General features: G+C 45.9%; 1 protein-coding gene across 2 annotated transcripts; it reads left to right on the top strand.

Annotated features, from left to right (window-relative positions):
- Nucleotides 1-2501: 2501 nt before the first annotated feature.
- On the top strand, nucleotides 2502-30814 carry Aplip1 (JNK-interacting protein Aplip1). 2 transcript variants are annotated; one of them, XM_089560259.1, is made up of 13 exons: nucleotides 2502-2605; nucleotides 3462-3503; nucleotides 4491-4638; nucleotides 5423-5504; nucleotides 8847-9027; nucleotides 10015-10172; nucleotides 11175-11354; nucleotides 13803-13883; nucleotides 16787-16890; nucleotides 19724-19828; nucleotides 22045-22124; nucleotides 24443-24541; nucleotides 26072-30814. In XM_089560259.1, exons 3-13 carry the CDS (start codon nucleotides 4528-4530, stop codon nucleotides 26142-26144), a joined length of 1254 nt encoding a protein of 417 aa, XP_089416385.1. In that variant the 5' UTR covers nucleotides 2502-2605; nucleotides 3462-3503; nucleotides 4491-4527; the 3' UTR covers nucleotides 26145-30814. The 2 variants fall into 2 exon arrangements, with proteins under 2 accessions (XP_089416385.1, XP_089416384.1); XM_089560258.1 differs by lacking the exon at nucleotides 3462-3503 and having other exon boundaries at nucleotides 2508-2605.
- Nucleotides 30815-62199: the final 31385 nt, after the last annotated feature.

Raw genomic sequence — 62199 nt, 5'->3', positions numbered from 1 at the left:
AACGCCACAAATCACAAACGTTTTCTTTTTAACAATCGGTGAACACTTGTGGTAAAATGGCGTTTTGTGGATAAAAAAACATCGTTTTCAGTGAACATCTGCACTCGGACAAAATAAAATGTCGCAAAGCACGAGAACGGTAGGTGTACTAATGGACTGACAGCAACGGTCTAGTGCTAAACGTGGCAAAGAAACTTGTTTCTCCGCAGTCCGTGGATAATTTTCAACCATGTGATCGTGTTTAACCAAAAAAGATTAAGAAATTTGCGGGGATATGGTGGACGCGGCTGGCTGAGGACAGGGTTAATTGGAGAGACATGGGAGAGGCCTTTGCCCTGCAGTGGGCGTAGTCAGGCTGATGATGATGATGATGAAATCGCAAAGTACCATGACGTTTTGCATTAATTTCGCCCACATCGAAACACGGCCGCCGAGACCGGAATCATGATGCCTGTAGCTACCAGCTCACAGGCGTTCTTCGAGCTGTGAAAACCTTCACGCTGAAGGTTTCGCCTTTGGGCACAGTACACGAACGCGCTGTTTAAGCTCTAACTGGATGAGGAGGGCCATGCCACGCTATAATGTTTGACGCGTTGAGCGGAGAGCCGCTGAGCCATTGTCGTTCAGGTTCTCGGCTTCTGGGTTTCCTTGAAAGCGGCTCGCGAGACTAGCCAATAGCAGAAGACATTTTGGGCACGTGATTTCCGATCTGTATTGCTAACAATGATAATGATGAAAGACATTTATTGAAACTGAGTATTCGGGAACTGGTGAGCAGACGGTCGATTCCTATCTGGGCGGTGTCATCAGTCCAGGATACCGGCAGTTGCTGCGAACCAGCGCGTCACAACATGAGCACGGTTTCAGCAAAGAAGCTGTCGACGCTCGCTTCGTTATCATAACCCACGCATAGAAAAAGTTCACTGAAAACCGTTGGAGTTGTTGAACAGGAGAGGGTGTTGTAAGGCACGTATCCAGTTCAGTGTAACTATCAGAGCCTCCCAAATGCAGTTAGACGCTAGTGTTCAGTGACTTAAAAAATGCATTTTGTTACCAAGGAAGGATTGTCATAATTTCTTTGTATGTGCATCAGGCTATTTAAAGTGTTAAAAACTGCACTAACGCAGTTATATTTATCTGATAACTCGAAATGACCGAAAACCGGCGAGAAACCGGGAGCACTGCCGAAACGCGTCGCTCAACCCACAGGTCTCATCGCTTCGTGCGGGTGTACCAAGTGGAGCGATAGGCGACGGTTATCGCTATCGTACGTCGCGTCGCGTAAATATCGATCGCGTTATGCGGTTATCGCTTTTGCCACACCTGAAATATGTTCACTGAGAATCAAATGAAATAAATTTTATATTTGCTTTGTGGCGTTGAGCTAAAAGGAAAAGGAAAGAAAAGCTCTGCAGCGCCCATTTCCTTTACTTTTCAAATTTTGAATTGAAATTTCGAATAAGTAGCTTCGGTAGCTAATCAAACCGCATTGTGAGACGAGCTTCGAACCATAGCTTAGCATTTCCTAGGCAGTACAACGGCTGCACATATAATCTGCCCGTATATGCTGGCGGGCTCAGTTAAACTAATGGTAATACCAGTCTGCTTGCAATATTTCGCCTCTTGAAGCGACTTATCGCTCGTCTTTGGCGCCAAGCGTAACATTCTGTAGCCTTTGCTGGACGCTACTACCAGTTGAGCAGACTGGGTTGCAGAGAACATTCTCCTTTCGTTAGTTTTTAAACAGCGCAACATTGTCGTTTAAAATTAATATTTACACATGCTGGAGTCACAGTTGTCTATCATTCGCCTTAAAGGATGTATATTTGCGACCGAGTCCTTGCACTGTGGTATGGCCATCACTTCATTGTTTATGGCCAATTCCAAGGACTTCCAGAATGCGTTTAGAGGATCTTCGCTAGCGGTTAGGAGACAGCCTTTTGCGAGAACAGCTGCAAATTCTGAAATTTGAATTTTTTGTCCGTTTTTGCGTTCAGCACGAAATGTACATAGGACGTTGGTCCCAAATAACGTTTAGGTTTCCCATTTTAGCTGCGGGCTCTATACTCAAGCGCTGGAAGGGAGAAGGAATATATCTGCAATCAAAATTGTTCAGTCCGGTGACTGAATTAATGTGATTGGTTAGGTTGTGGCACGTACGGTATGGCTCGTGTATTATTCTCAGACCTCATAACTTGTGAAGGTTAAGCAGAAGTTTTGTTCCCGCTCCTTAAGAAATTTATAGTTCAATGAGGGCGACTAACATACGCTGACGACCTCCAGTCTCGTTCCGACACTGCTTCGAACTTTGGTACAAGAATCGATGTAGAAGCCCTGCAGGCTCTTCTTATTCCTCAAAAATCAGTATGTAATAACAGAGCACACTTTACACGCATTGAAAACTGGCGCCAAAGGTAGAACCGAAACCGAAAGCACGCTTTCGACACTAGATGCCGCAACAATCCCGCTACCACTGTGGCTAGCATCAATTCAATGCATCCCTCGGTGTGGTCGGGGGCAAAATGGCTGACCCGCAGTTCGAGCCGTTCAAGATATTTTTCGACCAGATGCCTCAGCATATTAAGGCCCCCGTCAATTGCTACAGGTAAGTGAAGGACCCAACTTTCGTCGGGACCGGTAGCGAAGCCGCTCTTGCCGTTATTCTTCGCGTGTAAAGGGGCTAGACTGGACGGAACCTTGAGCATGGGCTTCTCTACAATACAAAAACCGCGTCGATTTTACCCCTACGACCGTGGAAAACTAATGCCGGGCGGGGATCAGATGTCTTCTTCATTGAGGGCGTCGTCGAGTGAGAGGGCTGTTTTAGCTACTTCGCGTTCTCGCGCAATTCTGTTCTTCATTTTCGTCGAGCGAGCCGCAATCTGTGTGTGCGAGATGCATTATATACTCGGGCGACTCGAGTATTCATTGCGGATCGTTCTTGCGGTGTCGTTACGTAAAGATACCTACCTCTACAACGCAGTGATGCGGAGAGCCTGGCTTCAAATGCGGTATTGTTCTTGTACGTGAATCGCGTGTTTTTATAATCTTCCGAGCGAAGATGGTACCGCTGAACGCCTACTCAATGCGTGTCTTTGACAGCTCTTGGCGGTGGCACCCATGTCGAATTCACGCTTTAGTGGGTTTGTTTTGGACCGTTTTAGTCACGTCCCGAAGCAGTGACAGCTACAGCCAGCGCTGTTAATTTGGGGCGACATTCTCTCTTCTTTCTTTTTGTTCCGTCTTTAATTGTTTCGTTTATTGTTGTTTCGCTTTAAGCAGTATTTGTTGTCTGGCTGACAACCTCTGGCCTTTCTTCGCGCAATATTTCGTCGGCGTTCTTGTTGAGTGCGCGTTTGGTTCACTTCAGTTAAGCGTTATGTTATCTTTTTTACCCACTATTATTTCTCGATGTCACTGTGAAACACATTCTTTTGTTTGTTACTTTTCTTTTGTTTTAGTTTCGTTTTACTGGTGATGATACCGCCAGCCACCTTTTAATGGTAAGCGTTTGATTATGTTGTTTTGATTTTGAAACCTTCGTGAAGTTTTTCTTTCTTAAAGCGTAAAACGGATTGAAAGAGTTCCAACAATAATAAACTCTTAGCTGCGACTATGAAGACCTGCCAATGAATATTACTCCCTTATTGCCAATCTACCCCACCTTTGCGGGATTCTCTAAACATTTGACCAACACTGTTCCCACTTCAAATTATTGTTCAATTTTCTGTCGTCCTACCACATGCTAGCCATCCCGGTTTGCTCAGTTGGTAGAGCGACTGCTCTGGTGAAGCGGTGGTCCTGGGTTTGAATCCCATACGCTGTATAGCTTTCCTTTATAGCCGTATGGCTGTGCTTGGGTTAATGCCAGTGAGTAATTACTCCCTTGTTACAAACCTACTCCACCTTGGGGAATTCCCCGAAACATTTGAGCAATATTTAAAATGTTTACTGCATTACATGCCGGGATGGTTGTTTTTTTTTTATTGTACTTTCTAACAGTCCAGAGCCTGAAATAATGAAAGTCTTCATATGCCCTTACCTATAGTGTTGTTAGCATTTTATTGGCTTCTCTTGACTGCACCAGTGTTGTCCTAAGAATGGCAGTGTCATTCGTTAAGGTCAGCAACCGTGTTGTCATTGTTTCGAGGCTTACTTATGTTGCATTGTTGACTGGATTCTGAATCTCCGACAGTACACCAACATCTAAGATGCAACAGTTTGTTATACCTTGTCAGCGTCAGAGTACTGTTATTGTTGGCTTATTTTTGTGTCAATTTTTGTAGTGTTTTTATTGTATGTGTCCCCATTAATACAAACTGTTGTAATATCTTAATTTCTCCATGACTGTAGGAGTTGCTTGCACTCGTGCATACTTTCGATCGTATTTTTCACCTATTGTTTATGAGTGTGAAGTGCGGAGCTTGGTAAGATTGCCATGCTGAAAGATCAAAACCGACACGCTATTTTTGCCGGTTGTCGCCATTCAGGATAGCTCATGATGTGGACTTCACACAAGCTGATGAAATGAACAAGCTGACAGCTCGCTCGCCTCCTGAGCAGGAGCGGCGTCTGCCGTCGCCCGTGGCGGACAACACAGACAGGGACTTGGTTGACGCAGTCAATCATGCATGCGCGGTAAGTGTTAGCAATTAGCGGCGTGAGTCTTTGTTGGCTGTGTTTGAATATTCACTGGGTACTGTGTGCTAATTTGTGTTAGTTAGTTGTCGCATTCATTAGGGCATGCAAAACAGTTTGCTTCATTCGTGACCTAAAGTTTACGTGCGTGTGAACTGCACTCACGTCTGAAATTTTCATATTTCTAAACTTTAGTTTTGTTGCTGAATAAGACCACATCCTGAATACATTAACGTGCTGAGATTGTGTCCTAACTAATGTCACATGTCAGGTTCTAATCTTTGAGGTAGTCATTGAGAGGTGTCCTGTTTTGTTGGTTGAAGGTCTTTTACTTTGGCATCGGCACTCAATTGCCGTGCAGAAAACTGTAAAAATTTTATATTTAGCATTGCATCCTTGGTTCGACAGCGACTGCCTGGAACTTAGACCTCGAGTTTTGACGTTTATATCTACTGCCCATTGGACGAAGACTAACCAAGAGCTTGCATTGTTGTGAGTCCATATTGCAGGCACTTCTTCGATGAGAGGTATTGACTAGACACTTCTGAGTTTTGGTGCAGTTCATTTGTTTGGCAAGTTTTTGCCATGGATAGCAGTTCTTTAGAACCTCATGTGGATGAGGCTTTCAGTTACACTTACTCTGTGCAAGGAAAAAACTACACCTTTCGAGGCTAGCTACTAGAATAGCAAAGTCGTGCAGCCATGCATTTGCTCTGTTCAGTGTTAATGTCCCCATCCATCCAACTTTTTGTCTTTTTTTTTTATAATCGGCACCTCGTGTCAGATGATGAACGAGCTGTCAACCAGCAACCAGCATGCGGAGCGCCGGCGGAGAAGACTGCCAGCCATCCCAGCCAACCGAAAACGTATGTGGAGCATTTCGAAGCGGACGGGGTGTAGCTTGTCTGGTCTTTCTCCCAGGCACTGCAGCAGTTGACACGTCTTGTCTTGATTATATTTTTTTTTCCTAGGCGCGAATGTTCATTTTCCAGCTTGCTTCTATTTTTCTCAGAGTTGAACATGTGAGCATCGTCAGAACAACTTGAAAAAGAGCTGTTCACAGTTTATTCTTGAGTTATTTTTGAGACAGCACTGCGAGATATGGAAAGGAAAATATTAGGTGATAGAAAACGATGCTGCTTACACTGAATTTATGGCAACTAGATTCTCTGTTAGATGGGGTATTCATAGAGTATGAGGTTCTTCCCAAGAAACTAAGAGCCTGCTAGTTTTTAAGTCTTGCTTCCGTTGGGCTGCCATGAAAGGTAAAAACTGCGAAGTTCACATACTTCTTTTTGTGGTTCTTAAGCTGCTAACAGTGGTCATATGTCTTTGTAAACTGTGCTGGATAGTATTGCTTTTCTTTTAAATGAATCTGCTACTTTGAAAACTGTAACACGTGGTACACACCATTTGACTCAGATATTTGGTAATTAATCCTTAATATTTAATTGACCAGCCGTAAACATTCTAAATGCAGTTCGCGACTGGTGCATTTCATCGCCTTTGATTCACCTTTACTGGTTAGACTTTTGTGGAACAAATAATTAAGGGGTCATTTTATTACAGTAGGTTGTTGGAAAAATGAACACCGAGAAAAAAAAAAGACAGTGAATAAATAATAGTAATGAAATGATTCAGTATAAATAGACAAATAGTGCAACTCTTCACCTTGCTTTTCTTCATGCAATTTTTACTTGGTGAGCAGATTTAGTAAGTTATGTGGGAGACCCTGCATATGACAGCTTGGTTGGCCAAATATAGAAACGGCTAGATGGTGGTGCGATCCCAGGGGATGAGATCCTGCGTTAGAACGCATTTCTGGATAAATTTAGAACACCTGAAAGGGGGGGACCTTTGCAGCCTGGGACTGAGTCACAGTGGGCGATAGTCGTTTCAATGTCTGCTCTCCTTGTGTAGACAGTGGCAGAGCTGCCATGATGGTCCGGGTTGGACGCTGAGAGCTGCTTGTTTGTTGTTGTTTTTTTTTTGCCAAGAGTCTTATGTAACACTGTAATGGCTGGCAGATGACTTCTGACTGAGTGTAAGACTGTGAGCGATTTTCATTTCAGCTTGCACAGCTACATGAGTTGTTAATCACTACAGAAACAGTCATTTCCAACATGCTTATCAAAACAGTGTCAAAGTGCCATCTGCCAGAGATGCATTAGGCCTTCTGAAATATAAATTCACACTAAAGATAACTCTAAAGGCAGAACATCCTGAATCTTCTGCGTCGTAATGTTGCATTGACGAATGATGGAGCAGTTTTGAATTTTTCTCTTCATTTGACGTATGTGCTTGCATATTTGCGAACAGTTTTATCCTCCTTAGGTAGTGAGAAATCAACAATGTGAGCTTAATTTAATGAAGCTGTAATTTTTTCTTTAACAGATCACTATGTTTTTTGTATGGCTGCATTGAATGGCCTGTTTGTGATGATATACTGGAATTTAATAATTTTTATTCGATGGTTTTGATGTCTGGAAAAGCTTGAGCATTTCAGGTAGCTCTTTTTCCCTTAGCATTTTCACTCTTAGAATCATTGCCTTGGAGACTCCATTCATTTTGAGAGGTGAACACAGTGCTGAAAAGGGAAAAAAAAAAGATGCTTTATATTCTTGCTTTTCTTACGAACTAAGCAATGAATGAATTGAGTCTTGGTAAAACAAAATGTGGCATATTGATGGGAAGTTGTTGTTGCAGTATTGTTTTAGCATTAGAAATAGTGGTAACTCACACAGATAAGGTATTCTCATGTATGATCTTTGTTCAAACTAATGGAAATCGAGGTTATTGAAAGTATTCGCCTTAAGTTTATGATACATACACAGCTAAGCCTGTCGTGTGTCAAGGAGAAATTGAATGCCTGCTTGTTGAAGTGGAGGAACTGGAAGTCTTAACGTGTTGCTGTTTGTTTGAAATAATTCCTTCCTTTGCTTATCAAAAGTTTTGTTCGGTGTCTACAACTGCACTTTCTTCGAGAAGCAAGCAAAGGAAAAATGGAATATATGTTCTCTATGAAATTTCTTGAGCGGCTTTTTGCCTTAGCATTTCGAGTTTTACATATGTGAGTGAGGTGTGGTTTATTGACGTCGCGTCTCCGCATAATCGACACATGGGTTAGTGTTTATGAGTATGAAGCTGTGTGTGCACTGTGCACACGCACTGTGAAAACAGTTTAAAATCACTTTGGTAAAACAACAGCCTTATTGGATTTTTGATTGCATTCCCACCATCACCTTGATTAATACTTACGAAATTGATTGATTGATATTAGCCTGGATTTTGTTTGCCAAAAAGGGTTTTACAAGGTGTGGTTTGTTGTGTTCCTGCTTATCCCATGTAGCCTGTCATTTAAATTTCAGTTTATTACGCACAAGCTTGGGGGTTTTCAATCTTTTCAGCCTGGCAAAACCTGAGTGGCTTTGAAGAAGGTTCTGAAGAATGCCACATGTCCTAGCTTTCGTCCTTACTTGCGTAACATACATGCATGCACGCAGCTGCTACATAAATGCCTAACTCCCATTTATAATGGCTGTCTTTTTAGTAGAAAAGTCTGTTGTTAGAACTTACAGACCGATTAGTCGAGTTAAAGTGGTGAACAGGAAGGTGATGGCAGAGCCACACAGGGATATAGGTGCTCAGGGAACCAAAAGCACTCCGAGGAACTTCAACCTCACTTTTTTCCTAGACGAGTTGATCATCAGTGGAAAATCCGAGAGATTAAATGTCGCACAGATGTTTACAAAACCTCATTCTTTCCACGGACGATCAACGAGTGGAACAGGCTACCAGCCGGCGTCCCTGAGTGCTGCACGGAAGGTCAATACCGCGCATTCTTAGCTGATGTGTGATGTGGCGCGCAGTTGTCTTGCGCGTGTCTTTTTCATTTCATTAGTGTCATTTTATTTGTGGAGCGTGTTTGTCTTCCTTCAGTGCATGCTTTTCCTCATCTATTAGTTATGTGATTGTATTTCTGTTGCCATGTGTACTGGGGGCCAAATGAGCAGACGTTATTGTGTTTCCCCCCCTGCAATAATGCCCTTGGGCGCTGCAGGTATCTGTAATAAATAAATAAAAAAGGGTTTCTTGGAGCTTAGTTTGAGAACCTCTGCACCAACTTCATGCAGTCTCCATGGAGCACGTTTACGTTCTTGGTTGTGCTGTTGTGGACCGCTGTCAGAAATCAGCTCCCCCTGTTGCAGCACTGGCAAAGCTGACGCAGCAGCCAAGCTCGTTGGCGGACGAGCTTCGGGGCGCGGATCGCGATGGGCCACAGCAGTCCTCTCTGCCTGAGTCCGGCCCCACCAAGCTGATCCGCCAGGTGTCGGACCGCCTCTACCTCGAGATTGACACCTCCGGGGAGCAGCCAAAGTCCTGCCTCAGGTGAGCAAGCAGTGTGTACAGTAGGGTCCGCACTTAGGGGGAACGCTTAACTTCTTCTAATGTTGAACTCACTTGATTGCAACATCTAGTTTATTTGAAGTGTTGCTTTGGTCCACTCGACATCAGGCTTCTCCCAATTCAAACCCTATATGTTTTCAGTCCCTTTTGGCTTCAAATTATCAAGAGCTGGCTGTATTCCAGTTTAATCGGCTCTATACTTAAACCTGGATGTATCGAACCTCAGTGTTTGCAATTGTTTGCACACGAAGATTGAGGACCCTTATTGCAGCTCATGATAACTAGCAAGTGTATTTTCTCAGCTTTCTTCTCTTAGTTGTTGTGTATAACTTCAATATTGGAGCTTTAAGAGTCAGATGTGGTTAAAGCATGCTGCTAATTTTTGTGAAGAAATTCTTGGCCTGTATGCCTTGATGTTTGCCGCAGGCTTGCTTTACATGATTCTGTGTATCTTTATGTCATTTGGCTATTGAGTGTGCTTACGGATTCGGTCAGTTTGTGGGGTTTTATGTTGTGAGTAGAGTTGAGAATGCTGCCATCAATTTTTCTTATCTTAAAAGGCACTTTTGATAGGTGCTTTCAGAAATTCAAATTTTCAGCCATGACCAAATTTGATTCGAATAATTCTGGGCTGTGATAAAATAATTTCAAGGTCAAATTGAATTCAGAGACTAAACTTGCTCAAGGAGTGCCCGAATGGCGAAAGTAAATCTGAAGTGTCCTGCTGCATTGGTCCTCATCGGACTCCTTTGATATGTAAAAAAATTCATCAATGAGTCCAGTTCCCAAATGGCACTTTCTTTAGCTCCGCAGGAGTCGAAGTGACTTTTTGAAGAAGTGCAATAGTGTTTAAAAAGGACACTATGTTTGCCTGTGTGGCAGTGTGAAAGTCTCTTTATGACCTGTCACAAGACTTCATCAGCCTTACGGCAGCATTGACCCGCATGCATTTTTGTCGCATGGCCGTAGGTTGTACGACAAATCACTGCTGAGTGGAGCCACAAACAGTGGGAGCCTGAGCCCAGACGATCCGCGGTCGAGGTTGAGCCTCGACACCGGGGTCGACAGCGGCAACTCCACGGCTCACTCGCCAGACGGTGCCAAGTCCATCTCACCCGCGTGCAACGGTAAGCTGTCCCGACTTCAATCTCTCTGCATGCATTTTAGCTGGGCAGGTGTGCTGAACTGTGTATGAGCACAGCGTGGTGGTTTCAGAAGTGTGGCATTAGACGGAGTGTACTGGTGATAATCGTACCACGTCGAGACCCCTGATAGACCTGTATCCACGCACTCAACGCCCAACTTTCGTTTGACCTGCTTTTTTTTGGGGCTGGTCATACTCTGATTGCTTATAGCAGGGTGTTTTGTTGACAACCCACCGTTGACAACTCGCAACGCATCCACAATGCAGCCATGCAACTGCACGCAATGCGAGGTGGTCTGGCGAGGTCACATGAGCAGGGTGGATGGTGATGGTTACGGTGATAGGGCTGGCGACGATATTACTCAGCAATGAGTTTGTGCACAAGAGCACAGTAGCGGCCTACGTTTCCTTGGCTCCTCATTGACATGGACATTGTCGCACTCACAGAACAAGGCCGAAATGGCTGCAATGTTATATCGCCAGTGGTGTAGTACCGGCGGTCCGCACGTTGGTAATGCTTTTTAGAAAGGCGGAAAACATTTTGCGTCATGGCACGGTGCCTGCCAAACTGCGATGGAAAGTACGCATTAAGTGGTAGGCATTTCATGAGCCACTATGCCTTAAGCGGTCCGCCAATACGTGGGTTTCAATGGTGGCTAAGCCGGTGAATTCTCACAACTATGTTTTAGCCGCAAGTACTTGGTAAGCGGGTATGTATTAATGAGGTTTTACAGTAGTTGTGTGTGATAATGAGTCACAGGTGGTCCAACTAATTTGAAGAGGCCTTCACTTACAGCCTGCTTTCAACGTTGCTTTTGCATGTAAAGGTCTCCTAATCAATTGATGGATGATGAGCAAGGATTCGCCCCCTTGCAACTGTCAGTCGCTTCTGGAAATAGAAGCACCAAGTGACTAACTAGGTTTAGGTGTCTGAGCGGGCGTGAGTGTTCACCCTCCGATCTAATCCTCTGTGCGATAATGCCAGGGAGCCCGCTGTCGGCCAGCAGCCCCAGTTCGACCACCACGTCGGGGGGTGTGCTGCAGCTGCAGGATGCCACCCACCGGGGCCTGTACCGGTTCGTGCCCCGGCACGCAGATGAGGTGGCCATCGACATTGGGGACCCCGTCTACGTCAGCAAGGAGGCCGATGACGCCTGGTGTGAAGGTATGCACCCCCCTTTTCGATCTTCATGAAAGAGCGTTGAGGAGAGTGGCTGAACAGGGAACAAGTTGAGTTGTTTTGCACAAAGATGGCTTTGGCTTCACTAGGCACTCCATAATTGTTACTTTGAGGGACCAGAAAAAGAAATGTCAGAATGATTTCAAAGTCTGATCACGCTGAAGTTATTGGGTGAAAGACTAGGCAGTGGTCACCTGCTCTGGAGAACTGGGCAGCAACATTTTTTACAGTGCTGTCTGTGCCGACCAATCCCCCACTGTGGGTATGCGCCATTCCTCCAGAGGCCAACAACAACAACCAGCCTAGAGCACAATCACAACACTTTTTCTTAAATTTTTTAAAACTTTCCTACATTCACATTATTTGTGAATGCACACTCTCGGTAGAGTCGAACCATTAGTGACATATGAAGTGGTAGAGCTCCCCAGCATTCTTCATGGTGCAGTGTAGTAGCAGTGGAGCCCCCTTCACAAGCGGCAGCGTTGTGGACATCATCCAGAATGGCACACCGCTGTATTTAATTGGCTGGCTGATGTACGGCTGATAGCCGCTGTAGCTGCGGGCTGCCGTGGAGCTCAGAAGAGCAAAACTGAAACTGTGCGGTTTCTGACTATTTTTTGGGTATGGGAATCTCAAATTGTCACCATGCCTACCATACTGTACATCTCAGAGATATGTGGGTGACACTGCAGCATGCAGTTCGGATTTGAGGAGGGCTTTGATGATCGTTTGCTGTTCCAGTCATACCTCAACACGACCTCCTTTCGTAAGCCCGGCCGAATTAATCGGTGTTGGACCTGCAGCGTCCAAATTAGCAAGCATACAGCACCATAGACTTGCACAGGCTTTGGCTGGAGCCATACCAGCTGAGGGAGTAATCCCAGTTTCCAAAATTAAATGGGGTCAATTCAATGAGGTTTTACTGCATAAATTTATGCTTCCCCCCAGAGAATAAAATGCTTGGTAGTTTGCGCTCATCCTCTTCTAATGTTTCTCGTTTGTCCCTTGTTTTTCAAGCTATTTTAAAGCTTTGAGTGCATTCACCCACTCTTCCTAACCGGGTTTTAGATTCTCAAGTTCTGACTGAAACCATCATTGGCTTACAGACCTCCGATAACATTTTATTTTACAGAAAGCGATGGCTGTTAATGGCACCAGCCCTCATATTCGCAATGTTGGTGTAGACCTTAGGCTCTGAATCTCTATAGCCTCGGGGAACCCCTATCTCTTTCAGATGATGCTAAGGAACCGTTCGCATCTTGGCTTCTGTCCCTTCTTGCCTTATGAGCATTCCAAACTGTGGCCCCTGAAGAAATGCCCAGATTGAATTAATAATGGCTGGCTGGGTGGTTAAACAGTCAGCTGCAAGCACTGACAGTGCGATTACTCTTAACAACTCTTTAGTCTGAACCTTAAGGGGGCCAGAAAATTGTTCAAATTGAGCATTTTTAATTATTGAGTGTGTGCTAAAATTAGCGGGCGTTGCTCCATGCAAGCAGAACCCAAAGTGGGTACATTTAGACTCGTTATCACCAGTTAAACGCTGCTACACGTTCGTGATGTGCGATTCTAAGAATTAAGGTCATGGAGCCCAAACGGCGGATGGAGTAAATTGATCGGTCAGTTATGCGCTAGGAATTGGTACCAGAATGCATTCATATGAGCTACGAGCGTAGTGCTCAAAAATATGATGCTGTTCATGCTCCAAAACATGTATATTTACAGGGAAGGGTAGACACATGTCAAAATTAAAAGTCAGTGGAATGCATTTGCTTGCATTTCTTTTGTCACGACTCCCCAAGCATTGTTTGCAGGCTGCTCGCAAGTACGATCACAGTGTTAACTCCCTTCGGCAGAGGAGTAACGTGCTGCAGCGTTGAGCCCCAATGCTACATCTCATGCACCTGTTTGGGGGATATTGCACTGGATATTGCACTGGCGTTGCCTCCATTGGACTCATTTTCGTGAGCCATGCTTGTCACACGTAAGCCCTGAGGCATCTACTGACAGCACACAGCTGCAGCAATGAGCGGGATGACATAGTAAAGGCACAATGAAAGCCTGCTGTAACTGCATAGCAACAGTGGATTCCAAGGTGGATTCCAAATGCTTCTGGGGATACCCACTGTTTTTTCAGTGGGTACAAGCTTTCCCCTGGTGTGGTGGTCAGCTTCTCTGGTGTGAATTGCTTGGAAAAGTGGGTCGGAATGCAGTGAGTGGACCAGACACATGTTAAGCACTGTGCTTTCTGTGGTCGCGCATTCCGTGCACAATTGAAATCAAAGTCATCGACACTTTACTCCTGGAGTTGTTGAGACGTTGTATGCTGGAGTGATTTTGGTGCCAGTTTTGTCACCTTGCTCAGCTGATTGGTATGAGTGGCCAGCACTTACACGTTCCCCTCCCCCACCCCCCTCAATTCCATTTGCGTAGGCGTCAACCTGAGGACAGGAGCCTCGGGGATCTTCCCAAGTGCCTACGTGATCGACGCTGACTACTCAGACATTGGCTCAGGTATGGGGGATGTGCTTCCTGATGTAGAAGTTGGGGTGGAAACAAAGTGCTAAACTGTATTAAGGCCAAAGGTTTGAAAGAGTAAATCTCAAGAGTGTAGTTGAATGTGGTGAATTTGAAGGGTATCACTTAACACTTTGATGTACAGGCAGCTGTCAGTGATCCGAATAGAAAAGTACTGACAATTTGTTCAGATGTGAGCCTCTTTAATATGCTTGGTCTTCACTGGCTGGACGAAAGCACCTGTTTGAATAAGCTGGCTGTTCAAAGTAAGCTAGGTAGTTTAAAATAACGAGAATCCTGCTTAGTTATGGCATCCATGGCTGGCTGAATGCGGTGACACCTCGTTAAGACGTGTCTCATGGGACCGCTGAGAAACTATCCGCAAAGTGGCTGTGTGCCATAACTGAAAACATCCTAAATATATCCACTGACCATGTAAGTAGGACACCTGATGTATTCTGTGAAGGAAGGCACACACTGAAGCTTTTATCCTCCTAGGCTTGTAGAAGTCCATTATTTATGTGAGACGCGCGCGCGCGCGCGCGCGCGCGCACACGCACGCACGCACGCACGCACGCACGCACGCACGCACGCACGCACGCACGCACACACAAACACACACACACACACACACACACACACACACACACACACACACACACACACACACACGCGTACGCACACACAAAGGTGATAGATGGCAAGCCTTGAACAACAAGAGCTTTGCAAGGCTGAAGAAGTCAGTCAGTGGCCTTTTGTGGATGAAGTTCACAGCTCGGGAACAGCATGCTAGATGGATGAGAAGGACAGGCAGTATCCTGTCATCTCACATCCTGTCTGTGCACTGTTTCCTCTTCTATGCTACCTTTGTAACAGCCTGCCCCTTTGCTTACAGTCCTGCTCAGGTTACTGACTCCTGCAGTTCAGCCTGTGGTGTCTTGTGAAGCAAGTTTACTTGCTTAATATGCAAATTTGGCAAGCTGCAGGCTATGGACCACACAGTTGGCTCGTGGTAATTCAAACTCAAACCGGAAAATAGTGTAAAGAACTTATTTTTTGCGAATTTCGGTAAAGTGTCAGAGTATTTCGTGAGCACTGATTTGCACAGTAGACATGATAGGCTCCTTAGCGTTTCATTTCCCTAAATTAGTTGCAGGATCAATTTTTGTGCGGGGTCTGCATGATTCGCGAAAAATGTGAAAATGAGGTACTTGAGAAAATTAGATTGTTTACAACATGCGTTTGAATTCATGTTCAGAATTAAAATTATCAGCAGCCTTCATAAAGCATGGATGTTGAGAAGACCAGGGCTTCCATTTGAATATAATGACAGTCTGCCTAAAGGGAAGCGCAGAAATTCAGACTTTGCTCGCAGTTCCATGCTTTCTTGTGGGATTTTCACTAGCGTACTTCAGATGCCTGTCATAGACAGTGGTGCAGAACACCCAAACTTAAAAGAAATGGCTTCAAGAGAAGTCTACAGCTAAAGTGTGAGTGTCTGCCTCTGTGATTTTGGTGTCCCTGGCATCATTTCCGCTCTGAAATAACCGCGCACTAGCTGAACCTTGGAACTTGTCACAGTTGCTTTGTGTACCACAGTACCATAGACCAGTAGTAGCGGCACACATGTCATAGCATGGATTGGGAGAGGCATGTACTGTGCTTGTTGGTGTTCATCGCATGTGCTTTGTTATTGGGACATTCACTTCAGTACAGTGATTTGGCTGTAAATGTATGCAGCACATATGTGTTTCCATTTTTGTATACTGTATTCACTCGATTCTCAAGTGCACTTTTTTCCGGAAAAGATTGTCTAAAAGTGACAGGCGCATTAGAATCAAGTACGAAAATGAAACTGCGCCAGCAACACCCTATTCTCATTGGCATCACAAAATGGCGCTTGGTATTTCTTGTGCATCGATATTATTGATATCGCCTATGTAGCCTACTGCAGTCGCGCAGTCGTTGATGCAAATAGGTCTTACTAGCATCAGAAGTGTTATGTCAGCAAGGTACCAACCTGGACTTGAGCCAACATGGGAACTTTGATTGCGAAGATGTGCAGAGTTCATTACAACACCAGGTTGAAAAAAAAAACCTTGTGTTTTTGTGTGCAGAGCCTTTCTAATTGCACACCAGCACAGCTGGACAGCCCTGAACCGAGCACGCTATCACCACCACCCCTTCTTTCCAGGGCACACAGCATCTTGGTGCATTGCCAAAGTCTGCATCGTGGATGCTGACTTGGGCGCGAAAGAATGAGCTAAGAAAAGCTAACGCTATTGAGGTGGTCATGCAGTTTGTGTCATCATTACATTACAGTGGTTGCAGTAAGTGTTGGCGGTTCCAATTGAAAAGATTTGTTTCTTTACTGAAGCATGAAAATCTGGTACACTTTACAATCGAAGTCATCGAACTTTTTTCTTCTTGACCTTGAAAACCGGGTGCTCGTTGCAATCAAAGGCCAGTTAGAATCGAGTAAAGATGGTATCTTTAGTGGTGGTGGTCTTCCTTAACCGCTCCTAAAGCCTTCATTGATAGGTGTAACGTTAAGAGACCGGAAGCGGGCAGAGTGGATGAGGGCACAGATGCGGGTTAATGACATCCTAGTCAAAATCAAGAGGAAGAAGTGGGCTTGGGCAGGGCATGTAATGCGAAGGCAAGACAACCGCTGGTCCTTAAGGGTAACGGAGTGGATTCCAAGAGAAGGCAAGCGTAGCAGGGGGCGGCAGAAAGACAGGTGGGCGGATGAGATTAAGAAGTTTGCGGGGATACGGTGGCCGCAACTGGCAAAGGACAGGATTAATTGGAGAGACATGGGAGAGGCCTTCAGGCTGATGGTGGTCTTCTTGTGAAGCATGTACAGGGTGATCCTGCATCTTTGATGTGGTGTTGCGCAGAGGGGCAGCAGATGAGGAAGGAGCGGTACCTGCTGGACTTCCTGGGCTCGGTTGAAGTGTCCTGCCACAAGGGCAGCGACGTCTTCTGCCAGGCCATACGCAAGGTGAGCGAGGGGAAGGAGAAAGCAGGAGAGCGGCTTTCATGTAGAAAGGTTGATCTCCGTCTTGTTTCCTCTTTTGAGGCTTTTTCTTTTCTTCTCAGGTGGCACCCTTGTTGAATTTTGCCTCTTTCCTTCTTTGAAACAATTCAGTGGCAGTGCTGCCACCTGTGGTGGTGCAAAGACTTAATGACTTAACACTATAGCCTTAAAGGTCTACTGACCACCCTCTGGCCGAAAATATTTTCTACCCCTTATGGTTGTGAGGCATCATCTCCAGAATGGGTGGTCGCAAACATTTTTTTGAAAAGTCTGATTAATAAACCCGGATATATCGAACCTGCATATTTCGAATTATTGGCTATATCGAACACACAGATTACCCCCTTGAAAATACTATGTAAAAGTATAGGACAGTTGCGTTGTATATCGAATTCCATTTTCGCCAGATATTGGATACTATATCGAACGCCACGCCGCGCCCCTGGAAGGTGCACTTTCCCCAAAGACATTCCTGTCCGATCCTCAGCCGCCTCAGCGGAGAACATTTCCGCAGTCAGTCAGCAGGCGCAGGGCCTCTCCCCCCCCCCCCCCCCCTGTTTTCGCGCATCACCGGCGCAAGCTTTCCCGCTCCTCTCGTACCTATTGCCGGCATGTGCTTGGTCAAGATCATTGGAGTTCAGCGAAGAGTGCACGGCATGGAGTTGACGTTTCCAAGCCTCCTGGGGAAAGGAAGAGAGAGAAAACGATCGCTCGTGGGTCTGGGGAGAAGAGAGAGCTCAGAAAAAAAAAAAAAAGCGAAGCCCAGAGCGTTGATCTTTCTCCCTGCTCTTTCTTTTCCCTCTGTCGTTTCTTCACAGCCGCGTTGACTGCCGCTCGCATAGGCTTCGCTTGGACCGCTCCATCTGCGCCTCGCGTGTTTTTCTTGTGTGTGCCTGTGTTTCAACGCGCGACATGACGCAGGCCACAGTAGCCAACTGTTTTGGAAAGGCAGGCCTTGAAGTGGCCGGAGATGAATGTCCGGAAGATTTAGATGACGATGAGTGCTTGGACCTTTCGCGACTTGTCCAATTTTCCCGGTGCCGCTACGTCTTGTTGAGGACTTTAATATAACGCTGATAGCGAAGTTCAGGTGGTAGCCGACCTCGCTTATGAGGACATTGTGGCCGGAATAGCTGGCGTTCATGACGCTGATTCCAACGACGACGAGGGCAACTGTGTTGTCTAAGAAACGCGTCCGTGCGCAGCCACTGAACTGGCGTCAGCGCTCAGCCTGATTCGGCGCTGTTGCAGCGAAATGGCAGGCACTGGGCTCTCGCACCTGGACAGTCTCGAGAAGATCGAGACCAGTGTTTTGAACTTCGTTTCCCAGAGGAAAAAGCAGCCCAAAATTAGTAATTTTTTTTCCGCGAAATAAAGTGCTTTCACATTGCGTGCCTATACTATGTGATTCGCGGCTGTTCCAAACAGTAAGCCACAATTTGTTATGATCGGGAGTGCAGTTTTAGCCTATATCTGTATATCGAATTTTCGCTATATCGAACTATTTTCCGATCCCCTTTGAATTCGATATATCCGGGTTCGACTGTAGCAAAGTTACAACCATCGCAATTAAGCTGATTTGCCATGCTCCTCTCCTTACGTTTCTGTGTGTCGAGCAAATGTTGATTGGTCAAGAGGATTATGACATCACTTGTGGAGCTGCAGAATTCGAAAGTGACTAAAACATTAGATAAATTGCGATTACAAGGTTCCTACATGATTCAGATGTCATTGTCACTTGTAAGAATGTAATGTAAAATAATTGCGTTGAAAATTGAGTCGGGGTAATTAGATGGGAATCGAACCTGTGGCTCACGGGTAGTGAGTCAGGCACGTCGCTAGCCCTGCCTTGTATGTCCGACAGTGTCTGTGTCTGTGAAGGGATATGCAAAGAGGAGCACCACAGGCCAAAGTAGGGGCCCATTAATTAAACCAGAGCTTAAGTGCCCCCAGACCTTTTTGTGATTTAGACAGCCCACTTTGCATTATCACTAGCCGTCTTCATTTCATCTCACTGCTTCTGGGAAACATGCCATTAGATGCGTACTAGTGTTGATTACACTGTAGAGGGCACTTATGAAGGCGCAACACGTTCTCTTTGAGTGTGCAGGGCACTCTGATTTGTCTAAGTGCTGCCACCTACTGGAACTAATGTGAACTGCACATAGGTAAATGTAGTTGTGGTTGTTTGCAATAGGTGGTGGAAAAATCAACTACTTTGGGTGGAATGCACCATGGTTGCAGCCTGGATGCTCAAAAGGGGCACGTGTAGGCAGGCATGGTGAAGTCTTGTCTGGAGTAAAGTGAGGAAGGATGATGACTGGCTTGGGCATGTATTCTCCATCAGACACAATGATGGCAAGCTGTTGGCTGGGATATGGCTGTTTTACAGGACTTGCCACACTAAGAAAAACGTGCAAGAATGGACAGAACTGTGTCTTTCAACGAAATAGTTTCTACTTGATTTGTGTGATGAACTGCGGTGTTCTTTTTTTTTTGGTGCAAAAGATCTTCCATAGGCATGCTTCACAAAGGAAAAAGAATATTGAAGGGTTAGTTCTGTATTACATATCCAGCTTCTGCTTCTGGCAACTGCTGAAGTTAGTCATTTTTGCTGTGAACTAAATAGATGCTACTTTTAGCATGAATTGATGTAAATGGGACCATAAGATACAATTATTTTGGACCTGTGAAGGGTGAGTTAGTGCACTCAAAAACTGGATTTCATGCAGATATGCACTACTGTTTATATGATGCTAATTGACTTGAGGAACGTTATGTTCTCTCTCTACAACAGGTTGCCAAGGCCAATGCTTCTGAAGTTGGCGTGCACGGTTCGCATCCCTGTGTCCTTGAAGTCACGGATCTCGGCCTTCGGATGGTGGACCGTGGGCGACCAGCTGTAAGCAACTTACTTGTCTCAGTTGCATTGCATTTCCTCTCAGTTGTTGTCTCTCTGTCTGTTGTGCTTTGAAGGATTCCTTTCCATATTCTTTATTTGGTAAGTTTGTTTAGGCTCCGGGAGGTGGGCAGGAAAATTTAGCTGGATAGGGCGATAGTACATTTTACTGCGGGAGCATTAATACCCTGATATCAGAAAAAATTCCCGTCTCAACGTTGCCATCAGCATCGGTGACTGTTTGAAGCCTTGCAGCTAGAGCAGCCAGCCACTCTGGCAGCCTAGGTGGGCCACCTACGTCATGTGACCTTCTGGCGTTGTCACAACCTGCCCGCAGGATTGTGAGCAAATGACCACTGTGGCAGGTGGCAGTTAGGTTGATGATTGGTCGTGAGAGGTTGCTCGGGAAGGGTAGCCTGGGTTGCACAGTCCCCATTGGTGGGAGCACGTGCCCCTACCATCGCAGGGCAGTGGCACATCGCTTAACCGCTGCACCACTGCGCCAGGAGTGGTGCGAGGACTCCCAGGGATCTATGAATGTAAAGTAGAGAGTGACGCAATTCTGCATATATGGGCATTGACCCGTTAACGCTATTGCGTCGTACCTTAAAGGCGGGGCATACTGTGTGCTCACCCTGGTATCGTATAGGATGTGGAGGTCCTCGATAAGGTCCCTTGTAGCTCAAATGCCCCCTCTAGTATTTTTTCTTCTGGTTCTGTTTGATTCTCTCTTTATTCTTGCCTCAAATCTAGGAGAAGTCGGCAGTAGCTTGGGCTGCTCTGCTTGGGTTGTAGTGAGCACAGAAATGGTCTTATTAGCCTACCACTTCACTGATGTAGTATATTTACTGCATTTAAGAAGGGAAAAGAGAAAAAATCCCATTGCCACCAGTATTTCACCAGTATTTCATGTACGTGCTAACATTTTCTTGCCAGTGTTTGTTTTTTTTCTGCTTAGAAATGCCTGGGAAAGGTGCCCAGCCCCCTCATTTTCTAAAGGTGCCTTAGAGGGAAGGTCCTCAACCTTTTCAGCCTGGGGTGAAACCCTGGTTGCTTTCAGAAAGTGCTGAGGAACCCCACATATCACGGCTTCCATTGCTTCTGGCATAATGTGTGTGCAAAAAAGAGCATTGAGACTTGCAGGTCCCCAGAAAGTGTGCAAATTCAATTAGTAATGACTGGCTGTACAGGGAAACAATCTATGGCGTGCAGCTACAGCACGATTAGGTCGGCACGAGAAAGTGCGGAGGCTGGAGCCTGCATGGATTCAGGAGCTCAAGGAGCCCAAGAAGTACTCCACGGGACCAAAGGGTTCAACAGGACCCGCTTTATAGAATCCTTGCATTGCTATAACGAGGTTTGGTACCTGAGCATAGGGACTTTCATGTGGAGGTTTGTAAGGGAGCAGGCAAGAACTACAGCAAAAACTTTGATAGTTCGAACTCGTTTAATTCGAAATCCCGGATAATTAAAAGAATTTTTGTGGTCCTGTAATTTGTGATGTAAACTTCACAGGATAATTTGAACCAGTGGCCTGCACCAGCCTTGCTAATTCAAAGATCTGGGGTGCTATGCGGGAATGACTGTTTTCGATATCCCCGCAAACCCAGTGAAGCGACAGCCATTTGGAGCTGCGAGGTGGCACTGTAGAGCAATGCCAATTAGGATGCTGATGCTTGATATGTAAAGTGCCCCAGTTCCAGCGCTCGCTGCACAAAAATGAGTTTATGGTATGGCTCGAAAACCATCTCTACTCGCATGTAGCCGCTGAGCTGACTCAGTGGTTATGGTGCTCGGCTGCTGACCCAAGAGACGCGGGTTCGGTCCCGGCTGCAGTGGTTGCATTTCGATGGAGGTGAAATTATAGAGGCCCATGTACTGTGTGATGTGAATGCTCTTTAAAGAACCCCAGGGGGTCAAAATTATCCAGAGCCCTCTACTACAGTGCCCTTTACAGCCTTAGTTACTTTGGGGCGATAAACTGTTGGTAGTGCATTGGTAACCATTGGTAAGAAAACTCCATGAACGTGGAGTTGCAAAAGAGTACTGATGCCAAAATGCCAGCTTATGTGTTTTTCTTGCTTGGAAAGATTAGATAATGCTGACAATAATAATTGAACAATGCGGAATTTCTGACTATGCTGTACATGTCTTCATTTTCAAGGATGCTGTAGGAGATGTTAGTTTTTGTAGTCACGCGCATGTTCATCTTCCCGCAGCCTAACCATGTGCCAACCCATGACTACTTCTTCAACTTGAAGAACGTTACCTTCTGCGGATATCACCCAAAGGACCACAAGTGAGTGTTTAGCATTGTTGAGCAACGTTGCTGACTTGCGATGCAATTGCAAAAGCTAATGTGCCCTTCAAATATGGTGCTGAAGGTTGCATTAGGTGTGTACCATTTGTTTGCTGCTGCTAAAAGGCAAGTAAACAGTTTTTTGGATAGTGACTGATTTCAAGGGTTGGAATGTGTCAAGCTTGCGGCTAAAGTGGGCCAGCATTTTTTGCACAAGCCTTTCATATGGCGACGCAATCGCCGATTAGTGCCACAATGGCATTCAAGTTTCTGCACACAGCATAGCATTAGGGGGAAGTTGTGATGACGTCTTCTGTGGGCACAATACATTTCGTACGCAGGAATGCTTGAAGGAACTCTGGAAAGAGGGAAGCAAACGCCTTCTAAGGTTATATAAAGCCTGTTGTGCATTGCTTGGCAGCATTTGGTGAGGTACACAGGGCGCTGGCGGGGGCAGTGGAAATCTTAATGCTCCTGCAAATGATACCATTACCCGAATCCAATGAAATGTCCTGTGTGGAGAAGCGTGTGCTTCGTTGCAGCTATAGTTGAGAAGTGCTCCACCAGCATGTCTCATTCTGGATCGTTCCCACCGGCCATCATGCGAAGTGGGGCTTGCACAATTTTCCGTCCTATAATCGAGGCTTGTAATTCATCATCCCTATGGGGGATTCGCAGGGCCCGTCCCACTCCATCTTAGAATGGGGGTCGTCGCATGAACAGGGGATGCATGATGGGGGCTCCACTAATGTGTTCAGTTAGTTATACGGGGTGTGTAGATTGGGATGCGGTGGTCACTGGCCTGAGTGCACACTAACTGTACTTGGTATATGTGCCGCAAGGACTGCCCAAGGCCCTAAAGAAGTCTGACGTTGCAACAACTGCACTTGTTCCTGTAAGATATTTTGTGCACCAATTGTAGCGTCAAGTCTGTGAGCAGCTGTTGGATTTGTTTACTTTTTCTTGCCACTCCTGCATGGTTTAACTGTTAGAAGGAGACTGGCCTTCAGCCATCTTGACCAAGGCCCCTAGCTTCACGTGAAAATGTGCAGAATTAACCATTTTTCTGGAACTACATGTGTTTTCAGCCAAGATTTCATTTTTCTTGTTCTTGTGGCCATTAGTTGGAATGATTGAATGATGGGAATGGGTTTAATTTATTTGTCGGAATTCTCGTGAAAGCTAGAGTCCATTTACTTACAAGCAGAGCTCTCCTTGACTCCATGACACGCTTTATCCCTTTATCTGTTTGAGCTAGTTAGTGCTTGAAGCATGGCAGTTTTGGTGGCAACTTATATAATTGCGTCAACCTACAGGAAGAATCACTATATTGCTTAGTGCCCTTTGTAAGAAAATAATATTGTAGTGATGAAAAGTATCTAATTTCTAGTTGATATTCCTCAGGGAAAGAGAGTGAGTGGTTAACATGTGCAAGACATTTGTAGGGCTGGCAGGTGCAGTCACCACAGCAGGTGTGACATGGATCACCCAGGATTCTTCAGAGATATAATTCGGTTGCCTTGACCAAATTATATCACACAAGTGCCATTCTTCATGTCATGAGAATTCCAGGCTCTGTGTGATGCTGAATTACAACTGCAACTTTCGATATAGTGAAGGTGCATTTGTATGAAAAGCATGTTTCAAAATTAAAATAATTTTTTTTTTCATATTTGTTGGTGTTTCCCAAGGAATTTTATGGGTTCCGTAGTTTGACTTAACAGGATTCAAAATTTCTTTCAGTTGGATTTCTTTGTGAGAGAGAGGCTCAAAAGTCGTGCATTTCTTTTGTTTTACATCGAAAATTTGATGTCAGTCAAGAAAAGTTGTTACGAAGCTTTCTAAATATGAAAAAGTGTTCTGCACATGGAAGCCACTGTGCTGACAACCCCCTGCTACTTTTGTAGTACTAGCACTGAATGGAGTTCACTGATCTGGTAAACAGTCAGATTCGAATTAGTTTATTTTCTTGCAATTTGAATATTCTTCTTTAACTCTCTATGTTCAGTTTCCTGTGCTTGTGTTCTTTTTTTTATATGTATACCTCCTCTTCTCTACATCACATTCCTTCCTGTGGCAGTTGTTTTTCTGTCCCTGTGCTTCTGCGTTTCATATTCACAAACGTGAACGCAGGGTAATCTCATACATTTGAACAGGTCAGGTGCTTTTGTACTGAGAGCATGTTAGGCTTTCGAAACACTGTTGTGAACTCAAATTCTGCAGTATTGAAAAAAGTTTTCCCTGTCCTATTGAGTTTGAATTATGGGAGGATGGGTGTAGTGAAAAACACCGGAGGAATGCACCCTCTCATATTGCAGGTATTTTGGTTTCATCACAAAGCACCCCCTGCGAGAGCGTTTTGCCTGCCATGTGTTCCGGGCCGAGGGGTCCACGCGGGAAGTGGCCGAGGCTGTGGGGTAAGTGCACCAAGGGAAAAAAGGTGGTGATCTATCCAGTGCCTGCTGTAAGCCTAACGATCTGTCTATTGAGAGGAAGCTTTACGTAAACCCGGGGTCCCAGTTGCAGTTTATTTTTTAGAGCGCAGCTCTTAAGCTGGTGGGTTGTGTGGCGTCCCTTGCCGTCAGAGTCAGCGTAACTACCAAAGCATCACAGGTAATTGGCTCAATATTGGAAATGTATTCACAAATGCTGGGCCTGCAAAGGAACGGAGTGAAACCATCCATTTGCAATATTGGGCCGATTACCTGCGCTGCTTGGGTAGAAGTTGAACGCAAAAACACACTCATGTGTGACATGCAGGTACATAGAGTACTGCCGCTCAGTCAGAGATGACGCCAGAGTCATAAGAGCCGAAAGTTGGTGCAGCGTAAAAGGAATTGCATTGTGCACATCGCAGAGAGACCTGGAAGCTTGGAGAAACAACCCCTGTTTACTAGGCACGTGCAAATAGTGGTTTCTCGGTTCCCAGTGAATTCGGAGCCAACAGTAATTTTCTGTGAATAGTTTGTGAATAAGCAGATATTTCGAAGAGATCTGGCCCACAAAAAAGGTTGGAAGTGAAAGTGACTATAGGCAATTTCAAAATCGTGTATTTCTCGAGCACACAATGTCGTTACATGAAATGCATTGAAGCTTTGGCACACACATTGAAGCTGTGTCGACTTCCTGCAAAAAATGGTCATTTGAAATTGAGGGAGCCGACCTATATGCGGTGCTGACGTATCTGTGGCGTGAGAGATTTGTAAGTGGAACTTTCAACTGCTGCTCTTAATTACAATTACATCATTGCGTATCTGTTGCTTTTAAGCGGTGACTCCATGATACCTGCCAGGGGTACGCACTGTGCGCTCAGCGCCCAACATATATTGGCTACATCGTGCTGCTTTCGAGAAGCTTGGAGACAAAGCAACCTCTCCGGTGCATGTAACCCGTCGGAATAGTCAAAATTCGTTGGGCCACAGCGCCGAGGCTAGCCACGCTTTCGAAATTCTAAAAACTGGTATGGGTGTTACTTCCGGTGGCCTACACGCCTCTCAATAATTAAGGAGCCTAACAGTGATAGTTAAAAAGTTAGCTATTCAGTGTTTGTTAACCAGCCTGCTAGTAGTTAGCATGTCTTAGCTGTATTGTGATTTATTACACCGTTGCACCATGCGCAAGGAGTGGTACGAGGACTCCTCACGATTTATGAGTGTAATTTAGAGCATGACCGTGTGTTTGAAGTTATGTACAAAGAGAACCCTAGGTTGCCGAAGTGACCCATTAATGCTATCGTGCCATGCCCTTAAGGCAGAGCTCAAGTGTCCCCTCAGGTTTTTCAGACAAGTATCCAGTGTGGCCTGGCACTAGTCATGAGTGCTATCAGTAGCAGCCAGCAATTTGGGCATATTAACACACATAGCATCATAGTGTTGATCGATTACTTTGCATCACGTAATAAAGGTACTCTGTATTTTGATGTGGTGTTTTTTTTTTCCTGATTGCAGGCGAGCCTTTAGGAGGTTCTACCAAAAGTTTGTCGAGATGGCCTACCCTGTTGAAGATATCTACATAGAGTGAACGTAGTACAGTTAGGCAGTGGGAACCGTCTCTGCAGCCTTTCTGTTGAACACCGACTTGCGCTGTTTTCTTGAGTTGAGGTTTTGACCGCCTGTTACCGCATTGAGAGCGTTTCTTTCCTTGCGCTTTTGTTTCTGGTTGATTTACCAGTGTGTTGAGAGAGAGTGATGTATTTCCGTTGCAGCTTAGCGTATTCGCTTGCTTTTTGAGCGAGAACTCGCAAGGGCTTGGAAGGCGGACGTCTTGAAGAAAGCAGAATCTTAAAGCTTTTAAAACATGTGGCAGGCTTGTTTGGTGCTGAGAACAATCAGCATTGAAAATGGGACCTATTGGGAGCACAACCAGAAGACGGGAGATGCTTAATCTGTTCGTTATTGTTGTGATGGATGTACAGTGGTGAGCAGTCTTGTCTAGAGCGCTTGAGCAGTGCACACTTGGTAACAAAAACCAAGATTAGAGAGCCGCCACTCATTACAGGGCAAAGTTTTCATGCCTGCTTCGTTTACGAGGCTATCTGGCGCTACTTCCGTGCAAGCGTTGCAGCTGGACCCTAGAGGCTGCCACAAAATCTGGATTTGTTTGCAAGGAAGTGCACCGCCCGAGCGCTCTAGACAAGGCTGCTCACCACTGTACAAGCTGACCTGAGCTTGATACGAACATGTTTTTGCGGATCACCCGATTTAAGAAAGAACTTGTATATCCTTTGCAAATGGCCATGGGGTTGTACGTTTTTGTTGATGTTGGGAATTTTTTATGTCTGCGAAGAATTTTCAGCACCCTTGAGGTTTATTTTTTCTGGGCTTAGCTGTGCGTAGTAGTGAAGCTGGAAATGAGGATAGAGCACATCATGAAAGCGAAAGAAGGGCATTAAATAGTATCCGCTATTGATCTGTACTACAGGTTGGCAGTCCAAATGCTTTTATTGATGGTCTCTTTTAAGCCTTGCACAGAAATTCTTAAGGCTGAATTTTTAGATTGTCAACGTAGAACTCTCCATCTGATGGTCTTTTCTTGACACTGCACTAACGTAAATGTTTCTACAGTTCTCACTGCAGCTGTGTTAGAAGGCTTATTTTTTAATGCTTTCGATCTCCTTTTTTTATAGCCTGTGCTTGTACTGCCCGAGTGTTTTTAAGGTCACAATCCTTTATGGGTTTGTTTGTGGTTAGTCATGCATGCATCTTGATTCAATGCCGTTTCGGCATTCATGCCCATACGCAGGCAAAATTTGATCTCAAGTCATTGTTGCAATTAAGCGTCAATTATTGCAGCGCACGTCTACAGACAAGACTGATTCTCTTCCACAAGTGTTAAGTAACCTTACTGAGTGGTGCGTTTCATTTTATTTAGCCAAAGTATTAAATCCTTGCTGGAACTTTATTGCCAAACGTTGAAGGTTTTTTTTTGTGTGTCCTGTTTTCAACCAGGCTAGTATTTTTGTTGGAGTGCCATTGAATGTGATCTGAATGCCATATTATGGTGGTATTTGTGGTCATTTGTGTGTAGTTTTTATTATGATTATTACTACTAGTAATGTAGTTTATGTTCCAAAGCAACGCTGTAGGCAGGGACGGAATTCGGGGTGCTTTCCGCACCCAGCCTTTTCCTGAAGCAGACAAAGGGGTCCTGGTTTAGTTTTCCAAGTTTTGTTTGCTCCCAACACTTGCATTGGAAGCAAATCTACAAGCGTCATCCATCGCTCAGAATATATTTCCATGTTCACGGACTGTGGACTGCAAGATAATTGGCTTCATCCATGCGGGTTTTTTTTTAACGCACTGTTACGTCGGTTTTTCATGATATTTATTGCCACAAATGTTGCCACTCAAATTGCATTAGGCTTTTTTCATCATTCATTACTTCATGTCTTCAGTAAAAGAAAGCTCCTGGTGGGTATTGGTGCCATATCAGTGCAAATTTAGAAGGGTCACACGGTTTTTTGACATCGTTTATGAGCCCAGAGATCATTTTGGATTGATTGTAGTTGTGAAACTCTCTGTAGATTCTATGTTCAAAAATGTGGCATTCTTGTTCTCTTTTCAAAGGAATTAGTATTTGTAGATTGTCACGCCACCTAGAGCAATTCGAATTAAATGCTCAGAGCAGCTGTGTAAATTTGGAGTGGCCCCACTAGATGACAAACCGGCTCATGGGTGGCAGCTTTATTTTTCAGATGTTACATAAAATGGGACAGGATGTGACTAGATAACTTCTAATGAGGTTTTTACGACTCGTACGATTGATTATCAGACAGTCTGTTCTTGTTGTGCGGGCATAACAAGACTGCAAATGTTAATACATACTAGTTTTCTCCTTTAATCAATGCCTATTAGGGAAACATCATTCCTTTTTTTTTCCGTCTTTTGTCTCTAAGTTTTTCCCAAAGAGTTGCACTAAAACATTGTTGACAGTTTCAGAAAATGCAACTCCAAAAAGTCCAGGTGCCTACACGGATTGTGATCAGTGAAATGTACTGCTGATATTTCACCTGCCATTGCTCTTTGCTTTATTTTTTTCATATAAAAATATCAGTGGTCTTGTTTTTTATTGCATTGCATTGTCACAGAGTAGGCGGGCATTCTTTGTGAGTGTTGGATGTTCAACAAATGTTTCACATGAGTGGTTTGTGCTTGAAAAGGATGCAAGAGGTGTTAATGCTCATCGAGAGTCAGAGTGAGGTCGCTGAAGAATGTTAAAACGTGGTGTTAAGGTGTTGAGTCTTGGATCCGCTGTCGTTGAAACAGCATGCAATAATCTAATTCTTCATTTTTGCCCTGTTTGTATCGAGTGAACGGAATGTGTAAGGGTGGAACAGTATTTGACACCTATTTGTCTGATTTTACTCAAGTTTTTTCTTAATTATTATTGGTATTTCAATTTTATTTCATCTTCATCAATGCCTCTAGGTGACAAGAGTTGCCTTTATTTGATGTTGCAACTCTTTTTACTGACAAATTGAGAGCTGTATCTCATATTATTTGATTCGCAGGCAGTAGTAGAGACGCAAACTTTTGTTAATTGGATTGTGGAGACCTCTGTTCTCTGCTGGCATTATTTTCGCATTGTGTGTACCGTCTTGTTGGCTTTGGGACACTTCCGATGTCTCGCTCCAAGAGGTTCATCATTAAGGGACATTAGGTGTGAGCTCTTGCTTGATAGTCTTGTCAAGGAACCTGCCATGCGATGCTGTATGATGAAATGCTATGCAAGCCTGTGGACATTCACTGCATTGCCCCCATTTCAATTTTTTTTTGATCTCGTTATCTGTTCTTGGCGGGTCATCACAATGGCACAAACTAATTGTCTTACCTTGAATAACCCTGTTTGTCGATCACTAGAAACCCTTAGAGGCTTTGTTGCGTCTGTGGGGAATTTTTCCTAATCCACATCAGGATTGCAGAATCTTATGAGGAGTAACTTTTGATTTCAACTCTAATTCTTCCCTAGGCTTCCCTAGATTAGTGACTTACGCCCTAAAAAAGTTTGTTTTCTTCAGATTTGTGCCTTAAAAGGGTTCTTAATCACCCTATTTGTCAGTCACAAGAACCACCTTAGAGATTGTATGCGTCTCGGGAGAGATTTTTTTCTAATCCGCATCAAGAGTGCAGAATTTAATGCAGACTAACTTTCCATTTTGGTCAACTCAAAGTTTTCCCTGTTTCCCCAGTTTAGGGATTTGCATCATAGGGAGTTTTATTTTCCCTAGATTTACGCCTGTGGGGATGTGCACCGCGTTTAACGAGGCTATATCTGGCACTGTTGTCTGGGGCGACCATGCTTCCACTGCTGTCTTGAGCGACAAGTGCAGGTTAACGTCAGGCCAGCAGTGTTTATGGAAATTCTCAATGAATGCTCACTGTGCGAAATACATTCTGCGACGTTACACATGTAGACGTAAATCTTTGTGGTCATGTATTCTATTGTGGCTGTATGGCACTGTTCACTACTCGTCGATATGCTTGTGTTGTCAGTTCTCGTTGCTCATTAATCACTAAGTTATCGTCAGTGTGTGGAGCATCGATATGTCTGTTTCTTTGAGGTCTCCGTCATGAAGGCCTTATTGTAAAGTTATCACTGCTGCGTCAGTTGTACTTTCCACGCGAGCCGTAAGAGCGTTACATGGCAGATACCTCGGTGGATTAATTGCATCTAACTGGTCTGCCTACGCTGTGTTCATAAAATTATCAGCACCCTGCTCTGTGCGTGCCTGATAGTGAATGTTAACTTTCTTTGTTCTGTCACATAACAGTTGGTCACAAAATGGGCGCATTAATCATAGGAGATGCTATTTACTTCTGTGACAGAATGTGTGACCATCTATGTTGTTCGGGTGAGCGCTCCCTTAATAGCCACTGAGCCGTGCTTAGAAAGTGGTGACTACATAGTGATTTGGTTAATGTAGTCGCTGTACATATAATGCGAAGTACCGGTGCCTGCGGGACAATGCTTATGCTGTGGCAGGAGCGGCAATCATATCGTGCTCGAGCCATTCTGTGCTTTGATTTCGCACAGGGTTTCACTCTGTTGTCTTATATGGGGTGTTCCACACAGCTTGAGCCAAGCATAAAGTCGAGCATAGCGGCGCAGGATATTGTATCAAGCATAGAGTTTCTTACTATTACCTAGAGGGAAAGCTGGCAGCCCGTCTATGGGAGTTTGCATTGCGACCCCTCGAGACCACTTCAGCCACCATGGGCGCTCAAAGCATCATGGGGCGGTGAGCTACTTGTTGCGGAACTGCAACTTTTGGCCAAAAAATAATGGAAAAATTAAGCTGTTTGATAACTACAAACGTCCTAACATTCAATATCTTGTCTAATGATTGCAACAAACGAGCAGAAAAGCATTTAAGTGCAAAATTTGCCCAAAATAAGAGATGACTAGCTTTCCTATTGGTCAAGTGATGAACACTAAAAAATTAATATTTCGTAATTAACAGGCACACTTTTAAAAGAAAATATGTTTTAAAAAAAATTTTGTTGCTTAGATACTTTAAGGCGTTTTTTAATGGCATTTCGGAAGAGTAAAATCTTTTATTGGTGTCGTGTGTCGTTGCGTTTTCACTACTATGGGTTTTGCCCACTGCGTTCGCGCGAAAGTCGTCTGCGCACACACGAACAGCGTTTTCGGAATGAAACGTCTTAGTAGTGCCACTCCGTGTTCCCGAACAAATACGACTGTCCCGCAACAAGTAGCTCACCGGCCCATGATGCTTTGGGCGTCCATGGTGGCTGAAGTGCAGCGCCGCCAGCTTTCCCTCTAGGTAATAGTAAGAAACTATATGGTATCAAGCATGTAGGTGTGTAATTCGGTTGTTTTTTTAGCCACTCCACTCTGTAATGCCTTTGGCCCTGAGGGTAAATAAATACAGTGAGTACAATGAGTCCATGGCCAAGGCATGCCCAAGTTAAAACTATTGTAGTTGCCATGAATGCCTTCTTTTTTTTTTTTTTGCCTTTGCAGCTTCCTTTGAGAAATGTTAAGTGTAAACCTAACTTTTTCGAAATGGCATCATTTTGCATTAAAGTTGGTGAGCCACCGTAAGAGAGCTCCAATGCTGGGACAGTTTGTTGGAAGCAAGCACGTACAGAATCTGCATGCTGGAGAATAAGCCAGCCGAAATAAAAATGTGTTCTTGCTTGTTAAGTCCACTACCAATGCCCATGTAACCAATCAAGGCTGCTGTACAGCTTGGGACATAGCAGCTTCCTCGTACCTTTAGTTCAACTTGTGTGGGACACCCTGTATATTACAGATCTTGCCAACACTAATGGCTACCTGAGGGCATATTTTGTAGCATTTTGTTTCCTTTTCAGCACCTTTGTGTTATTGAGCACAGCTTACCATTCACGCAAGTCATGGGTATTGAATTCACTGACTTGAAAACCGAAAAAAGAAAATGAAACATTATAAAATATCGCCCTGTCGTGTGGTCTGCGTGCACGTGGATTTCCATCCGAAACGAGGACTATCATTCTTTTTGCGGGTGTTTTTAGTGCACCGGTTCTTAATTAGAGGTGCCTGCTCTGCTTACGATGAAGTGTGCCATGCTGTTTTTACATAGCCTTGGGCAAGCGCAACTCGAGTATCGCAGAGAGAAAGGGAGAATGTCTTTTGTAGGTGGAAAGAAGTTCTAGGCACTACGCGTGCCCATTTTGTGCAACTAGTCTAGCTTTTACGCTTGTACCTTTTTTTTACCTTGTCATACACAATTTTTTGGAGTGCCTGTATGAGAGTGGCAGCGTTTTTCTGAAAGGAAATGCGTGTCGCCCCTTGTGTTTTTATAGAGTGGGTTTTTGAGAGGAGCGTAGTGTTTTGCTAGAATGTAGCCTGTAGGCTTTTTGGAGAAGCTTTTGTTTAGGGGCTTTTGCCTGATTTTTTTTTATTTGGGGCTCATTTTTTATGCCTGCTGCTGCAGCAAGGTGGCAGCTTTGTTGCTCTGTGCACTGCTTTGCGTTGGCTTTGCAGTTTGCAGGTTTGTTTGAACTTTTGACACTTTTGTTGTCGTTGTTGCTTGAGATGTGTGCTGTTTTGCAAGCACAATTCTCTTCTGTCAGGGGCACAGAACCCCAACTACCGGCTACGCCTCCCAGTTTGTCATGGATTTATAAACGACAGTTCTCGCTCAAAAGAGTAAGTGTCGAGCCTAAAAGGAAACACACCTACAGGAGATTGTAAGCAATTTGTGTGGTGTCAATTCCTGGTTAGAAAAACAATTTATATTTTGGGCATGGGAATTCGACCTGCTATCTTGCTTGTTGTTAAATGCACCACCAATCCATTGTGCCAAGAAGTGATCAACCCGAATGGTTTTAATTATGTGTTTACTTGTAAGATTTCTCTCACTTGTCACTAGGTGGCACTGCTTAACCAGGAGCTTTGACACCGCAGATGACGTTTGCTGTTGCTGCATGCAGTACAAGGAAACGATAGAACTTATTCTTATCCATTGTAAGGCCCTCCAACCGTCGGTACACAATGCCACCACAAGAATCTGCGGAACACTACGGTTTCAGAATAGCCAAAACATTACAAACAAGAAATAGACTGCTAGAAGATTGGTGGGGATGTCAAGAGAGCAGTTTAGTAGTTGCAGTTTAGGTGACACTTGTAGCCACCCTAATACAAAGGGGACGCTCATCAATATTTATCTTAACCAGAAGGAAAGGTGGCACTAGCTAACACCTTGATTCAAGGTGATGCCAGTAAGATCCATCTATCTTTAGTGCTGTGTCCTTGACAGAAGGGAATCTTGCATGTTGCCGATGTAAATACCAGTCAAGGGCAGCTTCTGCCGTCTATGATTTCCTGTACCTACAATTAACCCACCGCATGTTTTACTGTAGGCAGTGTCCAGGAAACTGTGTGTACCACCTTAAAGTCTGAAACAACCTTCAGTTATGATGACCCTGTACAGTTGTTCAGAATAGATGTTTTTTTTTTATTTTTTTGCCGGTACCATGCGGTCAACTGGCAAGTGTTTTTGTACAAAGCACTACCTATAAAGCAGTTAGATCCAGTTTACATGACTAGTAGTTCGTCATGAAGTAACTATCCTTAGAGGACGGGCGTTCAGTGGTAGCCACTGTTGAAAGTAAGAGTTTGTGAAGAAACTTTTGTTTTGCTCTGTCTGGAGAAACATTGAAGCACCGCTGCTTCCCGTCATTTGATATGTATTTTGCCAAAGCTTTGGAATTCATTTCACTGCAGAAAAGAAAGACAACGTTTACTTAATAGCATTTTTCAAGAGAGTGCGTTGCTGTTTTGCTGACTGTTGGTTTATAAGCATTCATTGAAATGCTTGCCTGCTCTGTGCTGAATATATGCCGGAGGTTTATTTGTGGAGTTTTTTGAGCTACCCGGCAATTTGTAAGTGTTTTAGATTACTTATCCATTTGTTTTGCACACCATATTAGCAGTTTTATTAGTACGTTTGGTGTTAAGTCTGTCAAATATTTTATGTGGCTTGCACATATACTGTATTACCAGCTGGGAATGTGACTCAGTTGCAAGAATGTTTGCTCAGAATGAAGCTTGTTTTATGCTTTTTTTGTTTTCTTGATATGTAAACAAGACTGTGTTCATGTACATCTACATGTACTTGTAAAAATGACATGTAGAGACTATTTATAAATTGCTCGAATGAATGGCGCCTGGCGCGAAAGGTTTTCTGGAGTGCTTTGTATCATTTTTATTTTTTGTTGTCCCTGGATCATTGAATTGTATCTGACTTATAGGTGCCGGGGTGAAGGCTAACAACTTTACAGGTAGCCTCCCCACACACTTATCCCCCTTTTGCTGTGTGTACAGTGTGTGATGTCGAAAAGAGGCATAGATATAAATGCCACCTGTAGTTGAAATGGCCACTTATTTGTTCTCAAATTTTGCATCGAAGTGGTGTTTGGCAGTGCATTTTGTTTTTAGTTACATCTGGGCAGGGGTACCTTCTGGTTGTGGTCAGAATCCATCAAAAATGTATTGGTTCTATGGTGTATGAAGTGAACTAAGGATGTTTGTTAAATTCACGAATAAGGAAACTGATACTCTCGCATTCGATTCGCTGAATGAACCAGATTGTGCATCTTAAAAATTATTCGCAACGAACTAAATCTGTTCTCAAGTTTTGCAAATATCTGGCACATTATTGGAATAGCACACGCCATAGCTTTTTTTAGAAGTGTTTCAAAAAACTGCCCATTCCGACGGTGCACAACGTGCTACCACAATCGAATTGTACGGCAAGGAGGGCTTGGCTCCATGATGCGGTCTATTCGTGTGCCGTCATTTGCAATGCTCCTAATATGGCCTTCAGGATTGGGTGGACAAGATTCAGCTAGGTTTAGAAAACCCTTCCTTCGTGCCCGTTGTCGGAGGCCATGGGTCAAACAGGTCCCCTAATCAGCTCCCAGAATCTCAATGATTCTTTAAATTCTCTGACCAGAGTGCATTGTCTACAATGTGAGGAATTCGGATGTTCCGAACACACTCCCACGCCATTTCGGATAATATGAATGCGCGAGCCACGAACTTTGATCACCAAGAACTTTGCTGATCCCGTACATTGCCAACACCTGGATATAGAGTCCTGTTGCAGGCACCACTAGCAGCGGCGCGCATTTTTAAATAGACCTCGTCGACCGAATATAGATCTGCGTAAATGAATTTTTCGTGTTTGTGCGTACGGAGTTGGTTTGTTAGCTGATGCGAGTAATTTTCGCGTCCCTATGAGATTCGCACATTGAAATTTTATAATTAGCTCAATGTCAGCAGTAGCAAAAGGTAATTTTTTATGCATATGACATGACGGTCATAGAGTATTTAATATACCACGTTCGTGCTGCATATCTCCTAGTGGAGATCAGTGTTGCGTCTTTCGACAGCGACATCCATTACTTATAGTGACACTGCTAGCGCTAAGCTGTTTGGTGTGGATATTCATTTTGTATGAACATTCACACAAGTAGCAAATAATCATAAGCATTCTATATGCATGGTTTTGGAATATGGTTTTGATAAAGTGCTACGTGCACAGCCCTAAATGAACCACTGAGCCAGCTACACTAGCCGAGTGCAAGCTGTGATAAGCCTAATTCTGTTCCTCCCAATCGTTCTTCTGCCTCCTGGATGAAAATGGTGACATGCCATTCCTTCTACAGGTGCAACCATTTTGATCACTTTTCCAGCTTGAGTGATGATTTATAACTTGAAGGGAAGGAGATTCCAGCATTAAATTTTCCACCTGGAGCTGACTGGAAGAGTAAATTTTCCAGCTGGAAGGGAGAACTGCACCTTCCATAATCATCATCATCATCAGCCTGACTACACCCACTGCAGGGCAAAGGCCTCTCCCATGACTCTCCAATTAACCCTGTCCTTTGCCGGCTGCGCCCACAGTGTCCCCGCAAACTTCTTAATTAATCGCATCAGCCCACTGAACTTTCTCCCAGCCCCCTGCTACGCTTGCCTTCTCTTGGAATCCACTCCGTTACCCTTAAGGACCAGCGGTTATCTTGCCTTCGCATTACATGCCCTGCCCAAGCCCATTTCTTCCTCTTGATTTCAACTAAGATATCGTTAACCCGCATTTGTTCCCTCACCCACTTCGCCCGCTTTCGATCTCTTAACGTTACACCTATCATTTTCCTTTCCATAGCTCGCTGCGTTGTTCTTAACTTAAGCTGAACCCTATTTGGTCCAGGGACCCAAGGGGGTCTAACACACTTGCCATAATAAAGTTTTTCTCTCTCTCTCTCTCTTTGTTAGCCTCCACGTTTCTGCCCCATAGGTGAGTACCGGTAGGATACAGCTGTTGTATATTTTTCTCTTCAGGGATATTGGTAAGCTACCATTCATGATCTGAGAGAACCTGCCATATGCGCTCCACCCCATTCTTATTCTTCTAGTTATTTCCCTCTCATGATCCGGATCTGCGGTCACTACCTGCCCTAAGTAGACATATTCTCTTACTTCCAGCTGTACACAATTTGCGGTAGAATAATCCAGCTGGAAACAGGTGTCATATTCGAGATAAAATTGAAGGTTTGTAGCTTAAAGGTACGAATTGCAGTTCAGTAATCTAGCTGGAAATGTGAGCTTTTTTTAACCTTCAGGAAGCGACATACCGCACTGTATATTCGTCGCATCGCACCTTACAATAGGCATTTAGAATAGGGGACCTTATCGAATACGGGGATATGGGAATAGCGCGGTTATTATAACCTGTGGGATATGGGAATAACCTCGCAGGTCCTGTGCTTGCGCACTGGCGCCCCCCTGTTCTCATATCCCCCTAACTGGTAATGATCAGATTTGGCGGGCTACAGGAGGCTCTTAAGTGGCAACCCTGTGTTGTTCTTTAGTTTTCGTTGTCCAAAGATAACCCTAATCTCCAAAACTCTACACACAGTGGTCTGGAACACCAGACCGCTGTGTCACGTTTTGGCAGACCGCCACACATCTAACGAAATATTTGTTCCGCCATTTGAACGAAAAGTTATTCAGCCGCTAATGTAACAATTTTCCTTTTTTTTAATAGGGCATTGGTCTTAAATAACTATCCACTGGAATTAAAACCCACTTGGGCCGCACTTTGGTTAACATTTTGTCAAAACGCTGCAGAAGCAGCCCTATTTTGGTGCAGTAGTTCTTTTAAAAAATGAGAAACAGACAAGTCGAACAAAGTTGCCCGTTTTATGCAGTAGGTTTTTTCGCTCACTGAACTCATCCCAAAAATTATTGGTATGAACAACGCATGCCATCTAAAGTGTAAGGACTACAGCGATCGCGAACATTGTGGTAAACGGTCAGTTGCTGCGAATATCGGGATCCCGACCTTAAGCAAAACCACCTAGCCTAGACAAGGCCTGGTCGCTCCTCCTCTCCACTCGGGCCTACGTTGCACTAGTTGCCCAACCACGAACGGTGGCGAGTTTCATGAAAATGCAGGGTAATGCAACACAGGTGCATCGCACCGGAAAGCCAAAGGTGGTGAGATTAAGCACCGAACGTGCTGACATTTCTTTTTTCCAGCTTCTCGGTTTTGAAGCTGCAGGACGTCAAGCTGTGTTCTCTTGGCTTGCGTGCGTGGAAACCATGATTTGGGGCTGAAGAAAAGCACGCTCGTTTTGCAACCGCCTCAACATATATGCTCATGCTGTGTGGCTGGGTGTCGCAGAAATTACGACAGTTGCCTAAAAGTTAGGCTCTTTGGTTTTCTCAAGGATGAAGGTCACAGAAAAGCTCCTATCATAGCAGTTTTTCACAAGTATTTCGCACCAACCATACATTCCATGGTAAGTAACTGAAATTTAACTGCTTTTGATATCCTTAGCTTGTGTTGTACCATAAAACCCAAAACAAAGTGAAAGCCTAATGTAAATTTAATGGTTGTTTAATAGTGGTATTGTGAGACATTCCGGCGGCTAAAAAGACGCGGACGAAGGTAGCCGAGACAGAAAAAACGTCGGCGTTCGTCCTGTCTCGTCTGCCTTCGTCCGTGTCTTTTTAGCCGCTGGAATGTCTCACGATAGTACCAGCAACCATCTAGCCTAGCTTTCTACGCTTAATGTTTAATAGTGCTTTCGAGAGAACTGGATAGTACTATGGTTAAGCTTCCTCATAGAGGTATGCGAGCTCCATTTTTATGATCAAAACCGCATCACCAAGCCCTCACATCGTGATAAAAAGGAAGAGCTGAATCGAGATTGTGTTGAACTTCAAAAGCATGCCGTGCCTTTTCCCTTCCCCAGTTGCCCATCATATCTCTTTTCTACACCTTCCCTAGTAGCACAAAATGTCTCCAGAACGTTATGGCAATGTCGCCAATGTTTTATAACGTTGTGCAACATCGACGTTACAGCAACATGTCCATAAGTTGGTCAGGATGACACTCTCTGCTAACATTGCAGCCAAATGCTCAGAAATTCGTTAGGATAACATACCATCTGCCATCTTTGGAACAACATCGAGAAGCAACATTGAGGCAATACAGCCTGATGAACGTTATTATAATGCTTGAATCATAACAATAAAGCAACATTACAAATATATTTCAAGCACAGAGTTCCAGAAGTTTTCTGACTTGCTACAGTAAACATTTTTTTCAACTAGCAGTACCTTGCAACTAAACCTCTTCTGTTGCGCCTGCTATAAATTGCATGCACAGCTCGATTAATATGTCGCAAAGCTTTGTTTATTACCTATTCGCCACTGTCACCCTTGGGACACCCTTCAGGAACGGCTATATAAGCTTGACTCGCTCGGAGGTGAGTGTATGAGTTGCATGTTGTACTGTATTGTGGAGCTCAAGTGTCTGTCGCTCTCGTTGGTCCTCGAAAAGCGTTATGATATGTTGTGAAGCTTACCAATTGGCAGGCCTGCATGCTTGTGCAGGGTTGCTAAAATTTTCAAGAATGTTACATTGATGTTATGAAACATTGTGGCAACGTTGCAGCAATGTTGTACATATGTGGACACAACATCGTGGGAAATGTAGCAGCCATGTTTTTCACGTGTCTTGATATTGCCAAAGGAGGACACTAGCCACGTTAATGCAGCCTAAATAGGTAACATTGCTGCAATGTTCCAGCAGCAATCTGTGCTACTAGGGTTCATGTCGAGAGTCCCCAGCAAGAAAGAGTGCACGTCGGGAAAATGACGCCAAGCCATCAAGAATTCTATCAAGGCAAGCGAGGAAGAAAAACGCAAAAATTCAGTGTCTTTTTTTCAAAGAATTGCAAAGAAAGCTAGTCAACATTTGTGACACCAAGGTTTGGTTAGTCACTGTGAACAAAAAGTCAGTCATGTTTGTTCGTGTTGAAACTGACCCATCCCCATATGTGAAACGCGCCTTCACAGTCGTTCCAGATCTGACAATATCTGTGACTATAAGTATGGTGAGGCTGCACTCGCTAGCATTGAAATTGAAGAATGACGCCACTCAGATTCACCAATGAGAAGAAATTTCTGCCAGGAAGCTAAAAAAATTAAAGAATTGAAATATTTTAATTGAAAGCACCGAGAGCAATAAAATGTTCATAAAGTGTTCGTGCTGGTGTTTTGCATGACTTCATTCAGTTTGTTTATCTTTATGTTTTACATGCTATCCGCTTTTGAAAATGACAAAAAACGTACATTTGTTCTAAATCGGTAGAATGCGTGAGATGCAGCTAGATACTGGTTCTCGTGCATTCTACTGCTTTCTACTGCTATGCAGTCTAGATAATATTATCTCGGCGTTATTATGAATTGATTGCGATGAATTGAAGAGGTTGAAAAGGAACTATAGCAATGCAATGCTTTGTCACAAGCGTTATCACGAAACTACAAACACGAAGCACACGAAGCCGAACGCCATAACCACTGACCATTAAGCCTGAGGACATCATCATCATCAAACGTTATATCATGAAACTAGAAACACGAAGCACTTAGCTGCAATTCGAAGTGTAGTTCGAGGGCCACGAAAGAAAGCGCTAATTCAATTCAATTCAATGTTTATTTTCCAACTCTAGGTTGGGGGCACCTCGGCGAAAAAGCAGTTTCTCACTGCTTGAGAATGCCGAGGGCCCTCGCATACATCAGCAGGCGACAGTTTTAGCAGGAAGCTGCTTTACATGGAACATATTACAGGCGTAAACACAGGGATAAACACAGGTATAAACGCAATATAAACACAGGTATAAAGAATAGATATGTGGTTACCGAAATAACAGTGTCAATCAAAGCATCAAAAGGATATAGTTTCAACGTTTCACGAAATATTCGCGAACTTGTCTCCGAGTAAAAGTAGTGAAATGAGCACGCAGTTTTTCATGTTTATTCAGCACAAAGGGAACCTGGTATGTAAGTGATTGCAGTACTGTATCCCGTGCGACGATGCGGTTGAAACCACATGTCTGAAGCACGGGTTCGGGGATCACTTCTTTGACTAGTTAAGCAAGAAGAAGCGGAAAATGCTTTAAAATCTTCACTTGAAAAGAAGAAGCGGAATTCAAAGACAGTCATGACATTGATAATGCCAAAATCTGTAAATAACTGGCCGGTTGCATGTAGTCGTGGGAAATCGCCAATGTAGCGCAAAGCTTTCTTTTGCAAACGATGAAGAATGCACAGATTCTTAAGGCTCGTAGCCCACACAAGTGTACAGTAATTAATTCGAGAAGCAAAAAGAGCGTGGTAAACTTGGAGTTTGGCTTTCACTGGTATAGGAGCTGCCGGCATCGTGATATTGCACCTGCTGCTGCTGATAGGTGTTTTGATAATGATTCGATATGACTATATCAGCGGAGAAGGTTACACATTTTAAGTTTATCAACTATTGTTATCACTTCAGAACCAAGTACAAGAGGGTGGTTTATGTCCACATGTTTGTTTCTGGCTTTGAACAGTACACCTTTAGATTTAGTTGTATTAATTTTTAGTCCATTAAGATTGGACCAATCCCAAATTTTCAGCAATTCAGATTGAGCTTCCGCTAGAACTGCACTAATATGTTTGCTAGAAACAAACATGCTCATATCATCAGCATAAAGCACAAATGATGCAGTATTTCTATTTTCAACAGCGTCATTAATACAGACAGTTGCGCAAATCAGAGAAAATCGAAGAAAAATTCTCTCGGCTTAACCGCGCGTTTGTTTGGGCTCAAATTTTGCACAGAGGTTGCATTTGGTGGTCAGTTTTGTTTTATACTACATTTAGGTGGGGTACTTGCCTGATTCAGTCAGAATTTTTTGGAAATCCCCATCGTATGTGGCGACGACGATCCAAAACTGAAAGACATCGCAGCAATGGTACCCGTAGCGCCATCTCGCACCCACCGGAGAAACCCAGCTGTGCTAAGTGGAGAGCTCGTTTCTCCGATGGCTGCGAGATGGCGCCACGCGTACCATTGCTGCGAAGTCTTTCGATTTTGGTTCTCCGTCGCCACAGACGATGGGGATTTCCAAATAATTCTGCTCGAATCAGGCAAGTACCCCACCTAAATGTAGTATAAAACAAAACTGACCACTAAATGCAACCTCTGTGCGAAATTTGAGCCCGAACAAACGCGCGGTTAAGCCGAGAGAATTTTTCTTCGATTTTCTCTGATTTGCGCAACTGTCTGTATATATTGTTTATTATATATATTATGTTAATTATAAATTAACACAGAAGATAATTAGTGAAATTAAGCACGCGGTTAAAAAGCTGTTCTTTATTCGCTAATTCATGTTTATGGCTCATTACTACAGCCATTGTACTTCGGATAGTAAAATACTGCGCGGAAAACTGCTGGCGAACCCTCGCAGCCGCCAGCTGAGGACGGACAACTATCGTGACGTCACGAAGCAAGTGGAGAGGCCTTAACACTAAGAGCGGCGTTTTTTCGCAGGGCGGCAGCTCGCCCCGGCTGTTCGCTTAACTGCTGTTCGCCTCTGCTGTGTCACCACGCATTGCAAAGTGAACAGCCACAAAAAGGTGAATTTTAGTGAGAAAGTACTACTTAATACAGACCTAGCCAAGAATCTTGTGTGAAGCTCGGCTTAATTCGGAGGAGCGTCACGCAGGCTGCAACCAATGGCAGGAGGCGCAGACGCCAGAAGAGGCGAAGGATGAACACAGGCTTTAGCATGTCTGCTCGGTTTAACTACGTTAAAGCCCTACCACTTTTTTTTTCGTGAGCCGCATTTCTATAGCCTGCTTTTACAGTGTCACCATTTGACGTCATCATGCAAGAGAGCCCTCTTTTCGCCGTCCCGTCGCATATCGCTACGCATCAGAAGTTTTTCCTTTCTTCTGGACAAAAGCTGAGCATGAGTGGCCTTTATCTTAACCCTATTCTGCTCAACCTTAATCTTTTTTCCTTTACGGGCGCACTTGTATACTTTTAAGTTTTGCACAGATTATTACATCTATATGACTTTTCTCTCAAGCATGCAGGGTTCTCGTCTTCATTCTGAGGTTTCTACATGGGCTTCAGTCATGTGCATCCTGTAATTTATTTTGTTGACCCCGTACAGTATTGCTCGGAGAGAGATCCTCGGACCGCATGTGAGAAATTTCCTTTGGTGCTGTGTCGTGACGCGAAGCAGCTTGTTCAGCTGGGCAAATGTATAGTTTCGTTTTCCCAGTGAAGAAGACTATGAGGAGGAAACAGCATCTATCGATCTTCGATAGCCCATAAAGCCCATACAATCTGCACACTAGCCGACTCGAGCGCGCCTGTCCTTTCACTGAGGGTTTCGCTGGGCTCAAGAGAACGTAATTTATTGTTAGCCTTTAGCGTGTGGCCTTACCCACCTCATTGCTCTCATATGCGCAAACTGCGTTAATCACTCACCGCTCGCGCGAAAGCATTCACTGCACTTTCAAACATTGCACTTTCAAACATTTCTGGCGCTCAAAATCTCTCAGTGCACATAACAGAAGTTAGACGCGTGGATCTGAGCAAAGAAATGCGCGACATGGCAGCGTAATCTCGTGCACTAACCACCAGCAACGTCACAAACACAATGTCCATGGCAGCTATCATAGCAGAAAGCGACATTATGCAGAGCACAGGGAGCGTGTCCTTTAAGTTCATAGCGGAAGCACAGAGCAACCATAAGGCTCGTCAGAACTCGGAGTTGATATATCTTCTTCAAATAGAGCACCCGCACAGTTCAGAAACGCATCAGTGCCATGGAAGCGGTGGCAGTGTGTGTATGGCAAATGATGGGAAAGCTGCAGAAGACAACTAAATGCACTAAATGTAATTGATCTTATGCGTTAATTTGCATTTAAGTTTACAGGACTCGCGTAAGCGCTGAGACACACGGCGAGCGTCTGTGGATAAGTCATTGGATATCTCTAACTCCATCCATCAAAAAAAGTTAAAAGGAAAGATGCCCCAATAGGAAAGCGCCAAGCAAACTATATGCCCAGATAAGCATGAAAAGGAAGAAAAGCGCAAGTATACGAGATACAACTGTAGATATAAGAAAGCGATCAGCAAACTCACGCGATATGAAATAGACACAAGTTTTTCCAAGATGTAAGGACGGCAAATAATCCCGCACGTTCCCTAACAAGCCCACTACAACTAGCACATGGGGACGTTTCGCTCGAACTCTGTGCTGTTTACCGGGCCGGTCATGATGTGCGCGAAGTGCGTCAAGTGGGCGAAAACCCCCATGTTTAGCCCCGGGCAGATGCCGTCGAAGTTGTCCAGATCGATGTCGTACAGCACAGCGCAGTGGTTGGTGTGGAAGGTGGAGGTCGAGTAGAGGCCGTGCGAAAAGATCGTGAACAGCGTGCTCTGATCGTGAAACACGTACAGCGGTATAGGCCCGATCGTACCCACCGGCAGCGAGGTCTTGCGCAGCACCAGACACGAACCTCCCGCCGATACGAGACACATTGAAGCACCACCGCACAGCTCTCGCATGGACGCCGTCCCCGCGCGGTCAGTATCTGGAGAAATCTGGGTGGAGAAGTGGTCGATGATGACACCCAGCCTGCTATCCACTACCCCCGTTGCTAGCCACGGGGCGAGACTGTAGCCAGTGCAGATCTTGTGCTGGTTTGGTCCGGCATGGAGACTGGCAATGATGTTTTCCAATCTGATCGACAAGGCACTGCAAGCAGCCAAGCCCCCTGTGGCCGGCGGCAGGAGGTGCGTCTCCAGAAAGATCCACTCTACGCTTTCCGCCAGCAACTGAACAACGGGTGCAGCTATCCTTGCATCTGCGGGCAGCATGATGGCAATCTCGCTGTTCCCAGGACCCACACTGCGGTAAGCCTGCCTGATTGTGTAAACTAGCGAGGACAGCGTGGTGACGTCCTCGGGTAGCTGGCAGGCGGGCTCCGCGCTTGCCCAGTGGATGGCGATGCCGTTTAAGCCATGGTCCAAGGTAATGTGCATGAGGCTGCTGACGAAGCGTGCCAGCTTACCTGCATCGCGCCCTAGCAGAGAGAACTGCGCGCTTTCCTCCGCATAGCCGCCGACAGTGACCAAGACCCTTATGTTTAGCCCTAGGCTGCTTAGCATGGTCGTCAGATTGAATAGCCCAGAGGTGTTGTCGAAAGCTTCAACACGGCTGTGCGCGACGCCTCCGGTGACGCCGAGCGACCAGTAGATGATTGCCCCACAGTAGTGCAAAGGCATATCGATGAGTGTCAGGTCTGGTGGCGTTCCACGTCCAAGCCGCGAGGAGTTGAAAAGGCAAAAGATCTTGCGTGTCCGCACTGGGAGATGATGCCGTACGTAGCTGGAGTTGTTGATTGTGATCGTTCTGTTGAGGCGTACCGGTCTCAAGCAACTGGTGGGGATACCGTGGGAGGGGTCTGCAGTGGGCACTTTTGATGTTGCTTTGTTATCGTTCGTCATAGGCACGATCGGGGTGGCGGGAGAAATATGCGGTCCCTTTGTTGCCCCGTAGGACAAAAGGATTAGTCCTAGAGGTAGGGCGAACGTCCCCATGGCGACAGCGCATAGAGCCCATACCTGCAGGAAGGTCACATTCGAATCCTCCTGGTTCGCAGAGGTCGCTACCGTGGTTGTGCCGGCTGTGGGAGGCGAGTACACTTGAATGCCCTGTCCTTGGTTCGAAGAATGTCTCGCTGCTGGCGTTTGTGGGGAGCATTCTGGCGATCGTCTCGGCGAGAAGACGATCACGTCTTGGGCGCCTATGAACGCTGGCACTCCAGCAAAGCCGTCGTAGCGCTGGGCAGGCGAATACCGGGCGTTGGAGGTAACCACGAATCGGATTCTGGGAGTGGTGCTCAACGCACTCCTTGGTCTAGTCCGAGCTGTAGCCCAGTAAGGCGGATGGTGGTTCCTAGCTGAGCTAGGGGCGCTCCGAGGCGGCGAGGTTGGCTGGTCCTGTGGTACAGACATTTCGTCCACGGTTGAATGACGCGCTGGGGCATTGACGTCTTCGTAATGAGATTTAGAGCGTGTTCGTGAGTCGCCTCTTGGTCGCGAGGTTCGTTGACGAGAACCCAGCGCCCCTGATTTCACCGGCCCTGTGCCCATCGGGGGAGCGGTGAAAGCTGGCGTGACTGTCTTCAAGCCTCGGAAGACCGTTGGCGTCAGCAGTAGAGATCCAGATGGGCTCTTTGCGTCTTCCGGAGACAAACCGGGAGACCCGTGCTCTTCGGAGGTCTCCTTTTGTTTCGCCATGACGATAGCTGTCGCAGCAACTCAGGCGGAGAGTCCAGAGGACACGGCGAGGTTGCTGGCGTGGCTGGCGTAGGGCTAGCGCAAGAATATTCTTGAAGGTCCTCGTGCACGCAAGTTCTTCATCCTCCTTCGAATAAGTGATGCCAGCTCGTGAAGTAGAAAACGATTTTTGCAATGCTCGCTTACGAGGGTAATCCCGCAGTGTCCATCTCCTGCCTCCGTTATGTAATTCCCGTTTTATTTCAGTGTTTCTTCTTTTCGTTTACTTCTCTCTTACTCAGAAATCATTTAATCTTCGTCCTTGAAAAAAATCATCTGAAAAATGGGCATATGCCATTGTATGAGGATAGCAACAATACCTAAGAGCCTGACAGCATGGTTGCCCTCATCATCATCATCAGCCTGACTACGCCCACTGCAGGGCAAAGGCCTCTCACATGTCTCTCCAATTAACCCTGTCCCTCGCCAGTCGCGGCCACCATATTCCCGCAAATTTCTTAATCTCATCCGCCCACCTAACTTTCTGCCACACCCTGCTATGCTTGCCTTCTCTTCGAATCCACTCCGTTACCCTTAAGGACCAGCGGTTATCTTGCCTTCGCATTACATGCCCTGCCCAAGCACACTTCTTCCTCTTGATTTCAACTAGGATATCATTAACGCGCGTTTGGTCTCTCACCCACTCCGCCCTCATTGGGTATAATTGATGCGGAATGCAGAAATACGTGCTATTGTTGGTGGTCCTGACCAATGCGCGTGTCGAGAATTCGCTCTCTACTGTCGTATTATTCACGTCGCTCTAGAAGTAGGTGTACCCGTTATTAAGGGGAGAGGGGGACACAGTTTTCGCTTCTTCGTTCCAGGGCAGGGAGGAAAATGCATGATTTTCTTTGTGCCTCGATCTATGGGGAACCTGCGCTGAAGTTTGCCGTGTCGATTGCAGCGCCGTAACACACAGCATAGCGAGAGGAGCAAGCAGTTTTTGGTGCACTCGTAGTGCTATTCCACGCCACCTTCCTGAGCTTACTGGCGTGAGCTGCTGCGCGCTGTCGAAGCCACACGTGGTGCATGTCAGTTATCTGGGTTATGTCTACAGAAGCGAGGGAGATAGTGCTATCAACCACACGCGGGCTTCTAATCGTTCAGAATGTGCACTCGCGTTTGTAGCGGCCCAAGCGACTGACGCCAGCAGTTTTTAGTCGAATAGTGGAATAACTGCAGTGCCACCTGGGCAGCGCAGGCTCCCAATAAGGAATTGAAAATGCCTACCGCAATGACCGTATAGGGTGTAAATAATTTTTTTCAGAGCTTAAATGCATGGCATATTGAAGGTTAACTGTCTTCACCGACCATAACATTGTTTATCTTATTCATTCGATGAGTTCTAGCTTTGTGGGCGTGGTCCATCCAATGTGAAGTCGTCTTTATTCCAGTAATAATGCACCTGGAAAAGATCAAGGTGTCTCGACAGCTTGACTAGGCCCATGACTCTTTGTACATGGCAGTCGTGGTTTACATAGCAGGTACTGTTCATATTAATAGTCATGGAGGAAAAAATCTGGGGGGAGTGTGAGGTGAAATTTCTGAAACCCTATCACACACAAAAAAAAACAAAAAATAGAAAGCATCGCGAAAAAGAAGCAGTTACGTTGACAAGGGAGCGGCAGCGCCCATGCAGGTTTTGCTTCTACTCGCTTAGCAGCGTCACGCCTGCGCTTGAAATTTAGGCCTACCTTTGATGCAGCCCATGAAACCTTAAGCCAAGTTGGTACAAACTACGCTGGAGCCGTCAGACAGGCGCTTGCTGGAGTATGCACGTTCGCTAAAAAAACACCAGGTATCACTCTGGCTAGCAGTCTGATTACTTTGAAGGCCGTAAATCCCCCGAATATTTGCGCAGAAGGGCCTTCGTCAAGAGGAGGCAGCGGCGTCATCAAAAGTCGATAGATTGCGGAGGCTGAGGGTGTCACTATACGCTCCCTTTCAGTTTCTTTTCTTCCATGTGTGATGCGCAGTGTGGAGATGGTAAATTCTTGGCGCAGGTAGATATGGTGGAATGAATTATAAAGACAAAGACGAAGTGTTATAATTTTTTTTAGTGTTTTGAGCACCTGTCAGTCGCCGCCTTTGTCTTGGCCAATCCCGCGCTGTGGGTAGGTACCATTATCTTGAGGACAACAATAACATGTGAAGAAATGCCAGAGTATGTTTGTATGCGCTAAGCACCCTGGCCAATCTTCTGCCGTGGGTATGTGCCATTAAGCCTGAGGACATGCACATCGTCATCAAATGCCAGAGAAATATTACGTTTCCTAGTAATTTTGGTTTCGGTCTGCTGTTATGTTTTTGTGAGAATTGAAGAAACGTAATTATTTCGAACTGTTTTGACGGGAACTTTGTAGCAGTGGCTGTAATAAACTTTCATTTCTAACTAACTGTAGTACGCAGTCTCTAGGGCTGTGCGCATTGTTCAGAGCCTCTATGTGGTCTACACCTTCGCTGCCTTTCAGCTGCCATTGTTGGCCAGCGGCAGTGATGCCGTCCGCCGCTCTCCCACGTGACAGTGTTGGAATTTTGTTTTGGTTTGACATTTGGAGCGTCCCGGCGCTCCCAGACCTTGTGAACAAATATGTGCAGAGATAAAAAAATGGATGTTATAACGCCACAGTGGTGGCCTAGTGCTTGAGAATCATCCTCGCATGTGTGAGGGGCAAGGTTTGATCCCCAGGCATTCGGGGGCGCACACTTGATATAACAAGTACAAGCGTGAAACGCTTATCAGGGGCTAAACGCTTAGGAAATAGGTCTAAAGCTACGCTTTCGCCATTGATATGCATCATCATCATCAGAAAGACGTAATCACTAGCGCTTGTGGTTGTGTGCTTGCCTTTCCTCGCGTCCGTGTATACATACATGGTCTGTTCTGAAAGTAGTAGGACTCATTTTTTTTAAACAAAATTTATTCATGAGAATAATACAAACGATTACAATTTTTCAAGGTAGCACCCTTCCGCACCTACACGCTGCTGCCAATGAGTTTTACAGTTTTCGTACGCCTCCAGGAACGCCTGGACCGGAATGTTGTTTAGCTCCCTCGTCACGGCCTGTTGAACCACCTCTACGGATCCGTGATGTTCCCCCTTGAGCGTCGATTTTATTCTCGGGAATAGAAAAACGTCTGGCGGGGCCAAGTCGAGGCTGTAGGGGGTTGAGGCAGCGTTGCCGCCTTGTGGTGGGCAAAGAATCGAGGTCCTCAGTATTATGAATCATCTAAGTATACATTCATTATTAAATACTAATCAACATGGCTTTCGCAGTGGTTACTCGTGTGTCACCCAGCTTACCGAATTTGTACATGACCTGTCAAGTGCTTTAGATAAGGGATATTCTGTTGACTGTATTTTTCTAGATTTTAAGAAGGCCTTTGACGTTGTATCACATTCCTTATTAATACAAAAATTATACTGGTACAACATAAATGAGAAAGTTATTAGGTGGATAAAGGAATATTTGAGCGTTAGGCGTCAATGTGTTGTCGTCAACGGGAAACAATCGCATGAGGTGGCTGTAACATCAGGGGTGCCTCAGGGATCCGTCTTGGGCCCATTACTGTTCATAATTTACATGAATGACATCTTTTCAGGTATTTCTTCATACATGCGTCTTTTTGCGGACGATTGTGTATTGTATAGAATTATTAACGATCAAGGTGACTGCGATGCATTACAACAGGATTTGTGTAAAGTGGCCCAGTGGTGTGAGAACTGGAGAATGCATATTAACTTACAAAAATCTGTACATATGTGTTTCACTAAAAAGAAGGTTCCCCATATTTTCACTTATAACATAAATAATAGCAGACTGCTTTCAGTGTTGGAATTTAAATATCTTGGTGTATATTTAACAAGTTCAATGTCTTGGCATCGTCACGTGCATTTCGTTACTGCCAAAGCCTGTCGTGTTTTAGGTTTCCTGCGACGTAACGCTAAACTTTTCCCTTTAAAGACTAAAGAACTGCTGTATAATACAAACGTTAGAAGCATACTTGAGTATGCTTGCACAGTCTGGGATCCGAAAACCTTGCTTGACGTTCAAAAGCTAGAAAGAGTTCAGAATTTGGCCGTTCGTTTTGTTTTCAATAACTATGGGCGATATTTTAGTGTAACGAGCGCGAAAAAATCTTTGGGTTGGGACTCACTTCAAAAACGTAGGAAAGTACTGCGTTTAAAATTATTTCATAATATTTTTCATTCTAGAACTGGAATAGACAGAGCCAAATATAGAGCCAACCCTGATTACGTGTCTTTACGTAGAGATCATTCACTTAAAGTTAAAGAATACAGGTGCCGGACTGACCTTTTTAAAATGTCTTTTTTCCCCAAAACGGTTTCTGAATGGAACAAGCTGCCTGAGGAAGTAGTGTCCATATTATCAAATGATTCATTTTCTTCCATGCTGTGACATTTTTTTTGTGTATAATAATTCCGTGTTCTTTCTATCTCATTGTTATCTTTTTTTTTGTAACCACCTGCACGCGGTGGCATTTGTGTACTTTTTCTTCTACCCCCCCACTGTAATGCCAGCCAATGGCGCTGTGGGTATGATGATAAATAAATAAATAAATAAATAAACATGATGAAGAAGATCCTACCGGTTGGCCTTTTCCTCCTCTGACAACACTCCCGGCACCAACTTCGCGCACGCTTTCCTCATGGATAAGTTTTCTGTCACGATCTCAAAAACTTGGGTTTGAGGAATGCTCAAGTCATCAGCAATAATTCTGATACTCGTTCTACGATCACTGTTAAGTAAATGTTTCACTCGCGACACATTTTCGTTGGTCTTGCTGGTCGAAGGGCGTCTGGAGCGGTAACCTTCCTCCACTCTTTCCTTACCTTCTCGGAACAGCTTGTGCCACTCAAAAAACACCTGATCTACCCATGTAAGCGTCACCGTAGGCGTCCTTAATCATGTTGTGAGTCTCTTTGCCCGTTTTACCAAGATTTACTCAAAATTTGGTCGCGTATCGCTGATCCAGGAAACGCTCGATGATTCTGCGTGACGAGACGTTTCGACAGCGGTTCACAGTACAAGCGACCTCCTCTCTTCAACGGCCGAGAGCCGACTGCCGATTTTCCCCAGTATTCCCAATATCCCCCTTCAACGATCCTGCACGCGCAGACCACCTCTCGTCCTCCCGTTCGCCCAGGAAAAAAACAGTCCTACTACTTTCAGAACAGACCCTGTATGTGCGCTGTGTTTCCCAAGTCTGTCGAATCATCTACTCGGGAAGCACGTATTCAATTTGTTAACTGGTGCCGGGCGATCACCGAAGTGCGGGCACCACATCGGTTTAGAGGAAGGACTCAGATATGTGTACTAAGGTGCAGTGGCTTAAGTGTAGGTTTCAGGATCCCAACTGAGAGTTTGCTCTCTGCGTGAAAGCATAGGGTGTGATGGAAGACATTGCCTAATGTGCCTCAGTCCTGCTAAACGTGCTGGGTAGGAGGTAGTGGCTTGTTGAGCCATTGGAGCGTTATCGTACGGCACCCATTTCGTCATCGTTTGCTCATACTTCAGTGAAATTGTGGCAATGAAGCACGCATAGAGGCGTGCTTCGCAGTTAAACTCTCGGAATGCCCGCGCTGACCATTTGGGAACAGCGGAGAATAGACACTACCCTTTAATAAAATGAGTTAATTCGGGCAAAGACGCTTTGTGGTGTTTATGCTTTTACTTCCCATGAGCAGAACATATTTTGTTACTATTCTATGAATGCTCATTCCAGCGACACAAGAGTTCCTGCTGCACAGACTGTGCATGAAAGTCCAATTTCACTCTCTCTCAGCACAACGTCCTTAGCTCTTTTCCCCAACAAAGCGTGTGCAGTCAGTGGTCTTAATATGGTCCTATGAGCATACACTCTGAAGCAAACGATAAGGCAGCACCCAATCGACACGCGCACCAAACCTAACCAGACATCCTGAAATTTGATTAATTGGGGAAGATTCATTGCGGCAAAACCAACTTCTAAACACGAACACACAGCTGCACCATGCAAGCACAAAATGATTACAACTGCGGAAGCCGCGGCGACAAGATTACACAAAGGCGATAAGGTAAAGCACTGGAGAATATCCTTTGGATTAGTTCGTTCATCTGAAGACGCGGACAGCGACAATCTCCCGTCGCGGCCACTGAACTTCCGTTGCGAAATAAGCACTGAAGTTGTAGTCCGACAGACACTGTACTACCGCCCCAACATTATACCAGCAGCGAGGAAAACAACGGGTGGTTTCCGTAACTAAGATGCCCTAGGTAACGTTAACATATGTTGGAAGGCCGCACCGGCAACGAAATAAGCAGTACTGAAACTCATGGGTTCCGGCCGTTCTCTTTCGTATCTTCAAAGGGGACGAGTAGCTCCAGTTACATATCGCAAGGCACTTATAAAAGACGCTGCACTTGCATTTGAAATGCGATGCCCGTTGGAAATCGCGGAAGACATCAGGTTACTAATAAAGCATAGCACTAGGAGCCTTTCTACATATTTTAAAAATGAAAACAAAAAGGTAAGGATTAGAAAACTGTATAGTAACTAGATCGGAAAATCACGGCAATCATTAAACAATGCAGTAAATTTCTTACGTTCACGATAGGGAAACATTGCACTCGTCCCTATATGTACAGGGTCTGTCCTGAAAGTAATGAGACTAGCCGCGGTGTGGCGCGTGCATGCTCTAGATCGGGAAACCGCTCTTGGGGGAAGGAGCGGGAACCTTCAGCTTCACAGTGCAAAGACCTCAGTTGGCTTCGAGCAGGTCAAGCGAGTGGACGTGCTCAAATGTGTACCCCTGTTTCGTCGCTGGGTCGAGGAAACCATAGAACAGCGCGACGCGGTGAAGCTTTGCAATAAACTGAATAAATCACCGAGCGAGACATTTCACAGCATGTGGTAATGATGCAATGTCCGGATCGCAAGGGTTCCAATGGCACAAAGCATTTGCAAATGGCCGTGAAGACGTTCAGAACGACACAGTTACCGTCCGTAACCGTCATCGACAGGCGCATAGACCGCTGCTTGTTGTGAACGTCGTCGCGACCGTTTTTAAATGCCTTGTGCCATTAGAACACACGACGTGGACATTGCATCGTTCCCACATGCTGTCTTGATCACGTTGATTGACTCGGTAGGTGACTTACCCAATTTATTGCAAAGCTTCACCGCGTAGCGCTGTTCCAACGTTCGCTCGATGGATTCATCGACGCAGCGACTACACATGCGTACACGCTCGAAGATGTCCACTCGTTTGACCTGCTCGCAGCCAACTAAGCTCGTCGCATTGTGAAGCTGAAGGTTCCCGCTCCTTCCCCCAAACGCGGTTTCCCGATCTAGCGCGAGCACGCGCCACACCGCGACTAGTCTCATTATACTTTCAGGACAGACCCTGTATATCCATTAATAGCAAGGCGGATCTCTTTGAAGAGTGCTGGCCCCGCCCGGCAGCTCTGTGACTTCAGCAAAGTGCGCCAAGTGGGCAAAAAAGCCGAGGTTTAGGAACGAGCACTGTGTGTTGAAGTTATCCGAGTCTATGTCGTACAGGGCGGCGCAGCGGTTTGTGCTGTTCACGGCTGACGGCCGGGAACCAAGTGAGAAGATGCTGAAGAGCGTCCCGTGGTCGTGGAAAACGTAGAGCGGTGCCGGCGAAGATGGACTTCCAGGCAGCAATAACCTTCCCAGCATCAGGCACGAGCCACCCACCGAAGCCACACACGACCTGTTACCGCTGCATATGTCCAGCATTGATGACGTGCCTCTGCGACCGGTATCCGGCGATGTCGTATTGGAGAAGCCGTAGATGTACGGAGCGAATCCCGCGCGATGCGCCCCTTGTGCCAGCCACGGGGCAAGACTATAGCCAATACAGATGTTGTGTTCATTAGGACCAGCCTGGAGACGATTGATTATGGCTATCACCCGGTTTGCGAGTTGTGAGCAGGCATCCAGTTTGCTCCCGAACGGCTGCAGGAGATGCGTCTCCAGAAAGATCCACTACACCCGGCCTGCGAGGAGTCGCACTATGGGCTCAGCGATTCTGGTGTCCGGCGGCAGCATGACGGCGATATCTCCACGCGCTCCCGCGCTTCGGTAAGCGTGCCGAATGGCGCTGACCATCGCGGATAAGGTGGTGGCGTCATCCGGGCGTCCGCAGCCGGGTTCAGGGTGGACCAAGTGTATGGCGGCGCCATTCAAGCCTTTGCCCAAAACGATTTTCATCAGGCTGCTGACGAAGCGGGCCATTACACCCGGGTCAAAAACGCCGAGCCTGGAGAAATGCGCACTCTTTTGGGGATAGCCTTCGATAGTGAGCAACACTTTTGTGTTGATGGGGCCGAGATTATTGAGTAGCTTCTTCAGGCGGGACACGCCAACGGCGCTGTCCAAGCTTTCAAGGCGACTGCTTGCGACGTCATCGGCCACGCTTGCCGAACAATAGAGTATTCCGGCGCAGTAGTGGAGGGGAATCTTGACGAGAGTGAGGTCTGGTCGCCCCGCACGTCCTAGCCGTGAAACGTTGAAGAGGCAGAAGATCTTGCGTGACCGCACAGGGAAATTACGCCTGACGTACCTGGATCTCGTGGGTGTGAAGTTGGTGTCGATGCTCACCGGCCTCAGGCAACTTGGCGGAACACCCGAGAAGGGGTCTGAGGAGCTTACGCTTGGCGTTGGTGAAGAAATACTATAGGAGAAGGTGCCTGTCGATGGCAGTGCTTTTGCGCTGGGGATGGGGGCAAAGTAAGATAGAAAGAAGAGCCCTACAGGCAATGTGTGCGTCGCCATGGTGACTCCGCAGAGCGTCCACACCTGCAGGAAAGTCACCCTCCCACCTTGTGGGTTCCTCGTTTCCTCTCCCTCGTCACTGTCACGTAAGTGTCGTCACTGTCACGCGTGCCACGTAAGTTGTGATTGCAGGGGGCGCCTGCTGATGTATTTATATATTTGAATGCTTGCTCCACTTACGTCGCAGAACAACTCATCCACTTCTATCCCTTAACACAATAAGCGCCGCTTTAAAAAATTAGCGCCTTCCTAACGCGAACAACTAGTTTTAAACCACTCATGTTGGCGGGCTGATGATCCGATTGATGACCCGATTGACAGAAGAGAACGCCGATGACACTGTGCCTTTTTTAGCCTGGAGGGCAAAATTAACCAGGAACTTAGTAAAATTTCGCAGTGGTTCGCAAGCATTCGGCTCACACCTAATATCGAGAAAACAAAGTATACCATATTTCCCCCAAGGAAGAGAATATTAGCTTTGATCATTTAATTCAATTACCTTAAATGTTACGAATTTGCTTAATGTCTCGCACACCAAGTACTTGAGTGTCGTTTTCGAATCAAATATGCTCAGGAAGCAGCAAATTAAAAGTTTTTCCTCCGAGTTAGCTTATGGCTGTCATATTGTATTAAGGGCAAAATAATCTTTTCGTGCCCCGATTTTGCGCATATTGTATTTCGCGTTTGTCCATAGTCACGTTTGTTAGTATTGGCTAGAGACCTGGAGCGGTAGCTATAAAACGTATTTGGAGCTAATTATACGCTTGCAGTAACGTGCCGCTCGTACCATAACCTTCGCAAAGGCAACCGACCCTTGCCGACCACTCAACAGTGGCGAATATTACCGGTATCATTTGCATAAAAACTAAAGATAACTCAAGTAATAAGCACAGTAACAAAAACTAATGATTTCCTTCCTCTTAAACTGCTCAGATCACCGCTGAGATAAACAAGAGCCGCCACTAATAATATATTTAACCTGCTGCCATGTCACAACACTTATGGTGAAAGGTTCTTAGAATACAACGGTGTTCAAATATGGAATGAAGTTTCCGATGACATCCAACATAATTTTTTCTGCTTTACTGAAAAAAAAATTCGTTGGAGGCACTTTATATCTCTCAAGTGCTGGAAGGTGAAAGCCGTTTGAGACTCATTGCACTGATTTAAATTTGCCGCGCTTGAATTCATTTCACGACCGAGAAGAGCGTGGCGAGTGGAAGTGGTGACGTTACGCTGCGCATGCGCTGGCCGTTGGCGGTTGTTGCTTGGCGCATAAAGATTCTTACTATTACCTACAGGGAAAGCTGGCGCCCCGTCTATGGGAGTTTGCTTGGAGCCACCTCAAGACCACTTCAGCCACCATGGCCGCTCACAGCATCATGGGTCGGTGAGCCAACCACTGCAGAGCTACAACTTTTGGCCAAAAAATAATGCAAAAGTAAACGCTGTTCGATAATCAATAATGCCCTAACATTCAATATCCTTGCTCAATGTTAACCGCAACCGCCAAAACGTAACACATGGCGGCCTAGTACACTAGGCCGCCGGTCATAGTTAACACAATACCCGCCGGAGCCGAAAACAGCTCGGGACGAACCTCGATTAACATTTCGTAAAAACGCTCAGAAGCAGCCCCCTTTTTTTTTGGTGCAGTAGTTATTTCAAAAACAACGCAAATAGGCAAGCCGTACAAAGGTTATGTTTTATGCAATACGTTTTTTGCTCAGTGCTCTCGTCGCAACAATTATTGCTATTAACAACGCATGTCACTGAAGCGCAAACACTTATCTTTCTGATGTGCCAAACCTTGTTTTTCTATCATAAGCGGAAGGACTACAGCGGATGTGAACATTGTGGAAAATGGTCAGTGGGAGCGTAGGCGTGGGACCCCCGCCTTGACATCCAGAGCGGCGCTGTTTGTAAAGCGGCAACTTTCTACGGCTGGTCGCTAGAGGTTCAGATTACATCCTTCTCGCCACGGCTGTACCACTGTACGCGCATAGCGAGGTGAATAACCAGAAGGAGACGAATTTTAGTACAAAAGCACTACTTCACACGGACCAGACCAAGAATCTTGTGTGGAGCTCGGGTTAATTCGGCTAAACTCGGGTTAGTTCGGAGGAGCGTCGCGCCAGCTGTAACCAATCGGAGGAGATACTATACGCGCGTAGCCAAGTGAACAACCAGAAGGAGACGCATTTTAGTATGAAAGCACTACTTAACACGGACTAGACCAAGAATCTTGTGTGAAGCTCGGGTTAATTCGGCTAAACTCGGGTTAGTTCGGAGGAGCGTTGCGCCAGCTGTAACAAATCGGAGGAGATGCAGATGCCAGCAAAAAATAGGCGAAGGATAATGACCACATTGAGCAAAGAAAGCTCAGGAGAGGCTGTCGCTATCCGAGCGGCAGGCCAAAAAATGTACCAGAAGTGACAGGGTTTCGCAAGGACAACTGGGAGTTTTGGAATGACGGCACAGCCAACAGTAACGCTGGGCGCAGCGGCGTCGTCTGCTGCATTGTCTGATGCGCATGCGCAAGCGCGCCGAGTCGGCGGCCAAGTAGGTGCGGGGGGGAGCAGATGGGAGTGGCAAAAACATGCTTTCGTATGTCTGCTCGGTTTAACTACGTAAAGTCCTACCACTATTTTTTCATGCGTCACATTTCTGTTGCCCGCTTTTGCAATGTCACCATCCGACGTCATCATGCTCGAGAGCCCTCTTTTCTTCGTCCTGTCGCATATCGCTACGCACCAAAACTTTTTCCTTTCTTCCAGACAAAAGCTGAGCATGAGTGGCCTATAGGCTTATTCCCTATTCTGCCCTACCTTAATAATGTATGCTTTACGGGCGCAGTTATAGAGTCTTGCACAGATTATTATATGCATTGGAATTTTCTCTAAAGCCGCGCGCAAAAGACTAGAGACAAGAGTAAAGGCAACGACAGAACATGTATAAGTATGGGTTGGTATGGGTTCAACCATGAACCCATACCAACTCGCCCAACTTAACGTCCTCTCAAGCGTAAAGCGTTCTCTTCATTCTCATGTTTCTATACGGCCTTCTGTCTTGTACATCATGTAATTTATTTTGTTGACCCGCAGCAGTATTCTTCGTAAAGAACCTCGGACCACATGAAGAAAATTCCTTTGGGGCTATGCCGCGACGCTAAGCAGCTTTATTATCTGGGCAAATGCATAGTTTCGTTTTCCCAGTTAAGAAGACTACGAGGAGGAAACAGCAACTGTCCAAGACATTCGATAGCCCATGAAGCCCTCCTACAGTTTACATCCGGCTGGAGCGCCTTTTACTTTCACTGCGGGTTTCGCGGTGCACAAGAGGTCGTAATTTATCCTTAGTGTCTGGCGTGCGCCGGAGTCAAGTTCACTACTCCTACGATGCACCTACAGTGTTAATCATTCTTTCAAGAGCCGCCGTGGTGGCTCAGTGGTTATGGTGCTCGGCTGCTGACCCGAAAGACGCGGGTTCGATCCCGGCCGCGGCGGCTGAATTTCTTTGGAGGAGAAATTCGAGGCCCGTGTACTGTGCGATGTCAGTGCACGTTAAAGAACCCCAGGTGGTCGAAATTTCCGGAGCCTTCCACTACGGCGTCTCTCATAGCCTTAGTCGCTTTGGGACGTTAAACCTCATAAACCAAACCAAACCATTCTTTCAAGAGTCGCGCGAAAGCTTAGCGCACAAGGACGTTCAAAGATTTCTTGCGCGCAAAGTTCTCAATACATTTAATTGCAATTAAGTTGGACGCGCGTATCTGCAGTAAAAGAATGCGTGACATGGTAACGTTACCTCGTACACTAAATAATCAGCAACGTCACAAGCACAAAGTGTCCATGGCAGCCGGAGTTTCCACGTCAGCTATCAAAGCAGAAAGCGACAGTCCGCAGGGCACAGGGCGTGTGCAATTTAAGTAAGCAGCGGGGTGGCACTGTAGGAGTTCCATGCACAAGTGAGATGCCGTTGTGCAGAGTTTTTTATATTTTGATCACCACACGGCACACGAAGGGAGATCTGCAGAAAAATAAACGCATTAAATGAAATTTCCATTTCAGTTTACGGGAAATCACGGGCGAAATCATGGCCTGAACGTTAACTGCGTGCGTTTTGGAACAAGTAGTTAGTAATCTCATCCGTCAAAAAAAGTTAAAGATATGTGTCCTGACAAGAAAGCGCCAAGCAAACTGGATGGATATATGCAACTTATTCCCCACATACTAAACAGAAAAAGAAGTACACATATACGAGATCCAATTGAAGATATTAGAAAGCGATATGCAAACCCAAGTTTTTCAGTGGTTTAACGACGGTAAAAAATTCCGCACGTTCCCTAACAAGCCCACTACAATTAGCATATGGGGACGTTTCGGTCAAACTCAGTGCTGTTTACTGGGCCGGCCATGATGTCCGCGAAGTACGTCAAGTGGGCGAAAAACCCCATGTTTAGCCCCGGGCAGATCCCCTCGAAGTTGTCCAAATCTATGTCGTACAGGACAGCGCAGTGGTTGGTCTGAGAGGTGAAGGACGAGTATCGGCCGTGCGAAAAGATTCTGAACAGCGTGTGCTGATCGGGAAACACGTGCAGCGGTATAGGCCCGATTGTTCCCACCGGCACCGTGGTATCGCCCAGCACCAGACACGAACTTCGCATCCGAGCAAGACACGGTGGAGCACCACCGCACAGCCGTCGCATGGACGCCGTCCCCGCGCGGTCACTATCTGGAGAAATCTGGGTGGAGAACCTGTCGATGATGAGACCAAGCCTGCTATCCACAACCCCCGTTGCTAGCCACGGGGCGAGACTGTAGCCAGTGCAGATCTTGTGCTGGTTTGGCCCGGCTTGGAGACTGTGAATCATGTCTTCCAATCTGGTCGCCAAATTACTGCAAGCAGCCAAGCCACTCGTGGCCGGCGGCAGGAGGTGCGTCTCCAGAAAGATCCACTCCACCCGGTCTGCGAGCAGTCGCACTATGGGTTCAGCGATTCTGGTGTCCGGGGGCAGCATGACGGCAATGTCGCCACGCGCTCCCGCGCCTCGGTAAGCGTATCGAATGGCACTGACAATCGCGGATAAGGTGGTGGCGTCATCCGGGCGTCCGCAGCCGGGTTCAGGGTGGACCCAGTGTATGGCGGCGCCATTCAAGCCTTTGCCCAAAACGATCCGCATCAGGCTGCTGACGAAGCGGGACATTACACCCGGGTCAACGCCGAGCCGGGAGAAATGCGTACTCTCTTGGGGATAGCCGCCGACAGTGAGCAACACTTGTGTGTTGATGAGGCCGAGATCGTTTAGCCGTTTCTTCAGGCGGGACACGCCGATGGCTTTGTCCAAGTTTTCAAGGCGGCTGCGTACGATGCCATCGGCCATGCCCACCGACCAGTAAACGATTCCGCCGCAGTAGTGCAGGGGTAAATCGACGAGAGTCAGGACGGGTCGTCCGGCATGTCCAAGCCGTGAAACGTTGAAGAGGCAGAAGATCTTGTGTGACCGCATAGGGAGATTACGCCTGGCGTACATGGATCTCGTGGGCGTGAAGTTGGTGTCGATGATCACCGGCCTTAGGCAATTTCGCGGAACGCCTGGAAAGGGGTCCGCCGTGCTCACACTCGGCGCTAGTGAAGAACTGCTACCATAGGTTAATGTGGCTGTCGATGGCAGTGTCTTGGCGCTGGTGAAAGAGGAAAAGTGGGTTCCACTCGCTCCCATGTAAGATAGAAAAAGGAGCCCTAGCGGCAGTGTGAGCGTCGCCATGGTGACGCTGCCGAGCGCCCATACCTGCAGGAAAGTCACTCTTCCACCTTGTTGGTTCGTCGTTTCCTCTCCTTCGTCGCTGTCCGGTGCTGGAGGCGAGAACACTGGCGGACTCTGTCCATGACTTGGCAGAGGACCCGGTATGCGCGCTGCGCGCCCTGGCGAACGTCTTGGAGAAAAGACGATCACGCCTGGGGCCCCTATGTACGCCCGCACGCCAGGAAAACCAGTGTAGCGCTGGACCGCTGGAGACCGGGCGTTGGAGGCCGCCATTGGTCTGTTTCCGCGAGGGTTGCCGAATTCGCTGCCGGCCTGCCTGGGTAGAGGGGCCGACTGAGGTTGAGAATGCAGCACTTTGCCAGCAGTAAGCCTGTAGGAAGGAGCTTCCATGTTCTTTCCTGGACTCGGCCACGGACTTGTGGGGCTGTTTCCAGGACTCCTATGTGGGCCTCCTCGGATCATGGCAGGGCCCTCTTTCGGACTCACATGGGGTGTAGCATCGAGGCTGTCATCTCCTCCAGCTTTTGCAGATCTGCCCAGAGGCAACGGCGTTAACTGGTTCCTGCTCGGATGGAGCGTAGATCTTGCGTCGGTAGTGTGGTCGGAAGCCGCTTTGTTCTCAACTTTGGCCCATGGTTTGGTGCGGATCGGCGAATGGTACTCTGTTCTTGCTTGTTCTTGAGGAATACGAGGTACCTGAAGTTGTACCGTACCCTCCGGTCTATGAGCTACGGTAACACCGGTCTTTTCTCCCCGGGAAGCTGCTTCGCCTCTAAACATCGTAGGGGTGAGCATTCGAGAGCTATGCGTACTAGAATCTTCTTCGGCTGCGGCAGCACTGCGAAGTTGTACGGCTGGGTTTTCGGCTGCCATGGTAACACCCGGTGAATTGAAGACCTAGTAGACTTGTTTGCCCGCAGTAGAGACCCCAAGGCTGTGGTCAGGACGGGCGCAGGGTTAAAAACAAAGCCACCTTCGGAGTGCTCAGATTCTTGACCTTCTTCCTCCTTGGAACATGGGGCGCGTGCCAAGTAAGTTGTGATTGCAGGGGGCGCATGCTGAGTTGTATTTGTATATTTGAATGGTTCTTCCGCTTACTTATCGGAACAACTCATCCAATTTTATACATGAACACAATAAGCGCCGCTTTAAAAAACTGGCGCTTTCCTAGCGCGATCAACTTCTTTTAAGCCAGTCACGTTGGAGGACTGTACTCTGCGAGCTTTGCTTGATGCTGATTGTATGCAGCATCAAGGTTTTCCTGTCGGCTTTCTATTGCACAAATTCCCATGCAGAATCTACCAGTAATCTAGTAACGTTGAAATCTATTGTAATGAAGAAGATGATGCGGTTGTATCCAGATTCAGTGCCTTTACCTTACGAACCAGCCACAAGCGGGAGTTGTGTACGCTTCTTGAACCTTACTTCGTTTGTGTGTGGCACCGTGGTTTCCTCCAGCTCTGAAATTAGTCCCTGGCCAGGTACAGTGAATACAAGTGGGGCTGATGGTTAAAATAATTTTGGAGACGATTTGAAATCATACTGTAGGCATACTTTCACCATACTTTCACTGTATTCTAAAGACACTTATTTCTTCAGGTAGGATATGAGCCGCTGGAATGGTGCAGGAATTTTTTTCGCACTCAGATACTTAAGAGCCGGTCGCTTTGCTGAAAGCTAGAACTGCCTGGCATGTCGATTTGAGGTGCGGGTGAAGCCCCGACGAACCCAGAAGACACTGACTAGTGGAGTGATGCGATGAACTTCTTCACTTGACAAGGACACTATTTATACTGTCTGG

This window comes from Amblyomma mixtum, chromosome 9 (assembly GCF_055824585.1).
Source record: "Amblyomma mixtum isolate Tamu chromosome 9, ASM5582458v1, whole genome shotgun sequence".
Classification (NCBI taxonomy): Eukaryota; Metazoa; Arthropoda; class Arachnida; order Ixodida; family Ixodidae; genus Amblyomma; species Amblyomma mixtum.
This window is presented reverse-complemented; position numbering and strand designations above follow the sequence as displayed.

Coding starts and splice junctions, on each gene's coding strand:
- Aplip1 (XM_089560258.1), top strand. CDS start 2,523: ATGGCTGACCCGCAGTTCGAGCCGTTCAAGATATTTTTCGACCAGATG. Junction 4,639..5,422: donor CAGTCAATCATGCATGCGCG/GTAAGTGTTAGC, acceptor ACCTCGTGTCAG/ATGATGAACGAGCTGTCAAC. Junction 5,505..8,846: donor CATCCCAGCCAACCGAAAAC/GTATGTGGAGCA, acceptor CCCCTGTTGCAG/CACTGGCAAAGCTGACGCAG.